The following is a 72089-nucleotide window of genomic DNA, read 5'->3' as shown; positions in this document are numbered from 1 at the left end:
ATTTTTTTGAAATCAGGGTTATTTTGGGGTTTTTTTTTTAAAATTAGGGGTGTTTGGGTAAAAAAATCAATTTGTGGTTTCTTTGAGTTTTAATTTTTAGTTTTTAAAAATTAATTTTTAAAAAAGTTTTGAAGAAAAAAAATTAAAAAATATATATGTTTGGTTATTTAATTTTTGAAAATTATTTTAAAGTTGAATAATATTATAAATTTATTATTAATAAAAAGTGTACCATTTTTCTTATTTTTTACTCTTCTTAATTTTCAACTAAAAATTAAACCAAAACCTCTAAATTTCAAAACTACCAAACAAATTTTATAATTTTATAATTTTAAAAATTAAAAATAAAACAACTTTACAAAATCAAATCAAACATATGTTTGTATATTAATTCAATCTATCGTTCAATCAAACCCCAATAAAACCTTGTTTGAGTGAATATGCATTAATTTTTTTATAAATAAAAATGTTAAGTTTCCGTTTTAATTTCTCTATTTATCTCTATTCACGAAATCAGTCTCTCTACTTTAATTTTACACAGTTGTGATCTCTCAAATTTTTTTCTACTCAAAAAAGATTGATGTGTAATTTTTTTAATAGCTGCCACTATAAATTTTTCATGTACATTTTCAATTTTTCTATTTCATGTCATTTAAATTTGTTTAATTAATCTAAAATCACTTATAAAAAAATTGATTAATAAATGATATATCTTATTTAATTATTTTACTCATAATTATATTAAAAGTTTACTAATATAAAGATTAAAATTATTTGTTAAAAATAACGCTTCCAACTTTTCATTGTCTTCCTCATAAATTAATTCCACATTTTTCATGCACACCATTTTTTCTCAGATTTGACGTGCTCTTGCACTTTTTAAGCTCTTCTTCATCCTTTCCACCATTCTTATCTAATAGATCCATCTCATCATGTTTACAAAATCACAAATTATGAAGAAAAAAAAATCCTAAATGCATAGGCAGGGAGAGAGGAAATAATGAGTCAATGATAAGATATGTATTATATATTTCTTCTTTGTTTTTTGTTAGACTATTTTACATAGATTTTTCTTCTTCTTCTTCTTCTTCTTCTTGTTTTTTTAAAGAAAGAGATTTTTTCCCAAACAAAAAATTGAAGAAAAAGACAAACACTCTTCAATTCTTTTTGGATATAGAAAAAAAATGTTCTCATTATCATTCTCTTCAATACTCTTTGAGGAAGAAGACATGGGTTCTATAATATTTTGCAGGTCTAGAAGAAAAAATGTCTTCTCTTCAGCCTTCTTCGAGGAAGAAGGCAAGGGTTATCTAATTCTCTACCGGTCAAGAAAAAAACATTTTCTCTTCAACATTCTTCACTCATTCTTCTTTTAATTTCTTCTTCATATTTTAAAGAACACGAAATGGTTAAAGAACAACAACACGAAATGATTTTTGCTGCAATTTTGACAAATTTAATCAATTTGTGTTATGGTGTATGCGAGTCATAGCATTGTCATAATTTATGACTACTATGTTGTAAAAAAATTGACGAAGTGGATACGAGGTCTGAGATTGTGTTGGTGAAGAAGGTGATGTTATTATCTTGAAAGGACTTAAAGAATAAATTGGATTTTTGGATTTTCATTTAAAATTGATACTCAAGAAATGAAGAGATTGAATTTTGTGAGGAGTAAAGAGATGGATGTGATTTTTGTTTTGGTGTTGAGAGTAAATGACAACAAGATATTATGTTCTTCAATTTTCTTGTGAACATTAGGATCTCTTGATTTTTTTTATTTGTTTCTATAACAGGGGACCAAAATTGTAATTTATCCCATAAAAGATTAGTGGCTAAAGTTATATATTTATAAAGTGTTGAAATCCAAATTGATTTAAATAATTATAAATTAATTTTGAAAAATAAATATTTTCGAATATGTTTGAATTGCCTTTTATGAAAATTGTTTAAATTAAATTAGATTTTAAATTGATTTTTCAAAACCGATGCAAATCTAACCGAACTGTATGCACATATTTTAATATTTTTTTTATTATGATATATCGTGTTAATTTATTATTTATTGATTTAATTATTTTTTAATAATATTTATTAATTTAGTTTATATATTTATTTTTAAGTTTTAATTTTTTTCAAATGTAATTGATGGTTCATATTTGTAACTTTAATTTTTAATATATAATATGTTACATATTACTTCAAACCTATTATTTCATACTTATTTTTATAATATCAACTATCTATCCATTACAATTGGATGAATATTAACTTCCTAAATTGTCATTCATCATTCAATTATTTGCACTAAGATAAGGGTTAACCAGGAATCAACAAACGTACGAATTATTTATGTCCACTTTTCTCCTTGTTTCCAATACCACAACGCCACATGCCTATTTTTAAATTTTACCTTCAACTCAAACCAAAATTCACTGACCTCTATTGCTCGTTTCAGAAAACTCTCAAACATTTTTCCTTCCATCCTTCCTTTCTTTCTTTCTCACACTCGGTGCCCAAAACACCTCTACCTTTCATCCTCCATTTCTTCCTCTACAACAATCAAAGTATTCAATGACATCATTCATATGTTATTATTGCATTCATTCTACATTTTATTCATTTGAAGCTTTCTTCTACATTTTATGGATTATTCTCCATTTCATACCCATCTTATGTTTTTTTTATTTGAAATTTCTTGTCTTTTTATTGTTCATTTTTGTTCATCAATGCATCTTTATCCTGATTTTTTATGTTTATCATTGTGCTATAATGTGAGAAAACTGATTTTGGATGATCATTAATGCCCTTTCTCGTTATTTGAAGTTTTTTCTATGTTACTTTATAATTCTTTTTCCTGGTATTTTTTACACTTCATTTAAACTTCCTAATTTTGGATGTTTATCAATGAATTATGTTCAACCTATTTGGTTTTTTGTTTCTTTAAATTCAAAATTCATGTATTTTGTTTTTGTTATGAATCATGTTTCTATGTCTCGTGTATTTTGTTTCGATGACAGATCCTATTTTTTAGTTTTTTTTAAGCTTGCAAAAATCACAAGCTTCTTCATTTTGTATGTTTATCAAGTTTCTTGACTTCATGTGTTTTTTTCCTATGAACCATGTTTCTATGTTTTGTGTACTTTTTTCGATGACAGTTCATATTTTTTGGTTTTTTAAAGCCATCACAAGCTTCTTCATTTTAGATGTTTACCAAATTTCTTGACTTTAGGTATTTTGTTTTTGCTATGAACCATGTTTCTATGTCTCATTTTTTGTTTCAACCATTTTATGTTTCGATGATAGTTCATGTTTTTCGGTTTTCCAAGCCTGCAAAATCACAAGCTTCTTCATTTTGGATGTTTACTAAGTTTCTTGACTTCATATATTTTGTTTTTACTATGAGCCAGCCATGTTTAAATATCTCATTTTTTGTTTCAACCATTTTTTGTTTCGATGATAGTTCCTGTTTTTCGGTTTTCTAAAATCCTGCAAAATCACAAGCTTCTTCATTTTGGATGTTTATCAAGTTTCTTGACTTCATATATTTTGTTTTTGCTATGAATCATGTTTCTATGTCTCATTTTTTGTTTCAACCATTTTCTGTTTCGATGATAGTTTCTGTTTTTCAGTTTTTCAAAGCCTGCAAAATCACAAGCTTCTTCATTTTGGATGTTTATCAAGTTTCTTGACTTCATGTATTTTATTTTTACTATGAGCCATGTTTCAATGTCTCAGTTTTTGTTTTAACCATTTTCTGTTTCGATGATAATTCATGTTTTTCAATTTTTCAAAACCTGAAAAATCACAAGCTTCTTCATTTTGGATGTTTACCAAGTTTCTTAACTTCATGTATTTTCTTTTTGCTATGAATCATGTTTCCATGTCTCAGTTATTGTTTCAATCATTTTCTATTTCAATGACAATCCCTTTTTTTCGGTTTTTCAAAGTCTGCAAAATCACAAGCTTCTTCATTTTGAATGTTTACCAAATTTCTTGACTTCATATATTTTGTGTTTTTTCTATGTCTCATGTTTCTATGTCTCTTGTTTTTGTTTCAACCATTTTGGATGTTGTTGTCACTCAACACATTGTTTTCTTCTACAACTTATGCATTATTTTTTACATGTCATATCCTATTTCATCAACAATGTCAAAGGTCACCTATTTTCATCAAGGATTTGGTCAAAGTAAATCAAATATGAAAAATGCATATTAGAGTTGTTGACATTTAGTTTATTAAGGAGAGAAGTGACCAACAAGATCTTGTGTTTTCAATACAAGATAAAAAGGTAATACTTAGATCCAAGGACGGAGCCAACAAATTTAAGTTGTAGGGACATTCTACTAATTTATGAATTTGTAGTATAATATGTCTACCATTTATTTTTTTAAAGAAAAGGTATACATCGTACTTATTTTTTATGAGATATATTTTTAAAAAATATTAATAACTTTATTAATTTTTAAAAAATATTTAATAACTTTTTAATTTTTTATTTGTCTAATTTTCTCAGCTTTATCATCAATAAAAATATTTATCTATCTGTTTATTTATTTATATATAAGTAACTAGCAAGATACTCGTACATTCGTACAAGTAAATTTATTTAATATAGTATAAAATATATTTAGACAGGCGTGTAAATTTGAAATAAAAAATAGAATTTGGAGAAAAAAAGAAAATTTTGACATTTGAAAATAAAGAATTCATCTCTCAATTAAAGACAATTGTTGATTAAAATAAAATAGATATTGTCCTGACAGTGATCCGTGAAATGAAAAGTTAGTGGTGTGCACCTTTATTAACTCATTTTCAATTTTATACAATATAAAATATTTTTTAAATACACATATCAATTTATAATGTGTTACTTAATTGTAAAATGAACAATCATCATATAAACTCAATTGTATTAAATAAACATATAAAAAAAAGACTCGTGAGATGGAGAAAGAAAAAAATTCACATTTGAAAAAAAAAATGTATCTAAAATAAAGTTAGATATTATTATGATAGTGACCAGTGAAATAAAAAGTTAGTTGATACATTGTTATTGAATGCTATCCAATTTGATACGATATAAAATGTATTTAGATACACATGTCAATTTCAAATGAGTTACTTAATTATAAAACGAACAATAATGATATAAGTTATTAATATTTTTATATATAATAATTATAAAATAATTATATTTTTATTTTAGATTAATTTCGTGTTTTAAAATTTCAATATTTTTTATGTCTTCTTCTTTATTAAATTAAAAAGATGTTCAAATTATGTTATTTAATACAATTGAGTTTATATGGATAGAAAAAACATTAAAATGAAAGTGAGAAATGTTGGAGAAATTTGAAATTTGAATTAAGAGAAAAAAATGAAGAATGAAAAAGTTAAAAGTTAAAAGTGACAAATAAATAAAGTGGTAAAATGAGGTAGTTCCATTTTTGTAGTATTTGTTAATGACAAAAATATCCTTTTTGCTATTATAGTTTTTGAAAAAGAAAAGAATATATTAAAAAGTTCGATAGTAACTTATTTTAATGGGTTGATAGTTGACAAATAATGGTATGAGTAGTTATTTGCAAATTTTTATAACTACATTTTAATATTAAAATTTGAACATATAAAACAGTTTATAATTAAAAAAATAGTGAACTTTTATTTTAAATTAAACACAAAATAAATTTGACGAATATATTTTAGTTTCAAAATAGACTTTAAAAATTAAAACTCACGAACATCTTAAAGAGACCCAAGAATATTCCTATAACAAAAATATCTTTTTAATTAATATTTTTTTATTAATGATTATATAAATATATAATGATAGTATTTAAATATTTTTTAAAAACACAATGGGGCACATGCCCCATATCCAACCACTTAACTCTGGCTCTCTGTCTCTCCTTAGACACACTCAATCTTTTTAAATTATTCTTAATAAATTAATTAATCATTGTTTTTTTAAGGTGATCATATTAATATTTTGACTCGAGATTTTAAAAAATAGATTGAAAAACTCAGTGAATCTAATACTTATACTATCTACGATGGAGAATTACTAAAAAAGATTTTTTGTTAAAAGTTTGTCCCAACAAGCTTAAATTTGTCTTCAACCGGGGGACTGTTATTTTTAAGGTTGACATATTGTAACACTTAAAATTCGATTAATTTATTTAATTGAATTTAATTGTATTTTATTTAAATTAATAAGTGATTTATATGTTTTTATTTGGATAATTGGTGAATATATATGCCTTGATAGGTATTGGAAAAAGTTAAGGGCATGGTAGAAATTAATTAGATTATTTTAATTAATTTAAGTTAAGTGGAATAATTAAAAATAAGGTAGTTGTAGAATTTGGTGGAAATTGATTATTATAACTAAAAATTAAAATTAAATAAATTAGAGTTAGTAGGAGGAGTAAGCGCAAAATAGAAAATATGAGAGTAAGTTGAGGGTAATAAGAGAATAGCCTAATTAGGGGAATTAGATTTTGGTTTAAATAGAAAAAGGTGAGGGTTGAACTTTTATAATACGTGTTATTTTGGAACAAGAGAAAAGAGACAACCTAGGATTTGTGATGAAAACACCATTGATGATGAGCTTAGAACTTATTTTGCCGGAAATCCAAGGTAAGAAGGAGATTACTCTTCTACGGGTGTATATTATATAAAGGGTAGAGAGGGATCCTCACTCTTTTTTAGGTTTTTCTTTTAATTCTACCATTGTTGATGTATTCATGTATTCTTGATGAAAATAGTGTAAATTATGTGTCCAATTGTTGTGATTCATGAATTGATCTATGTGTTATGATATGTTTAATTATTATGAAATTGATACATGCTTTAAAATTCATGATATGTTGTGTTTGAGTGTGACAATATGAATTGGTTTGACGTATGGAGGTTAGGGGATGGAGAAGATGAAGTAAATGTGCTTAAATATGGATTTTTTTGGAATATTTGTTGATGTTAATCGATTGACCCACGATGTCAATTGATTGATCACACGAAAAATTGGAAAATTTTGAAAGAAAGAACGATGTCAGTCGATTAATTTCATTAATCAGTCGATTGCTCTTAGCCAAAAAGTGAAAAATAGGAAAACATAATGTAATGAGGAATCAAATCAATCGATTGATGCTAGTTAAATTTTGAAAAATTGCTGAGCTGAAACCTATTATTTTCCCTGACTGTTTTTGCCATAACATTAGTTTCGTAAATCCAAATGAGGTGCCGTTTGAAGATTTGGAAAGCTAACGTTTATGTATATCCCATAGTTATGTATGAATAGGATAAATATATGTTTAAATTTGTGAAAGTTAATTGTTTTACTTGTTATGTAATATTCGATGGTAATAAACGAATGATTAATTATTGTGAATGAACGAATTAATGATGAAGCTGATAAGATGAATTAATATGATTGAGTACTATATAAGTGTTTATTCTATGTGTGAATAAATGTTGTGAAATGTAACTATAATTATTTGAGGTGTTGTAAATACTTGTTGATGATTGTTAAGATGCGTAGTTCGGAGTGAGAACTGTTGTTGATGCATTGAGATGCATGATTGCTTACAGTCAGATGTGGGGTTATATCATTATTGTGTTATTATCATTGCGTTATTTTATGTCATTCATCATATGTTGTTGTTGTTGCGAAAGAGGCGAGTCACGAGTACAAATGTTGGGACTAATGAATTTTCCCAAGCTCAGATGATGGGGCTTATAGCTCAAATGTTAGGGCTCGGGGTTCGGATGTTGGGACCCGGTTTATATAAAGAACCATTGTTGATTTGGTACCACATGCACATAGAGTCGAGGTGTTTTGACATTGCATAGAAGTTGCATTTTTGAATTGATGATTGTGGTGTGAATATATTACCTGTTGATGATTGTCGTTGTTGTTGTTTAGGCTACCCTTCCTGATCTTTTGCACCACTAACATATTTGAGTGTATTCTCACCTCTTTGTTATTTTCTTTATATGTTGATGTACGATGTGTGCATATACTCAGGAACATGAGTAGTAGTTGTTGTGAGTTGGAAGATGGTCTTGGATCTCATCTTGGTTTATTTTATCGTTTATCACTTTTAGTTGGTTAAATGCTATGATCTGTAACATCGGGAACATAATATTTTTACTATGTTTTTAATTAATGTTGAATTATGTGGTTTAAAGTCTAATACCTTATTTGTATGATTTTGAAGTTGTTGTTATGTTAATTTCCGCTGGATGTTGTTAAATTTTTTTGAAAGTTTTTGGATGGTTGTCATAGTGACACCTTAAATTATATATTAAATCTTTTTATATAAGTTTTGGGGTTTATGGTGTTACATAGTGGTATCAGAGCAGGTCGGTCAATCCGGTCAGATTTTTGTAATGTTATTTATGCCCTAGTATGCGAGATGTGTATGAACATTGTCGATACATGTTTCTTTTAATAGTGTTTGCTGGTGTGCAAAGATATGATTGGAGGAAGAAACGACTTAGCTATTGTTGATGCTTTGGAAGCGATGGCTCAAGCGCTGCAGAATCAATAAGGTGCATATGATGAGTTCCGTGGATTGGGGAAGTTTCAACAAAACAACCTGCGGACTTTCAAAGACATATATTATCCAGAAGGTGCTCAGATGTGGCTAAGAGATATTGGGAAGATTTTTCGAGTGATGGATTGCAACGAGGAATATAAGGTGTTGTTTGGTACTCATATGTTGTCGGAAGAGGCCAGAGACTGATGGAATAACGCATGTCAGGTACTGGATGTCGTTAGTGCTGAGATTACTTGGGTTGTGTTCAAAACTAATTTTCTAGAGAAGTAATTTCCAAAGGACATGTGCAGTAAGAAAGAGATCGAGTTTATTGAGCTGAAACAAGGAAATTTGACCGTTGTTGACTATGCTACTAAGCTCGAAAGGCTGGTGAAATTCTGTCCACACTATAATAGTGCAGCAGTTGAATGGTCAAAGTGTATCAAGTTCGAAAGCGACTTGCATACCGAGATCAAGAAAGGTATTAGGTATCAGAATATTCGTTGTTTTTTGTGTTGGTAAATAAGTGCAAAATATATGATGAGGATAACAAAGCCTGGTCTGCTCATTATAAGAGTCTTAGTGAGAAAAAATGGAAGGATAAGAATCATGGGAAACCTTATGGGAATCCAACTGATAAGGGTAAGTAGAAGGTTGACCAGAAAGCTACAGGTGGGAAAGAGCGAACTGATGGGAATACTTTTGCTTCTGCTAGATGTTTCAAATGCAGAGAGTTTGGACATCACATTTATGACTGTAAGAGCACAACTGTGAATTACTTCAATTATGGAAAGCCAGGTCACCGAGCTATTGAATGTAGGAGAAATAGTCTAACTTTCTATAATTATGGAGAGCAGGGTCACATTAGTACTCAATGTCGAAAACCAAAGAAGGCTCGGTCTAGAGGGAATTTTTTTGCTTTGTCTAGAGCATAGACTGCTGCATCTAATATATTGATTCGAGGTACATGTTTTATTAATGGTATTATGTTGATTATATTATTGGCACGAATGCAACACACTCGTTTATATCTGTTGAGAGTGTGAAAATATTGAATCTAGAAGTGTTTGCTAGGAATGGTAGCATGGTCATTAATACCCTAACTAATAGTTTGGTGTCTACTTCGTTGGTGTGTTTGAATTTTCCTTTGACAATTTATTGTAGAGACATTTGGATTGACTTAATTTGTTTGCCTCAAAGTAAACTCGATGTTGTTTTGGGAATGAATTGGTTGGAATTCAACCATGTGCATATCATTTTTTTTATAAATTGGTGAAGTTTCTTGAATCTAAGGAGAGTATGGAGTCGAGTTTCATGACAGCGAGACAAGTAGGCATGTCCTTGAGAGAGAGTGCTCAAGTTTTCATGGTGTTTGCATCCTTGATAGGGGGAGCGAGAGAATGATTACGGACCTACCTATTGTGTATGAGTTTTCTGAAGTGTTCCCATATGACATTAATGATTTGCCACTAGAGCGTGAAATGGAGTTTGCTATAGACTTAGTATCTGATACTAGTCACGTGCCGATGGCTCCTTATAGAATGTCTGCTTTAGAGCTGAGTGAGCTATAGAAATAGGAAGATGTGTTTCATCGTGAGGAGCATCGGTGTTGTTAGTTAAGAAGAAAGATGGCAGCATAAGGTTGTGTGTTGGCTATCGACGGATGCATAAGGTTACTATCAAGAATAAGTATCCTCTTCCTAGAATTGATGATTTGGTGGATCAGTTGGTTTGTGCTTGCGTATTCAGTAAGATTGATTTATGGTCGAGTTATCATCAGATTCGTGTGAAGTCAGACGATATTCTGAAGATTGCATTCAAAAAGAGATGGTCACTATGAGTATTCTATGATGAAGATTCGTGTGTATAATGCGCCAGGTGTGTTTATAGAATATATGAATAGGATTTTCCATTCTTATTTAGATTAGTTTATGGTTGTGTTCATCGAAGATATTTTGATATATTATAAGTCTGATGTAGAGCATGTGAAGCATCTAAAAGTTGTGTTGCAGATCTTGAAAGAAAATAAGTTGTATGTGAAGTTACATAAGTGCGAGTTCTGGTTGAAATAAGTGAGTTTCTTTGGTCATGTGATATATATTAGTCGTATCATAGTGGATCCATCAAAGATAAATGTAGTGTTGCATGGGAGACTCTGAGGTCTGTTACAAAGATACGAATTTTTATGGGTTTGGCTAGTTACTACAGAAGGTTTATTGAAGGATTTTCAAAGTTAGATTTGTCTTTAACTCAGTTGACTCAAAAGGGTCAAACTTATGTATGGAGTGTTAAATGTGAAGAGAGTTTTCAAGAACTCAAGAAGAAGATGACATCAACTCTAGTTTTGATTTTGTTAAGTCGAAGTGAATCTTTTATTGTGTATTGTGATGATTCGAAGATGGGTCTAGGTGGTGCGTTGATGCATAATGGTCAGGTTGTGGCTTATTCTTCTAGATAGTTGAAAGTTCATGAGAGGAATTATCCTACACATGATCTAGAGTTGGAATCCATGGTGTTTGTGTTAAAAATTTGGAGGCATTACCTGTTTAGTTCCATATTTGAAATGTTCATTGACCACAAGAGTTTGAAGTACTTGTTCGATCAGAAAGAGTTGCATATGAGGCAGAGGAGCTCTCTCGAATTTATGAAGGATTATGATTTTGGTTTGAGCTATCATCCTGGTAAAGCCAATGTCATAGTTGATGCTTTGAGCAGAAATTTATTGCAGTCGATGCTTATGGTTCGATAATTGGAGTTAATTGAGCAATTCAGAGATCTGAGTATGTTGTGTGAAAGGACTCCTAATAGTGTGAAGTTGGGTATATTGAAGTTGACCAGTAATATTCTCGAAGAAATCAGAGAAATTCAGAAGTCGAATTTGAGACTGATTGATCAACTAGTGTTATTCAATTGTCATACCCCAAAATTTGCCCGTTGATATTACAAAGCATTCCTCAAGACCCTCCGACTTGTTCTGCAAGGCACTGACATCAAAGGAACAAAAGCCCAGCTCACAACAGACCCAATCCAAAAGTGGCCCAAACAAGCTTGCTCGCTAGGCGAGCAATTCCTTCGCCTAGCGAACACTTCATCTTGACACTCGCCCAGCGAAGCGTCAGATCCAGAAAAAGCCCAAACTAGCTTGCTCGCTAGGCGAGCAATTCCTTCGCCTAGCGAAGCTTGCGAAAATCAGAAGTTTTGGACCTCAGTCTGAGCCCATTAGGTCACCACTACTACTATAAATACCAGCTCTTCAGCTACGAAAAGGGAGAGGCAAACGGAGAGACCAAGACGGACAGAGAAGGACAGAAACCCTGCTAACCCGAAGAATTCAGAGTAAGGAAACCCTGAAGGCGGTTCATCCGCACCGAAGCTACCTCCGCCCAACTCAAGCCGACATCCGGAGTGATCAGTCCCTTTCAACAGTGCAATCCAACATCGCAATTGCACACAGGTTTGCGTATCACCACTGTTTTGCGTTTCCAATCGATATTCTTTACATACATGATGCATTACGATTAAAGTTTTGATATGTAATTTGATTTCACATGTGAATATCCTGCATAATTGTCTATGTTATGCCTGTAATCCAATGCCATGAAAGTTCAGGTTTCCGGCGATCATGCTGCCATCAAATCCAAAACCCGTGGCCACTCGCTAGCACATCGCTAAGCGAGTCTGCAGCGAGCATTCGCTGAGCCTTCGCTAGGCGAGGCAGGAGCGAACGAAGCAGTGGCTGTTTTGTTCCTTTGCTGCGGTGCCTTATGTTTGTCCGATCAATATTCATGATAATTCTGCATTATTTGGTCTGATTTAGGGACTGTTATGTTGTGGTGCAATTTCCAATTGTATTTTACCTCGATACTCTAACCCGTGTGTTGAATTGTGTAAAGGCTACATATTCTCGAAGAAACGGTTGGCCAGGTGTTCCACCTTATGTGTGGGATACCCTTGTGGAAATTCACTCTGGATTACTCAATTAATTTTAATATAGTACTTTTAATGTATTATTGTTAATGTATTGATTTTAATGTGGAGATTCATCGTAATTACCTAATTAACTTTAAAATATGGACTTTAAATAAATGATATCGGACTTCTCTTTGTTACCCCACGACTACGTAATACGGTCATGTCCCGCGAATATGGGGATACCCTTAGCAAAGACCCTTCGGTTAAATCATCATAAAATAAATCATGGTCCCTCGGATGTTGCCTTCAAAAATACGATTTTGTCCCTCGATAACCCTTCGATGCAGCCTATGGCTAAATGATGATAGTCCCTTCGAATGCTAAGGTATCCTCACTACTGTTGCCTTCAATGACCAGCCGATGACCCTACGATGACCCTTCTACATCCCAAGGATAAAACTACTTACTTCTCAATAGTAAGGACAGTTTTACCCTCACAAGGATAGGAAATACTCGGGAAGACCTCGGACAAGTATACTCTTAATTGCTCGTTCATAACCTAAAATATTTTTCCCACCTTACACATTTCAAACATCCTTTTTTGGAAAATCACCACTTAGCATACATCCGTACTAGGATCATTGCTGAGTTATATTTTTCTAAATAACTTTCAAATCTAAATGAGATAACCACTTCGTATACATTCATGTTAAATTCTCCTTTTCAAAACATTTCCTACACCTTTCTCAACCACCTTTTTCAAACTAGAAAAACATAAATGATTGAGCAATTAAGAGCCCATGGATAACCATGGATACAAAGGGTGCTAACACCTTCCCTTTGTATAACGTACCTCCCGAACCTAAGAATCTAAATTAAGGTCTTTCCTGTTCTTTTCCACCTTTCCTTATGGGATAAAAGAAAAGTCGGTGGCGACTCTTGCTAACCGCGACATTGCGATTAAAAACACAAAAAAGTCCAGTTCACTGTATGACAGAACTGGCGACTCTGCTGGGGACAACAAAGAGAGGTCACCTTAAAAATCATTTATGTTTTAAATTGTTCCTTCTTTTAAGGGTATTGTTGAGTGAAAGATCCTACACCCGGATCTAGTGTACCTTAGGTAAGTAGCAATAGATCATCGCGACTATCCGGCGTATACTGGAATGGTTAAAATGATGGCTACGGTTAATGTGACACTTTGGATGTCCTGATGTTCCTCATGTTCACTTGAGGAGAAATTTGGCATTCGCGTGGTGTCATCAAAGCATTAACCAAACCTTTAGAACCCTAATTGACTCATCCTAGCCATTAGAAAGTAGTGAGATAACCGACTTCGGTTCCGACTGAGGTTGGTTGATACTCGATACTACACTCTTTGAGATTGGACTTTAGGGAAGCTTTGGTCAACCACTTGGTGTTGCACTGAAGTGGACTTAAAGGAAGGTCAATGATTGGAGATCTTTCTAGAACCCGGTTACTATCCTAGGACAGGTTGAACCAACCAAACTTCAGTGGGGAGGGTATTTACCTATGGAACTCATGCAAGCCTTAAAACCTAGGAATGATTGTTGTGTGACTTGCTTGTGTTTGTTACTTACATAACATCATAACATCATAACATCATAACATCATGACATCATTGTACTAACCATTTCAAGGACTTAGGAATTTAGCTTTGCTCTATTGAACAGGTTATGGCTTCCAGGAAGACTATCCGGATCAATCTTGTAGCGATCTCTCCTCAACTCAAGGATTTGGTGTCAGAACTTCCCGATCATACTCAGTTCAACAAGAGACATGGCTCTCTTCTCAACTTAGTTACCACTGGTTTCAAAGAAGATATGATGAGAGTTTTATTTCAATTCTTCGATCCTAAACATCATTGCTTCACTTTCCCAGATTATCAGTTGGTACCCACATTAGAAGAGTTCTCCAAGCTGCTTGGGATACCTGTTCTTAATCAAATACCTTTCAGTGGTTTAGAAAGGATGCCAAAGTCTGAAGAAGTTGCCGCAGCTTTACACATGACAAAGTCCGACATTGAAACTAATTGGGTAACAAGGAGTGGAGTGAAGGGTTTACTTGCCAAATTTCTAATAAATAAGGCCCGAGAGTTCCTAAAAGTTATGAATGGCCATGCTTTTGAAGATGTTCTAGCATTGCTAATCTATGGTTTGGTGTTATTCCCTAATCCAGACCAGTTCATAGACGTGAATGCTATTAAGATATTTCTCACTCATAACCCTGTGCCTACCTTGCTCGGAGATGTCTTGCATTCCCTTCACACTCGTACCATGAAGAGGCAAGGGACTCTCATGTGTTGCGTACCTTTATTGTCAAGGTGGTTTATTTCGCACCTTCCTCAGTCAGTCTTGAAGAATGATCAAAATCTGAAATGGTCTCAAAGGATAATGGCACTCTCCCATTCAGACATCCGTTGGTGTTCTAATCTCAGAGAAAATGTTTTCCTCATCGACCGTTGTGGAGAATTCTCTAACGTACCACTCCTGGGGATAAGAGGGGGCATTACTTATAACCCAGCTTTATCTCTACGTCAGTTTGGGTATGCGCGGAGAGATGGTCCACATGAGGTAATTATTCAAGGCACTGTGTTTGATTATGATGACGACTCTCAAGGTCTCCGCAAAAGGTTTGTACGAGCTTGGGGCATGGTGAAAAGAAGCACTTTAGGACAGAAAAATTCTATTCCTATGGAGCCTTATCTCAGATGGGTACGCGCCAGAGCTCGTGAACTTGTCATGCCATATCTTGCAGTCGGACCATTGATTGTTGAATCAGGGGTCGAAGGAGGTACTTCCCAGATCATTTCTTATCCAGATATGCCTACCGATGTTGAGGAACTAAAGAGATCCTGGATCCAATTGAGAGAGGAGAGGGATACTTTTGAAGCCCAGTTCAATGCAGAAAGGAAGAAAGTACTAGAGCTCACCAACCAGCTTAATGAGGAACGAAGACTCAACGCATATCTTCGCCCAAAAAGAAGCCGTCCCTGGGAGACCTGAGCTTTTATTGTTTTTATTTTTCCTTGTTGTAATGAACATTGATTAAGAAATTAGTAATAGGAGTTCCTTTCTTTTTGGTAGTTTATGCAAAGTTAAATTCCACAAGTCCTTGAAAACATTTCATACATGGCATTGCATAACATAACATTGCATAACAGGTATTCTAAAGGACCATATTCTCACGGTCTGCCTCTTAAACAGAAAAATGGATCTCGAACAAACTGTCAAAGATCTCCAGACTCAGAATGCTCAATTCAAGGAGATGATGCTAAGCTTATCCAAGGGGCAGGAGGAACTGAAGGCTCTTTTGGTCGAAAAGAAGAAAGACAAGAAAGTTGTGAGTTTCATTAACCCGGGAAGAAGGCGTAAAGGACAGGCCGCAGGAGTCAAGTTTGGAATCCCGAATGGTCCAGAAGAGGGGCGGAGAATGATTCAGAGGAAGAGAATGCTGATTTCTCCAACCCTGAGGATGACGATGAAGATTATGAAAATGAACAGTACTCTCCAAGAGATGATAAGTACAAGTTGCTGGAAGAACGTATGCTAGCTATGGAGGGTCAGAAGGCGCCTGGTCTGGATTTCGAAAGTTTGGGTTTGGTCTCCGATGTGACCATTCCTCGCAAATTCAAAATCCCCACTTTCACTAAGTACGATGGTGCGTCCTGTCCTCAGATGCATCTAAGGGCTTATGTGAGAAAGATTCAGCCGCATACCACTGATAGGAAGCTGTGGATCCATTTCTTCCAAGAGAGCCTGTCTGGCACACAGTTGGAATGGTATTATCAGCTCGAGAGCTCTGACATCCGCACCTGGACTGATTTAGCAACAGCTTTTTATAAACAGTACCAGTATAATTCTGAGCTAGCGCCTACCCGGCTACAGTTGCAGAATATGGCTATGGGATCTAAAGAAAGCTTCAAAGAGTATGCTCAGAAATGGAGAGATTTGGCCGGCAGGGTCAAACCCCCTATGACTGACCGAGAATTAGTAGACCTATTCATGGGTACCCTGACTGGCCCATTCTACAGCCATCTGCTGGGAAGTTCTTCATCTGGTTTCACTGAACTTATACTGACAGGTGAACGGGTGGAGAGCGGCATCCGAAGTGGAAAGATACAGGCAGCTACCTCTACAAGCAGCAAAAAGTCCTACCATGGGAAGAATGAATCAAATGCTGTGTACGGTCAAAAGAATCATAATAAGAAAAATGGTGACCATGCCGTTGGAGCAGTGACAATCGCAGCCCCGCCAGCTCAAAACTTCCAGCACAGACAAGACCGACCAAGAAGGCAGTTCACCAAGATCAATATGACCTTGGTTCAGGCACTGCAAAGTATGCTAAAGGCAAACTTAATCACTCTCAGAGGTCCTCCTGCAAATGTCAACACTACTTCGCCTCGTTATAACCCCAATGCCAGGTGTGCATATCACTCCGATAGCCCCGGGCATGATACAAACGATTGTTGGTTGTTGAAGAACAAAATTCAGGATATGATCGACGCTGGGGAAATTGAATTCGAGCCTCCGGAGACTCCTAATGTCATCACTGCACCTATGCCTAATCATGACAAGGCTGTTAATGCTCTCGATGACGATTCTCTCATCACTGCTGTAGCGGACTTAACATCTCCTCTCCTGGCCATCAAGAAGAAGTTATTGCAAGCTGGTTTATTTCCAGGTTGTGCTGAAAATTGCGTTCTCTGTATATCCCGACCCAATGATTGCCTGAAGTTGAGAGGTGGTATTCAACGGCTGATGGACGATCATACCATTCTCTTCGAAAAGATTCCTCAGGTGGAAGACCCTGTGGAAGAAATATCTGTGATTGCAAGGTCCAAAGTTCCAGTGAAGATTACTGCTCCCAGAGTACCCGTAAAGATTACTGCTGAGCCCAAGGTAGCCCCCCTGATCATTACTGCACCTGGCCCAGTACCGTATTCTTCAAGCAAAGCCATTCCGTGGAATTATGGAGGTGGTGTTTACATCCATGGCGTAAAGCAAGTTGGTGACTCTGCTAATCCTAATGACATTGTTGGGACTAGTAAAGTTACTCGAAGCGGAAGGATCTTCTCTCCAGAAATCTCACCTCCAGTTCCCAAAAATCGAGGAAAGGAACCAGTCAACCCTTCTCAGTCAGAGATACCGATCGAAGCTACTACTGAAGACGTCGCCAAACGAGAAATGGAAGAAGTGTTGAAAATCATCCGCAAGAGTGATTTCGATGTGGTAGAACAGTTAGGGCATACTCCTTCCAAAATCTCGATGTTATCCTTGTTGTTATCTTCTGAATCTCATGCCCATGCCTTGATAAAATTCTTGAAGACTGCTCATGTACCTCAGGAAACATCCGTCGATCAATTCGAAAACTATGTTGCTAACCTGACTGTTGACGATGGCCTAGGTTTTTCCAATGCTGACCTGACACCAGCAAGGAAGAATCACAATAAGGCCCTGCATATTTCTATTGAGTATAAGGGGATCACCCTGTCTCATGTGTTGATCGATAATGGCTCTTCTTTGAATGTGCTACCGAAAGCCGTGCTCGATAAACTTGACTGTAAAGGCATTGAATTGAAGCCTAGTGACATTGTGGTGTGTGCTTACGATGGTGCAAAGAGTGTTGTCCACGGTGAAGTTGTTCTCCCTATCAAGATAGGACCTCAAGTCTTCAACACTACCTTTCATGTAATGAACATTCGCCCCGCCTATTCCTGCTTGCTGGGACGCCCTTGGATTCATGGGGCAGGTGTTGTAGCTTCGTCTCTCCATCAAAAGCTGAGATATCCAATAGAGGGTAAGATCGTCACTGTGTGTGGGGAAGAAGAATACATTGTCAGTAGTGTGCATACCTTCAGATACATCGAGATGGATGGTGAATTCTTCGAGACTCCGTCTCAGTCATTTGAAGTGGTTCCTCCGCCCCGTCCTGTCCTTAAGCCAACTCCCCTTGTGCCCGAGGTTATTCGAGCTCCCCCTGCCATGGTTTCCCTGAAGGACGCTCAAGCTGTGGTTGAAGATGGTGGCTGTACTGGCTGGGGACAACTGATCAACATACCCTACAAGTCTGATAAATCTGGTCTGGGATTTAGCTCCGAAAAGATGGTCAAAGATCAAATCAATGCTGTAGAAGATGCTGACAGTGATTGCGACCTGGATAGCTGGATTTTCCCAACAATTGGTGACGGACTCAATAATTGGAAGACTGAAGGCACTATCCCGATCTCCTTTTAGTCAGGAGTAATTGTTATTGTCCATTTAGTATTGCAAATTTTTAATTTTTCAATTGAACTTCTTAAAGCATTGTGTCTACGCCCGGAGCACAATAGCTAATTTGTTAAGGGTTTTGTCATTTCATAAGCATATTCATATTCAATAAATCAATGGACTTTGTTGCATTCAAATATTGCGCTCTTTATCTTTCCTGTCGTCTTTCAAACAAGCTATGCTTTCTTACACACACTCACGTAACGAATTGCAGATCCGTATCCACTCTGGATCCTATGGATAATAATTCCGCTACTGTTCATTATGACTTTGAAAATCCGATCTACCAAGCCGAAGATGGAGGTGAGGAAGATTGTGAAGTACCGGGAGAGCTTGCCAGACTATTACTGCAAGAGGAAAGGACTATACAGCCGCATGAAGAGTCACTCGAAATCGTAAATCTAGGTACTGAAGTGGACAAAAAAGAAGTCAAAATAGGAGCAGGCTTGGAAAACAATGTCAAAGAAAGATTGATGCGGATGTTACATGACTATGTAGAGGTTTTCGCTTGGTCTTATGAAGACATGCCAGGATTGGATACTGACATAGTAGTACATCGTCTGCCAGTGAAGGAGGACTGTCGTCCTGTCAAGCAAAAGGTTCGCCGCATGCGTCCTGAAATGTCTGAGAAAATCAAAGCCGAGGTTATGAAACAATTCAATGCCGGTTTTCTAGCCGTTACTTCTTATCCTCAATGGGTTGCTAATGTGGTACCGGTACCGAAGAAGGATGGTAAGGTGCGAATGTGCGTAGATTACAGAGATTTGAATAAAGCAAGTCCCAAAGACGACTTTCCACTCCCGCACATCGATGTTCTGGTAGATAACACCGCTCAACACAAAGTATTCTCCTTCATGGATGGATTCTCGGGTTATAATCAGATTAAGATGGCACCTGAGGACATGGAGAAAACTACGTTTGTGACGCAATGGGGCACTTTTTGTTACAAAGTAATGCCATTCGGTTTAAAGAACGCCGGGGCAACGTACCAGCGTGCTATGGTGGTTTTGTTCCATGATATGATTCATCATGAAATAGAAGTATACGTGGATGACATGATAGCCAGATCTCATACTGAAAAAGAACATCTCGATCATTTATACAAACTGTTCGAGAGGTTGAAGAAGTACAAGTTGAGATTGAATCCGAACAAATGCACCTTTGGAGTAAGATCCGGTAAACTCTTGGGCTTTATTGTCAGTGGTAAAGGAATTGAGGTTGACCCGGCTAAAGTGAGAGCTATTCAAGAAATGCCAGTTCCCCGTACGGAGAAAGAAGTCAGAGGTTTCTTGGGACGCTTGAACTACATTGCCCGATTTATCTCCCATTTGACCGCTACCTGCAAACCCATCTTCAAATTACTGAGGAAGAATCAAGAGATGATGTGGAATGACGAATGTCAAGAGGCTTTTGACAAAATCAAGAAATATCTCCAGGAACCTCCAATTCTGATACCACCAGTTGAAGGAAGACCTCTTATCATGTATTTGACCGTGTTAGAAAGTTCAATGGGGTGCGTGTTGGGGCAACATGACGAGTCTGGTCGAAAAGAGCATGCCATATACTACCTGAGCAAAAAGTTTACCGACTGTGAAACAAGATACTCACTGCTCGAGAGAACTTGTTGTGCTTTGGCCTGGGCTGCTCGCCGACTAAGACAGTATATGTTGAATCATACCACTTTGTTGATTTCTAGGATGGATCCCATCAAATACATGTTCGAGAGACCTGCCCTCTCCGGAAGAATAGCGAGATGGCAGATGATCTTAACAGAGTACGACATCCAGTATACTACCCAGAAAGCCATCAAAGGAAGCGTGCTAGCTGATCATTTGGCTCATCAAGCGGTGGACGATTATCAATCTATGAATTTTGAGTTCCCAGATGAGGATGTCATGCTTGTTACTGATTACGAAAAACCTAGACCAGATGAAAGACCCGAATTGGGATCCCGATGGACTATGGTCTTTGATGGATCTTCTAATGCATTGGGCCATGGTGTTGGGGTTGTAATCATTTCTCCAGGAGGTTACCATACACCTTTCACTGCTAGACTGTGCTTTCATTGTACCAATAATATGGCTGAGTATGAAGCCTGTATTTTGGGACTCAAGGCTGCTATAGATCGGCGAATCAAGTTTTTGAGTGTGTACGGAGATTCGGCCTTGGTAATCAGTCAGATCAAAGGAGAATGGGATACTAAACATCCAAATCTCATCCCTTATCGAGAGCGGGTAATGACATTACTTCCATACTTTGAAGAGATTACATTTGAACATATTCCACGAGAGGAGAATCAGTTGGCAGACGCATTAGCTACCATGTCATCTATGTTCAGAGTCAGATGGGACAGCGAAGCTCCCAGGATCACTATTGAACGATTGGATGAACCAGCACACTGTTATGAACTTCACACTGAGAGGGTACAGGGGAAACCTTGGTTCCACGACGTAAAAAGATATTTAGAAGCTCAGGAATACCCTAAAGGGGCATCCATCAATGACAAAAAATTCCTGAGGAAGTTCTCCGCTAAATTCTTTCTGAGTAATGGAGTATTATACAAACGTAATCATGATTCGACTCTGCTTCGCTGTGTGGATAAAAAGGAAGCAGAAAAGATTATGGGAGATATGCACGATGGTATTTTTGGGACTCATTCTAGTGGACATACAATGGCCAAGAAGATTCTGAGATCAGGGTATTATTGGTCTACCATGGAAGCTGATTGCCACCATCACTCCAGAACCTGTCATAAGTGTCAGATCTATGCGGACAAAGTACATGTGCCTCCTGCTCCATTGAACGTGTTGACAGCACCTTGGCCCTTTGCAATGTGGGGCATCGATATGATTGGAGAGATTAAACCCACGGTTTCTAATGGACATCGCTTCATTCTCGTCGCTATTGATTACTTTACGAAGTGGGTAGAGGCAGCCTCATTCGCTTCTGTCACCAAGAACGTGGTGGCACGGTTCATCAAGAATAGCCTTATTTGTCGATACGGCATCCCTGAAAGAATTATCACTGACAATGGTACTAATTTGAACAACAAGATGATTACTGAACTCTGCACGCAGTTCAAAATTAAACACCATAACTCTTCTCCGTACCGGCCAAAGATGAATGGCGCCGTAGAGGCTGCTAATAAGAACATCAAGAAGATCATACAAAAGATGACAGTAACGTACAAAGACTGGCATGAGATGTTACTGTTTGCTCTCCATGGTTATCGCACTTCAGTACGCACTTCGACAGGGGCAACTCCTTTCTCTTTAGTCTACGGAACGGAAGCCGTTTTACCAGTGGAAGTTCAGATTCCCTCTCTAAGGATCATGAAGGAGGCGGGTTTAGGCGAGGATGAATGGATTCAGACTCGGCTCGATCAGATAAATTTGATTGATGAGAAGAGACTTGCGGCTGTTTGTCACGGGCAGATATATCAGAAGCGCATGACCCAAGCATTTAACAAAAGAGTCAAGAGACAGGTGTATCAAATTGGCGACTTGGTGATCAAACGTATCATTCTACCACAAGGGGATCCCAGAGGCAAGTGGACTCCCACATACGAAGGGCCATTTGTGGTTAAGAAGGTATTCTCCGGTGGAGCCATGATACTTGCTACAATGGATGGCGAAGACTTCCCGCATCCTGTGAACGCGGACATAGTTAAAAAATACTACGCATAAAAGAGACCCGCTAGGTCGACGTACCTAGGCAAAAGTAAGGGCATCCCGGCGAACCAAAAAGGTTCGGGCAAAAATTAGGGATAAACATATACAAATGTACACCCGGCAAGTCGAAAACCTGAAAAGGCGGCTTGGGCAAAAAAAGGGTATCCCGGTGGACTGAAAACCTGAAAAGGCGGTCCAGGCAAAAATTAGGGATTAAAGCGTATGACTACATCCCGTTCTCTGTCAGCTTCAACCAAGTTCAAGGGACTGAACAAGCCAATCACCTCTATCCGACAGCAGGAGATGAGATGCTTGAAGACATAATGATAGTAGTGAAATTAGAATCGATAGGACTTTCTCTGCATAGCTTTCTCTCTGTTTTCCTAGCAATGTCCTCTTACTAGGATGTCTGTCTCCTTGTACATAAATTGCCTATTTGTAGGCCCTCTTCCAAAATCAATCCAATTTTATCTCCAAAAAGATGCTTTTTGTTTTACTTCCTCTGTTTTGATTGCATAAACGTCCATTGATTTAATTTAAATTGATTTATGCATTTGAATATGACTAATGTTTACAAAAATACATGCCTAAAATAGAAATAGCAATTACTACGAGACTTCAGGACCAAGGAGAAGGTCTAACCACGCTTTCCAATGAGTCCGTCGCTAATTCTATTCCTCAACAAGAACCAGCTGTTTCCCAGAAGAAATTGGCAAAACCAGACGAATTGGCCACCTCTTCTATCCCCAGCCAGGCTCTGTCAAATGTTTCTACCATCAGACAGAAGTCAAATGCCCCAGCTGAGACAGGGTCATCAATACCAATATCTCCGACCAGAAGAGGAGATTTATTTCCCCAGTAGAGTTCCCTGGAAGAATGTTCAGACGCATAGTGCATTCATTACATCATTTCATATTACATACCTGCATACAATGCTCACATTTACTTCATTCCGCATCATATACTTTACATCATTTCATAGCATGTATATGCATACCATGTTCGCAAGCATAAAGCATCTCATGCATCATGACATTGCATGAAACTAACTTTATTTTTCAGGCTAATTATCCTCCTGATCACATTTAAGATTCGAATACAGCCCTCAGATATAATCCATCTGACGAACGTTCTGACATCCTCCCAATGGTGGCATCTCTAAGCCCACCCCAGATATTCACTGCAAATACAACAAATATTATCAGATATAGCCTAACGTACGGTTCATTCTGATTCAGCCCAACATATGACACCTTCAGCTCAGATACGATCTAACGTACGATCCATTCTAACTTTCAGCAACTCCAATACGGTCTAACGTACGACCCATTTGGATACTCAAATCCTCAGATACTGCCTAGCGTACGGTACATTCCGGGGTGTAGTCTAGCGTACGACTACTTTCTTCTTCAGATACAGCCTAACGTACGGCTCATTCTGCAACTCCAATACGGTCTAACGTACGACCCACTTGGACCTTCAGCTCAGATACGATCTAACGTACGATCCATTCTGACTTTCAGCAACTCCAATACGGTCTAACGTACGACCTATTTGGATACTCAAATCCTCAGATACTGCCTAGCGTACGGTACATTCCGGGGTGTAGTCTAGCGTACGACTACTTTCTTCTTCAGATACAGCCTAACGTACGGCTCATTCTGCAACTCCAATACGGTCTAACGTACGACCCATTTGGACCTTCAGCTCAGATACGATCTAACGGACGATCCATTCTGACTTTCAGCAACTCCAATACGGTCTAACGTACGACCCATTTGGACCTTCAGCTCAGATACGATCTAACGGACGATCCATTCTGACTTTCAGCAACTCCAATACGGTCTAACGTACGACCCATTTGGACCTTCAGCTCAGATACGATCTAACGTACGATCCATTCTGACTTTCAGCAACTCCAATACGGTCTAACGTACGACCCATTTGGATACTCAAATCCTCAGATGCTGCCTAGCGTACGGTACATTCCGGGGTGTAGTCTAGCGTACGACTACTTTCTTCGTCAGATACAGCCTAGTGTACGGCTCATTCTGCAACTCAGATACGATCTAGCGTACGATCCCTTCCGATCTTTCATCCCCAGCAAAGCCATCCGTCTAATGAACAACTCACTCTGGTATTCAGACACGGTCTAATGTACGATCCATTCTGAGCCCTTATCCCCAGCAGTATATAGCACACTCTGACTCCCCAGCAAAGTCAACAGCATAATGGACGACTCACTATACGGTCTAGCGTATGACCCGGTATGACACCCATGTCTCCAGGTATCGTCTAACGTACGACGCAATCTGGAGCCCTCATCATCAAACTACCTGGATGGCATCTTTAAGCCCATCTCCATCAAGACTAATGGACAGGCGCAAATTTTTGGGGCATTCTAGTGTTCAATAATCTTTCACCTCCAGGCCACGAACGGCACATACCATTCTACTCTCTCGGTTCAAGAATATTGAACAGGGGCAGCTGTCATACCCCAAAATTTGCCCGTTGATATTACAAAGCATTCCTCAAGACCCTCCGACTTGTTCTGCAAGGCACTGACATCAAAGGAACAAAAGCCCAGCTCACAACAGGCCCAATCCAAAAGTGGCCCAAACTAGCTTGCTCGCTAGGCGAGCAATTCCTTCGCCTAGCGAACACTTCATCATGACACTCGCCCAGCGAAGCGTCAGATCCAGAAAAAGCCCAAACTAGCTTGCTCGCTAGGCGAGCAATTCCTTCGCCTAGCGAAGCTTGCGAAAATCAGAAGTTTTGGACCTCAGTCTGAGCCCATTAGGTCACCACTACTACTATAAATACCAGCTCTTCAGCTACGAAAAGGGAGAGGCAAACGGAGAGACCAAGACGGACAGAGAAGGACAGAAACCCTGCTAACCCGAAGAATTCAGAGTAAGGAAACCCTGAAGGCGGTTCATCCGCACCGAAGCTACCGCCGCCCAACTCAAGCCGACATCCGGAGTGATCAGTCCCTTTCAACAGTGCAATCCAACATCGCAATTGCACACAGGTTTGCGTATCACCACTGTTTTGCGTTTCCAATCGATATTCTTTACATACATGATGCATTACGATTAAAGTTTTGATATGTAATTTGATTTCACATGTGAATATCCTGCATAATTGTCTATGCTATGCCTGTAATCCAATGCCATGAAAGTTCAGGTTTCCGGCGATCATGCTGCCATCAAATCCAAAACCCGTGGTCACTCGCTAGCACATCGCTAAGCGAGTCTGCAGCGAGCATTCGCTGAGCCTTCGCTAGGCGAGGCAGGAGCGAACGAAGCAGTGGCTGTTTTGTTCCTTTGCTGCGGTGCCTTATGTTTGTCCGATCAATATTCATGATAATTCTGCATTATTTGGTCTGATTTAGGGACTGTTATGTTGTGGTGCAATTTCCAATTGTATTTTACCTCGATACTCTAACCCGTGTGTTGAAATGTGTAAAGGCTACATATTCTCGAAGAAACGGCTGGCCAGGTGTTCCACCTTATGTGTGGGATACCCTTGTGGAAATTCACTCTGGATTACTCAATTAATTTTAATATAGTACTTTTAATGTATTATTGTTAATGTATTAATTTTAATGTGGAGATTCATCGTAATTACCTAATTAACTTTAAAATATGGACTTTAAATAAATGATATCGGACTTCTCTTTGTTACCCCACGACTACGTAATACGGTCATGTCCCGCGAATATGGGGATACCCTTAGCAAAGACCCTTCGGTTAAATCATCATAAAATAAATCATGGTCCCTCGGATGTTGCCTTCAAAAATACGATTTTGTCCCTCGATGACCCTTCGATGCAGCCTATGGCTAAATGATGATAGTCCCTTCGAATGCTAAGGTATCCTCACTACTGTTGCCTTCAATGACCAGCCGATGATCCTACGATGACCCTTCTACATCCCAAGGATAAAACTACTTACTTCTCAATAGTAAGGACAGTTTTACCCTCACAAGGATAGGAAATACTCGGGAAGACCTCGGACAAGTATACTCTTAATTGCTCGTTCATAACCTAAAATATTTTTCCCACCTTACACATTTCAAACATCCTTTTTTGGAAAATCACCACTTAGCATACATCCGTACTAGGATCATTGCTGAGTTATATTTTTCTAAATAACTTTCAAATCTAAATGAGATAACCACTTCGTATACATTCATGTTAAATTCTCCTTTTCAAAACATTTCCTACACCTTTCTCAACCACCTTTTTCAAACTAGAAAAACATAAATGATTGAGCAATTAAGAGCCCATGGATAACCATGGATACAAAGGGTGCTAACACCTTCCCTTTGTATAACGTACCTCCCGAACCTAAGAATCTAAATTAAGGTCTTTCCTGTTCTTTTCCACCTTTCCTTATGGGATAAAAGAAAAGTCGGTGGCGACTCTTGCTAACCGCGACATTGCGATTAAAAACACAAAAAAGTCCAGTTCACCGTATGACATCAATCAAGATAAATTAGATGATTTTAGAATAGATGAGAACGATTTTATGCGTTTCCGAGGCGAGTTTGTGTACCTGATATGCCAGGAATAAAGAAGAGTATTATAGAGGAAGGTCATAGAAGTTGTATAAGTATTCATCCCGGTGCCACTGTAACATCCCAATATTTTTATACGCTACACATTTATTCTTTTAGAAAATTTTATTATTTCCTAAATAATTGACTTAATGTATAAATTATATTTTAATTATTTATTATTATCGATCCACTTTAGTTATTTGTTTCTAATTTTTTTTAATTTAATTATTTATTTTATAAATAATTATTTTAATAAATTAATAATATTAAAATAGTTGTCTTCATCTTTATATTTACTGATTTTGTTGATTTTATAAATATATTTACTATATTTAATAATTAAACTTGAGCATTATTATTATATTTGTCCTTTTAAAAGTTCTATAAATATGAAAGCATGTTAGTATTTTAAATAAATATATAAATATTTATATTGATTAGATTATGTATTAGAAAATAAAAGAGATAAAAAAATAATTAATGGAGTAGGCACATTTTGCTTCTCATATGAATAAATAAAAGAAAAGAAAAAGACAATAAACCTAATTCATCAAAAGTGACATCATGCTACAATAATTTCAGTGGCGGAATTGAGGGGCGACGTGGGAAGACCACGGCCACCCCTCAATTTTTTTTAAAATTTATATATATTAAATTACTAAAACATCTTTATTTTAAATTAAAATTAATTTTTATTTTTTCTTTTTCATTGAAAGTTAGGTTAAAATACATATAAGGTAAAAAGCTCCTACATTTCCTTTCTTTCTCATATGGGTTTGCTACCGGCACCGGAATCGGAACAGATTAAAATGATCGGCATCTAACAGATAAAAAAATTTATTCATTCTTCTTTTATAAAAAGTAACAAATTAAAGTGATTGCTTGATTTGTGTTTTTGAGATTTTTAGGGTTCTTCTTTCTTGATGTGTTAAAATAATCTATATGAGGTTTATTAAGCCAATTCATAACAATGTAATTTACAAATATAGTTATACACTGTAATAAGGTTTATTTAATCATTGTTGCTGCTAATTTCTAATAGTGAAGTTACCGGTATTTGAAAACGGATTAAAGTTGATTAATTAAGTTTATTAATTTTTTTCTCTTTTAATTTTTATGTTCTCTAAATTGATTTTTGGATCTGATATGATATTATAGGAAGAGTAAAGATGAATAATAGGAAAATTGATTTTTTTTTTCAAAAGGAAAGCATGTGAAATTGAAAGAGAAAAGAGAGATGAAGAAATTATAATCCCGACATCCGAATCTGAAACAGTTCTTGAGAATCCAATAATTGAAGAGCATCATGGTTTTGAAAATTCTTTGGAACGCGATCCTGGAAAGCGTCATCCGATTTGGCAATATCCACCAAATCAAGTGGATGCAATACGAAGAGCTTATATAAAATGGGGTCCATATCAAATTCATTTAGAAAACTATCCTTTGTCCGGTAACGAGGATCATCCGAGAAGGTTTCAACATACTTGGTTTAACATATTTCAATCATGGTTAGAATATTCACCATCTGAAGATGCCGCATATTGCTTACCATGTTACCTTTTTAGCAAAAAACTAAGTGGACGTCCCGGATCACTTGTCTTTATTTTTATGGGTTTTAGAAATTGGAAGAAAGTTAGGAATGGAAAACATTGTTCCTTTCTTAAACACATAGGGAAGGATCCTTGCTCACCACACAATAATGCAATGAAAGCTTGTCAAGACTTGTTGAATCAAGATGGTCATATTAGAAATGTTATTCAAGTGCAAAGTTCAAGTCAAAGAATGAATAATCGGTTACGACTCAAGACTTCAATTGACATTGTTCGTTGGTTAACACTACAAGCTTATGCTTATAGGGGTCACGACGAAAGTAACAAATCAAGAAATCAAGGTAACTTTCTTGAGTTATTGAAACTTTTAGCATCCTACAATGATGAAGTTGCAAAAGTTGTGTTGGAAAATGCTCCATAAAATTGCAAGTATACTTCACATCAAATTGAAAAAGAGCTCTTGCAAATTCTTTCTAGTAGGGTGAAAAAGAGTATTCGTGAGGAAATTGGTGATTCCAAATTTTGTATCGTTGTTGATGAAGCTCGTGATGAGTCAAAAAAGGGACAAATGGCTCTTGTATTAAGGTTTGTTGATAAAGTTTGTTTAATACAAGAGAGATTTTTTGATGTGGCACATGTTAAAGACACCACATCTTTAACTCTTAAGGAAGCAATATGTGATAAACTTTCTTGACATAACCTTGATGTTTCTAACATTCATGGCCAAGGGTATGATGGTGCTAGCAATATGAGAGGAGAATGGAATGGTTTACAAGCCCTCTTTATGAAGGATTGTCCTTATGCATACTATGTTCACTGTTTTGCTCATCGATTGCAACTTGCATTAGTTACATCATCAAGAGAAGTCAAACTTGTTCATAAATTTTTTGAGAAGCTGATCTTTGTTGTGAATGTTGTTTGTTCTTCTACAAAGTGTCATGATGAGTTACAAGCTGCCCAATTAGAAGAAATTGCTTATTTGTTAGAGATTGATGAGATTCTAACTGGTAAAGGTGCAAATCAAGTTGGTACATTGAAACGAGCTGGAGATACTCGTTGGGATCACATTACGATTCAACTTCTAGCTTGATAAACATGTATGAAGCAACTTGTTTAGTTTTTTTTTTTTTTGCAAAAGATAGAGGGAGTTATGCTACACGTGGGGATGCAGATAGTTGTTACAATTACTTGAAGGCATTTGATTTTATATTTATTTTACACTTGATGAAAGAAATCATGGGAATAACAGATATGCTTTGTCAAGCCTTACAAAAAAAATTAAGATGTAGTTAATGCTATGAACTTGGTTCATTCAACAAAACATCTTATTCAAGGTTTGAGAGAAAATGGTTGGGATATATTGTTTACTAAAGTGGTATCTTTTTGTGAAAAGCATGGTATTGAGATTCCTGATCTTAATGATGTTCATTCAACAAGATTTGGACGCTCCCGTCTTGAAGAGAATCAAGTCACAATTCAACATTACTTTAAAGTTGAAATCTTTTTCACTACCATTGACAAACAATTACAAGAGTTGAATAGCAGATTCAGTGAGCAGGCAATGGATTTGTTAACTCTTTCTTGTTCTTTATCTCCTAAGGATGGATATAAAGCTTTTAGCATTGATACTATTTGTTCTTTAGTTGAAAAATATTATCCTATGGATTTTAGTGATCAAGAGAAGAATAATTTGCAATTTCAACTCCAACATTTTCTATTTGTTGCTCGTCAAGCATCAAACTTGAATAATTTATCAACTATTCAAGAACTATGTTCATGTTTGGTTGCATCTGGATAGGCTGAAACTTACTTCTTGATTGATAGACTACTTCGTCTTATCATGACTCTTCCCGTTTCTACGGCCAAAACTGAGAGGTCTTTTTCAACAATGAAAATTATTAAGACTAAGTTGAGAAACAAGATGGATGATGGGTTTCTTGGAGATAACATGAGAGTATATGTTGAAAGGGAGATTAGTGCAAGCATTAGTTCGGAGTCAATTATTGACGATTTCAAGTCACTCGAAACGCGTAAAACATTACTTTAAGGTAGTTTTAAGTCATGTAATTTAAATTTTTAGTAATTAACTTTGTATTTATTTTAACTTTAATGTTTTATTTAAAATACTATTTACATTTTATTTATAATCTTTATTTTACGTTAGCGGCCATCCCAATTTTTTTTATCTGGCTCCGCCACTGCTGCATGATGACCTATAAATGATGATGGAAAAAAACATCTAAGGTAAGGCCCCCATTCCCCATACAATGAGATTCAATAAAAATATATTTTTTATATGTTTTAATAGATGAATATATAAAATAATATTTTTGATATATAATCTATTTTAGTAATACTAAAAATATATCATGCGGTAGATTTTATATTTGGTTGAGTATGTGTATATAAAGATATATGTGTAAGATTCTAGAAGTGATGAAGTTTGATATCACATATGTGAGTAATTTTTGGAGTGGATTTATTTCTGAAATGTTATGGTTTGAAGTAATAGACTATGGATATTATTGAAATTGTATGTATTCGTGATGTATTTGATGTAATATTAATTGGACTATGTGGTTGCCTGTGTCTAAGTGTTGTTTGTCTAAGTTATGGAATTGTATACTAAAATTATTATTCAATCACGTGCATGATGATGTGATTTACTTCTGAGATATGGTTGCCTAAGTGGCGGGGTTCGCCTAAATGGCGTAGTTACATTTTATTTTTATCATCATGATATGTCATTTTAGTGGTGGATTATTTTCCTCATTGATATGAGATGAATTATGTGTGGTATCTTAATGGCAGACTGATTATATTCAGATCAAATAGTGCTAAGAGCATGCATTGTCACATTTTTGGTCTTAGAACTTTGTATGGATTTTTTTTTATGTTTTGGGAATATAACTGTAGTGTCAAATGATTATAATTTTCTATTTAGAATTGTGCAGATGTATGTCTCTAGATAATATTTTAATGTGTTTTTTTATTGTCTAATTTTGAATTGTGCATATATTTATTTTTAGATAATATTTTAATATGTTTCTTTATTATTTAATCTTGAAAGATTTGAGTAGGATGCTATTTAATCTAGTTTTTGAAAAATAAATTGTATTTTATATTTTAATGATTTTTAATTCCTTGTCTAATTTTGTTTTGTATGGTTGCGGATTATGGAAGTTGACCCCTTATAACCAATATTTTAGGTGCAAATATGGAAGCTCAAGGTTGATTGATAGTTTGCTTGTTGCACGATCGGGAAAAGGAAGGGATTTTCATGTGAAATTAAAAGAGAAGGGAAATACTTTCATAGTAATAAATCGATTGCATTTTCTTTTAAGATTATTTATTTAATATCATTCGATTAATTTAGAAATGCGAGTGTTTTCCACTTAGAAATTTGTATTGTCTTTGAGATTCGTTAAATTAAAATCTTTTATTTTTATTTAAATAAATTTATTTTAAAATTTTCTAAGTAATGATTTGGATTAAAATCCGGAGCATTATAATATGGTATTAGAGCAAGAATCTTGGGACATATATTTTTGGAGTGAGACGATTTCGTATGACAATTGCCTTTGATTCACATGTGAATATTTTGATTTCTTTGTTGCTAGAATTGCTATTTTTTCCATCCTTATTATATTAGGGATTAAAAGTTATGTGTATTTATAAAATTCATTGGTTTTGTAATTTCGTAATTCTGTGATTAGTGTGTTTGTTATTTTTATGGTTGGGAAATTTGATTACTCTACTTTAAGGATAGAGAAGCCTCCTAAAAAGAAAGATAAAAAGAAAAGACTAATTTCTTATTTAATTATTTTAAATCTCTTATTGAGAGTACATATACATAGCTAGTAATAGATAATATGGTAAAATTTCTAAAGGCTAAAAAGCCCAACTAAACAATAAAAGTCCAACTAAAATAAATTCATCTTCTAACTTAAATATTTAAATTGACTAAAATTAACTCCATGATTCTATCATTATCCATAGATGCTATAGAGGTACTCAAATATCCACCAGGATCCCATTGTTTCCCTTTTTCAATTCTCACTAATGTAATGTAGTTGTAGCGGGGTATTCGTTACCTTTAGATTTATTGACTAAATCAAAAGTAAATCATACAATTCGAGTCGCCACCGCACCTCTATTTATCCAAAGGAAAGGTTAGAAAGCGAACAAAAATCGAGAAGTTTTATCAAATAAAAAACTAATAAAAATGTCAGAGATCTGGGTAAGGGGGTTGGTTATGCAATGAGAAGGTTTTAAGCATCCAAAATATCCTTAGTACTCTAAGGGAGCCCTTTTTACAAATGTTGTATGGTAGGTTGGTGTTTGTGAAAAATATTTGTGCAAACATGATTGGGGAGATGAGAAAAGAATATACAAGTTATTTACAATTTTGTGTTTGAATGGATAAACCCATTGTCTACGTACCATCTTAAAAAAAAGTAAGATCAAAACCTCGTAATTCGGGGTAAAAATCTCAAAAGAAGTTGGTGAATTGATTGGCCAAAAGCTTTAAGATCTTTTGTTATCAAAGGGAGAAAACTCAACCTAGAACCACAAATCCACCATGTGAGGAGAGCTTCAACATGCTAGTGAGGGGCTAACCCTATAATAAGCATGGAAGACTTATAGTCCAACACTAAGGATACAGGTGAGTATTATATCAATCTCTAGGATAACTCAAACCTAATAGCTAATGTTTATGAAAAGCTTTAACATAAATGGTCATTGGAACCACAAAAATAATTGAGTGAGTTGTATTTACAAATGAAAAGTATTCACAAAATAAAGTCAAAGTTGACTTAAGATTCAATTCAAAATAAGTGTTATGAAAAGAGTTTGAAAAAATCAAAGGCTATGCCTAGGTTTCTAATTTTGAAAGCAATGTTAATGTTTGCACAAAAAGTTTGACTTGGGTTAGAGTGGAGAAAAGAAGAGAAGGGCTAGGTCCTAAACATGCAAAGATGAGGGAGGAGAAATAAAACCACTTGGAGTTCCCTTCTTGAGATCATAAAGATGATCCAAGTTGCTCCTTTCCTTTGGACTTAACAAGCAATAAGTAAATAACTTAAGCAATCAAGCAAATAATCAATCAAACTCCTAGGATTCTTCCAATTGGCTTTTGTATCTCTCATCTTGGATGTCCATGACAATGGCTCTTCTAATTGGCTCAAATTTGGGATCCATACCACAAGAACACACAAATCAAAAGGTTCCACAATGCAATAAAAGAATGGACAAGAGTGAGTTTAGAGTAAGGTCCTTTCAATTCATCTTTCAAGATTAAGCATTCTAAAGGCATGAGGCCTAGTTGCTCTTCAACATATTTAGCATTCTAAAGGCATGAGGCCTAGTTGCTCTTAAAACTCCATTTAGCATAGGTAAGGTTCTAAATCTAAGTCCTTTCTCCATTTGCATTGGGTTCACACAAACAAAAACAAAACAAGCACAAGGCAATAGTATATACACAATAATGTGCTCAAGTGAGCAAAAGGCAAATTGCATTAACATAAACATGAGCTCAAGTGAGCAAAGGGCAAAGACAAATAAATTAATGAGCAAGAAATTAAATTGCAAGAATTAAATGCTTGAATTAAAAGTTAGTAATTAGTAGTTAGTGTTAGTGTGCCATAAGGCAATTTAGCGGTATGTTAAGCAACCGTAAGTGGACTAGTGTAGTAGTCACACCTATCTGAGGCCGGTCAATAAAATTATAGGCAACAAACACAAGTTAGAGACCATGACTAGTAAGTCAAGCTCCTACAACTTGCCATGCCAAAAGAAAAGAAGAATGACCTTGTATGGATTTAGGTTTTTTGCTTGACCAAGAAGCAACCTATCTCTAATGCAAAGCAATTCACTTGATCTTTGATCAAGATGAATTTGATTTGAATCAAATAATGTTAAGCCCATCATATATCAAGGCTAACCACCAATCATTAACTCATTGGTCAAAAAGAAAAAAGAAGAAGAAGAAGATGGAAATGGAATGTACATAATTGAAATTCAAATGACATAAACAAAACACATTGACCAAATATGAATGGAATCAACATCAATCAATGGTAAGCATAAATGAGATGAAGCTTAGAAGTCAAGAAACAATAAAAAATATTTTGGTATTTTTTTGGAATTAAAATAATACTTGAATTAAAATAAACAAATAAAGGTCAAACTTCAAATCCAATTCAAATCAACTTGGAAAAGTCCAATTGGATCATCATAAGTTTAACATGGTTAAACAAGGTTTGACAAAAAATTTCATCATTTTTTGAAAACAAAAACTAATTTTAAACAATTAAAAATGAAGAAAATAACATAATTAAACTAAAATCTCAAATAAATCTCAAATCAATTATGAAATTGATGAGAATATTTTTCATAGATTCATCATCATCCAAAGATGTTAAGAAAATATTTTTGGCATTTTTGAATATTGAAAAGTATTTTAAATGAATTAAAAATAACCAGAAAAGAAATAATTCACAAAAAATATTAAATGGAATCACAAAAATAATTAAAAATCATTTTTAGAAACTAGAATTTAAGAGAATTTTTTTGCAATTGGTCCCATATTTTTGTGATTCCAAATAAAGAAGTTATGAATTTTTAAAAATAATTGGAATAAAAGAAAATAAAAATTCAGAAATTGCAAAAAATCCACAGCGCTTGGATCTTGGTTCATTAATTGACGTGGCGCATCTAAAGGCTGGGAAACGCGCGTGCATGAAACACTTGAGTCAACAGCGAAGCACATGGATTAAAAGAAAGTCATAACAATGCATGACTAAGATTAGATCTGAAGCAATGGATCCAAGGGCCAGGAACTCATCCACGTGGGGACGGTGGTGGAAACCACCGTCTTCTCCGGTGAACCTCACTGTTCCGGCCAGAGTTGCAGGTTTTCAAACCTTCACCATAATACACGATCCATACATCATTCGAAAGCTGGGGTGATATACATCACCCATGTACCCTTAGTTTCTACTCAAGACTCTCATAGAAGGAGAAATCTGAGATAGAAAAATGAGGTGTTCAATCTGAGATTGCTCAATTCACAAAATTAAAAGCATAAACCAATTGCCTCTCACATGAGGACTTCAGAGGTATCAACCAATACAAGAAATGCTCAATATTAAGAGAGATTCGAATCAAAACAGTTTGAATATAAACCTTTGAAGTGCAACTTTCAATGGCACGATCTGATTCAATTCTTCAGTGTAGCTTGTTCTTGAAGTGACAAGGAATCAAGGCTAAGGAATTATAAGTCAGAGATCAACCAATGAAGTTGAAATCTAAACTTGAAAAATTGAGAGAAAAATCAAAATTCCTTTAATGGAGGGTTGGGATTTCACTTGTGCAGAGCTTCAGGCGCCTTTAGGTTGAAGTTTGAAGTGAATGAAGCATTCTATTTATAGCCAAGGGTGATGCAATGCCATGAAGAATTCGTGTGCATGTGAAGTCGGGTCCTCCATGCATGAGCCTGTACAGGCGCATGGGAGGCCCAAAAGCAACTGGTTTTGCATGCTGAAGTCACATGAATCAAGTTCGGACGTGCAGATAGCCATGCAATGGAGTGTGTAAGGAGATTTCACATGTTATGCATAATTGAACCTAAAACTCCACCTCTTCGAAAATGCCATTTGCAAAATTGAAACATAGGCATGTGGGTAATGGTTGGAAAGGTCTTGACATAAGGAACAAATGTTATGTTGAACAAAAAATCCATTTGGAGTTGGGAAAATATTGAAAACTGGTCATGAAGTTCAATGTACAAAACATGTATATGGAAATTTTGCCAAAATGGACCAACTTCAAGCTCTTCTGTTTCAATAATGCAAGCCTCAAATGACAAAATCTTCAACATCAAAGTTGTATATATTTTCAAGACCATCATAAATTTTGAATCATTTGGATTTTTGATGAGAAAGTTATGAGCACTTGAAGTTAGACTTTTTCACATTTCAATGACTTTGGTCCAAAGTGACCTATAATATTTTGTATTATCACATGTGTTTCTTTTAGGATTATGGAATTTTGTCCAACATAACAATTTAATTATACATATTAAAATTTCCAATACATTTGATCCCACCTCAAAATCATTAAAAATGAAGGAGTTAGGTCCTTGGGAAGTTGACCTTAAATTAGGGTTTCAGTCAAAATGACCTATAATGTTTTGAAATGAATGATGACCTTCCAAGTTTCAAATGGATTTTTGATGAACATGAAAGTTGTTCATACGGTTCTTACGAACATGTTGTCTCTTGGGGTCATCTTCATTTTACAAACACATAAAAAGTTAGGTCTCAGTGGATTTCAAAATAGTCAGATGAATTGACTGATTAACTTCTCATGTCCAAACTTCCAATCTTAATGAATGGATGATTTAGGACACTCAAATAAGCTCAAATATGCATAAAATTATGAATGAAAGAACTTCCCTTGATTGTATTTGATTATAGGTTGAGGTTGCTACATGAGCAAGGCACAGTTAATGCACAATTGAATTAGGGTTTCCTTGGGAAACAATCCTCAAGCCCTTTGGTTTATCTTGATCCAAATGGAAAATTGAGATAATTGGGAGGCATATATGATAATTGAGAGCTTTGGGAACCATTGTCATGCTTACTTTCACTTTCATTTGGCCACTTCAATGGGCATAGGGGCCTCCTAGGAGCCTTGGATCACATGATTGCTCAAGCTTCAAAACAAACAAAGTTAGTGACATATTTTTGTTCTTTTGGTTAGTAAACAAAATAAGAAAAGCAATAATATACAATTCAAGCATGCTTGGTGGTCTCAAACCAACTCACACAAATCCCAACCCTAGGGTAAGGAGCCAAGATGCTATGATCCTTGAGGCAAAATGCAAATGAGCAATGATATGATGCCACGAGGGATCTTAGGGTCAAAATTAGGGTCTTACAATAGTCAAAATGTCCTACAGGAAAAAACTTGAATTTTTCTCTTTCGGTTATTGAGGTCATAATTTTGGCAACTCAAAAAGCGGCCACATTTGATACAAGCTCTTCTACCATATGCAACAAGACCATAATCTTCCCATATTTTTGTGCCTAATTATATTTACTCTTTAGAATTTAACAACCTTGATATAAGTTATTCCCTATTTGTAAAGCATTGCTAGCAAACATTGAACTCAAATATGACATGTATCGTTAGCCACCCTATGAAGACCAACCTTGTCCTCAAGGTTGTGGATGCTATTCCAACCTTTCCAAATTTTAATACACCCTCTAAAAGTGTTGCATAACATAACTTTGGAGTAATTAGAGTTAGCTTCGATAAAAGAGGCCAACCTAGCAGTCCTAGTAGGAAGAGGAATCATATGTTCCTTATACACACCCTTAATAAAAACTTCAATCACGTCCATATTAATGAGAAATTTGTTAAGTATAAAAGTCTCTGTCTTTCCGCTGTCAAGAATGGATATACCAACCATTTTCTTAATGGCGATCATTCTTTTTTTAATAGCACATTATTGAGAAAACTCATGAGAACGAATAGCCATTGACACAAAAAATTGTTGTCATAACAAAAGGAATTCTACCAATCAAAATGACTAATATGTTGTGAATTTCATCACAATATTTGTGATGTTGAATAGGACACATGATTAGAATCTTAGCCAACATACCAACTACAATGGAACAAATACAAAAGTTTTCAATTGATTTGAGAACCATTTGGAATTGTCCAACAATGTTTGTATTGTCAACAGAATGTGTTGCTTTTCTGAAGAATGTGTTGACACTGGTTGCAATAATAACAACTTAAATTTCTCCTTGTTTGCATGTTGAGACTGAAAAAACTTCTTGTTCTGGATGTCGAGTGATCAAGAGTGATTTTCCTGTTAAAGTTGCTTGGTTAACCCTTAAAGAACATTTTCTAGAAGACGAGCATCAATTGGTATGATGTCACCAAGTTTGATGCTAATGATATCAGTTGGAACTAGGACTGGAGCTTATTTATCACTCTATTTACCATCACTAGGAACCTTTATCTTAGGAGCAAGGTCTTCCATAAGAGCAACAATAACATTTCCAACATTGTTTCCTTTGGTGGAGAGATGTATCACTTGATGTCTTGTTTGAGTATCTTGTAAGTCAATGACAATTTGAAGAGAACCCTTGGCATGTGAAAACGTAATAGTGCTCATGAGCTCCACATTAGAACAAGCTTGGTGATTTTGAAAAGTGAATGCTAGGCAAGCAAAATGCAATGAGTATGTGAAAAAGTAAGAAAGCAAAGTAATTGAGCAAAAGCAAGCACAATTCTTAAATACACTTGACCATATCACAACATCTCTATATGGAAATTTCTGAAATAATTTGCATGCATGAATAACACTTCCATGTGTTGCTGCAAGAATAAAGAATTTGCTTCCAACACCACAGTTACAGTCATAGCCAATAGTGAGAACCAATCCTAAATAAAAACCTCCAGTTATCTCATGTTTTACCAGTAGTGACTTAATGAAATCCATTAAACATGAGCCATCTAACAATGCATTATGTCAGATATTATATTTTGCAATGACACCCAAAATTTCTAACATATCGGTGGTACAAACAGAAATTTCCACAAATGTAATAGTATAGTTGTTGAATGTAAATACCTCTATAATTCCAAATTTCTGAACATGCTTCATATGTAAATACTCCCTTGTTAGAATCATGGTTGTGGCTGAGAATGAAAAATTCAGTGGCGGTGGAGAAATGGTGAATCAGCATACTCTTGTAAACGCTTCAGATGTAGATGTTATTTCTATCTTTGAAATAACATTGGGAGGTTTGGTAGAATTTTGTAATCATCGTCGCCGTGAAAATATCCATTGTTGGAACCATCCGCTAGTCACCTTATCAAGTCGAGATTCATGAAAACTCTAGAAACAATGTCTTACAATTACTCTTTGGCTGTTTACCTTGAAAATTGGTAAGCAACCGATGATCTTCCAAATTTCTAAATTTGGTTACTCGTAGGATCGATCAGATTGATCCTAGGACATGTGCTAAGTGTCTCGTAAAAGTGGTAGTAATAAATGATCAAAACTAGACGTCAGATCAGAGTTTTAAAGAAAATTAAGGATGAATGGTAACTTAAACGAAAAGAAAGGTCTTGAATTGGCGTTTATGATTAGTAAAGAAAAATGAAATAAACGACAGGAATTATAAAGGATTTAAAATGGTAAAGTAAAGTTTGCAAGTACTGGAATCTTAAGACTGTAAAGTAAACGTTGAATGTAGGGAAAGGAACAAAATGATCTTAAAATTGAAAATGGCAAAGTAAAAATAAAGTGTTTGAAAGGAAGAAACAAGGAAGAATATTTCTAGAAAGAAAGTAAAGACAAATTTGGATTACTTTGAAATAAATAACAATGGTGTAGACAACGTACATTCTGCGTTTTACAATTCTTCTTCACACGAATACTTAGTAAATTTGCAGATTTTGTATACAATTTGACACACACTTTTCTAACACTAAGACCCTATATTTATACTGGATCGAAATAACCGCTTTAATGGTCCTTCACTTCCGTCGATACACGTGGCACCCTGCATGCGCGCATTCGCTCACCCTGCTCCACGTATGCTCTTGCGGTTTATGACGAAGGTGAACTTCCCTCCTTTACTTAAATTTTCAATCTTTGATCGAAAACTGTTTTTTAACCGCTTCTGAAAGAACTGCTCCGAAATTTCAGCTATGAGCTTGATCTTTATCTAACCAGCTAAGTCGATTCACCTCCAGCTGGTCGAAACCAACTGTGCATATTTTCCAATTTTGGTAATTTGGGGTGGGCGTCGAAAATATGAGTTACACTGACATAAGATGATAAATTTGAAATAATGTTAACTTTGAACGATGGTTTCACAACAACAACGTTATTGACTGGGAGCTCTAAGTTGATGTTGAATGGGGTTAAGATTGGAACAAAGATTTGAGTAGCAGTCAGAGAATTCGAACCAACATAATAATTTTCCTCGACAAGATGTTCATTATTGAGGACGAAGGAAGAAACCTCTATCTGATTCGTGGGGATGATAACGTCATCCAGATCCGGCAAAGAAGATTGGAATGACGATTCCTCCTTATCATCATCTGGTACTACAAAACTCAGATTCGCTATAATAGGTGAAGAAGAATGTTAGTTTAAATCGAAAATTCCTTCTTCCATTGCTGATGATTGTTCATTAACATAGTCACCTTGTTGCAACTGTGTGGTTTGAACTCTCGATCTTCTTCATCATATGGAAAGGGTAAAATGACCCTTCATTCAGGTTTAAATTCCTAAAGTAAAATTGCAGTAAATGCATCCCATGTCACCCATGGATGGCGTGGATACCATCGGAGCCACCATGTGAGAGCCAAACCTTTCATGGCAACTACCATCTTCTGTGTCTCTGATGTGAGCCACTTCTTGAAGCATTTATGAGTGCAAAGCACCCATAAATATGCATTTATTTTGCAATCAAACACCAGATCAACATCTCCGATAAATTAGTGGGGGAGAGATCATAAATGAAAGCACCAACGTTATGGTTGGGAAATTTCATTACTCTATTTCGAGGGTAGAGAGGCCAAGAAAGATAAGAAAAGACTAATTTTTCATTTCATGATTCTAAATCTCTTATATATATATATATATATATATATATATATATATATATATATATATATATATATATATATATATATATATATATATATATATATATATATATATATATATATATATATATATATATATATATATATATATATAGCTTAAGGACATCTTGTTTTTTGAAGGACGTGTGGAAGTTTGTGAAGAACAAAATACATGAAGACGAGAATGTGTCATTCTCTGGAGAGAGGGCCGTTTATTACCATTATCTTGATTTAGTATAAATAAGGGTCCTCGTATCAGAGTTCAGGATGTTCAATTGTATACAAAACCCATATTACTCAAAGTATCTAAGTATGATGAGAAAAGAGTTGCTGAGTGAAATATACGTATGAATCACCACATTTTCATTCAATGTCAAATCATTTACGTTAATGTTATTTTCATACCTTTTAAGTTTTAGTCGAAGTTGTTCTTCATTTTGTTATATTTTGTTCTTTATTTCTTTATAAATTATTCTTGCATTACTTTAAAGTCACAAACTAATGTAGAAATACACATTATCAAGAAAAACTTAAGAAAACCATGCACGTATGTTCTAAGATCAATCTAGTCGATCCTGCAAGTAATAAAAGTATAAATATGACAACGATTATAAAATCTTGCTAGTGATTTGTAATATCTCCATCGACGCGCCACTTGACGATTCTATATTATATCGAAGTCTTGCTAGTGCTTTTTAATATCTCACATTTACCCGTCATGACAACTCTTACGCTGTCCAACAAGTGTGTCTTCACATGCATCACTATTATGGAAAACACATATGACAATATTTGAAATACATATAATGACGGTTGTACGTCCATTTTTAGGTAGTGTATGATTGTATGTACATTGCTTTCCACTACGGGCGTGTGTGGTGATAAACTAGGTACTGTGCAACATACCACAACAACTATCTTAAACAACCGTTGTTATACATGTCTAGGTCACTGGTTCGAAACCCATCAACTGCAATTTAAATTGAATAAAATTAACATTTTACCACGGTTATGAAAGATAACCGTTGTGGTAAGTATACACAAGTTTATTATAAAATATATGAATTGCTTGTTTTTTCATACACCTCGCTAAACAAATACAACCATTCAAATTGATGTAGAAGATAATAATCTGATAAATTAAATTATTCTTGAAAAACATCTTAAATGAACAACTATTTTTCAAATTTCATGCATCTCCTAACTCATCTCTCGTTCTTTAACATATAGAATTTGGTTCAATGACCTAAGTTCTTCATAATAACAGTTCTTTTTCTTCTTGTTTATTTTGAAAAACATCAATTTATTTACTAATTCGGATTCATCATCATCACTGTCATCATAATAATCATCAACATCATTTAAAATAATGATGATGATGATAGTGACAATGATAAGTCAAAATTAGTCAACAAACTAATACTTTTCAAAATAGACTATAAGAGAAGGAATCAATGCTATGAAAAACTTAGGTAATTGAACCATATTCTATATGTTAAAGAGCGGAGAATAAATTATGAGATGCATGCAATTTGAAAAATATTGATTGGTCTATGTTGGTTTTCAAATATAAGTTAATTTTCAAATTATTATTTTCTAAATCAATTTAAAGAATGCATTTTCAGTGAAAAGTTAGTGAAACAAAGAATCTACATACGATATAATAAATTCAACTGGATCTTCTGTCAATCTGCATAAGAAATTAATGTTGCAAGATTCACAAAAACAAAACATTGCTAAGTTGCAAGAAGATTTTTTCTTGTGACTTATCATGTTTTATTCTTGCTCTGAGAAACATTTATCAACAATAACAACATACATCAACATTTATCAACAAAACAATAACAACATATCAACTCATAAAATGTTTCACGAACATACATTTTATTGAAAAGATTTGTGGAAAATGAATACAAAAAAATGATCTACTTGTCTCATAATGAACTGAAGTTGACTTACTTTGTGTTGGTATGAAAAAAAAATACAAGGCGTGTGAAGCTTCGACAATAACTTCATTCTTCTTGTATTATTTCTCCATAGCAGCACAAATCATTTGTGAACCACACCCATTCTTTATGACTTAGCAATGTTTAATCTTGTTTTGAGAGACATTTATCAACAACAACAACATACAACAATATTTATCAACAAAACCATAACAACATACAACAACATATCAACTCATAAAATGTTTCACGAATGTACCTTTTATTGAAAACATCCATGGAAAATGAAGACGTTCTTCTTGTATTGTTTCTCCATAGTAACACATGGAACATAGATGGTAACTCAGATAACCCAAAAAAACACGAAAATCATGCCAGGTGAAAGCAAATGATAAAGAAGAAAACGTATGAAAAGAAAGAAGATATATGGAAGAACCTATATACAAAAAATAGAAGAAAGCGTATGAATAACATGGAAGAAAGCATATGAAGAATAAGAAGAATGGTAAAGCGAATCAACTTGACTACCTTTTAGTATGAAGAAGCTTATTAGGATGAGTTTGCTGCATTAGAAAGAGAGAGATGTTAGGGTTTTGTTTTAAGAGTGACAATTATTCTGTGCGAAAGCTTAATAACCTTACTTATATATATGTAAAACTTATCACCATGATTGTTAACAAAAACCGTAATAAAATATAAGTATTATTCACAATGGTTTCCGATAATAACTATGATAATAAGTGTTTTAATATTAATATAGTTATAAGACTATAAGGACAAACTCTTTTTGTAACGAAAAACATAACAAATTATTGGTTTTGGGAATCAAAACAAGTAACATTTCATCTATCACAACGGCTGTTATTAAGAACCGTGATGAAATATCTTCCAATAAAATAATAAAAAAATTAGGCGCGCGAAAATGAGTTATTAATATGGTTGTTTAAACGGTCGTAGTATTATGGTGTTACCAAATGTATATTTTGTAGCAGTGCATGCTCCCTGCATCTGAGCACATGCTTGCATTAAAACGCATCTTGCATCATGTTAAGAGCACCTTATAATATAGTTTGCATCTATATCTTTCTCCCATTGATAAAATTGTTTCCCACACAAATGATGATTGGGGTGGATGTCCCGACACCCATCGATCAGCTCCTGATTATTGTGTTTTTTTTTGTGACAACCTTATTTCACGGTCTTCCAAAAGACAACCCATACGTTCTCGTTCTGGTGTAGATGGTGAGTACTTGGGCGTTGCTAATGTGGTTTTCAGAATTATGTTGGCTCATCAACCTTCTCTCGGAGCTTCATTTTTCCCTTTCTCAGGCTACTCTGGTGTACTGTGACAATGTTAGTGATGTATACCTATCCAACAATTTTGTCCAGCATCAGCGTACTAAACACATTGAGATGGACATTCACTTTGTTCGGGAGAAGGTCACTAGTGGCCAAACCACGTTCTTCATGTTCCTTCCATGCATCAGATTTATGATATCTTCAGCAAAGACATCCATAGAATTCTCTTTGACGATTTCCGGACCAGTCTAAGCGTCTGTCGACCTCCTGCTTCAACTGCGGGTGTGTGATAAAATTTATATTTATTTTATATTAATATTGATATAAATTTATTTTATATTTATTTGTAATTATGCCAAATCATATCAACTCTTATTACTCGATATACTCTTGATCAATAATAAAAAATCATGTAATTACATTATGGTCTTGGTTGAAAGTTTGAAAAACTAGATGATCACATATCATTAAATTTTTTTAGGTTAGGTTTTCATTAAAAAGTTATTATATTTATATTATTCAGAGAGATGGTTAATTCTATAAAATTGATTAAATGTTTTTTTAATTGTATAAATTTTTATCAAATTTTATAAGAGAAAATGAGATATACTATCCATGTAAAATAATTTTATACAGTCAATCAATTACTATTATGTATTCCATGACATTATCTAATTTTTAAATCAATAATATGATATAGATGAATGATAAATTTTTTATTAAATAATAATATAAACTATTTTAAACTATCAACATATATTAGAAGATTTATGTCATGGTTTTTAAATTTTTATATACAGATTAATCAATGGTAATGTGGTCATTAACACACCAATTTGATGACTAAGGTACCGATTAATATTTAAAAAAATATTGGTTTCTAGTACTTAAATACGGCTTTTTATGTTTAATTATTTAAAAAATATTTATTTATATTTTATAGGAGACAAACTGATTTGAGGATTAAATGTACTTATTATTTTTTAAAAATTAAAATAGAGACAATTTTACAAATTGCACTAACTTTTTAAGATTTAAAATTCCATTTAAAATTGGTTTGGAATTAAAAATATATCAAATCATTATTTAATTGATATTTTATATTTATTTATAAATAATATAAAGAGAATTTTTGAGTTGCGAGAGTTGAATTAGGGTTTGGTTGTGCGGAGTAGAAGATGGCGAAGTTCAACGTGGTTCAGAAAAGAAGAAGAGCTCTTGTTGCAGAGAGAAAGCGACAAATTCACGGCGACCCAACCACCGGAAAGCTTAAGATCAGGAAGCAGAACGTTCCTATATCCGGCAAACGCAAGCGCAAGCTCTTCAAACAATGGCGTCGGGTACTCTTTCTCTCTCGTTGTATCTTTTTTCTCCGCACGATCAATCCTTAGAATTTTACTTACTAATACTAATGCTGTTGCGTTTTCAACTTTTGATTTAACGAAGGAACAAAAGGATGCCTTAGAAAGTGGCATAGTAAGCATGGAAGATGTGCAAATGGCTGTTGCAAAAGGTACTCGCTATTCGTTCTATGCTTAATAGCATGTTTGGTTGATTCGTTTTGGCCTCATATATTGTTTGGTTTTGTGAACAGGGGAAACCAAAGATAGCACGGCTTCATCTTCAGGAAAATTTCACTTGAAAAAGGGTTTGAAACTTAAACAGCTTAAGCGCAAAGGTAAACTTTCATGAATTTATTTTCTTCTGTTTTGAATTAGCTTTATAGTTGTTTGCTGACCAATACTCAAGGTAGTCAAAATTGAGATTCTATCTAGGGTCAAGTGAGGCTAACTGGGCCAATGGCTTTCTACATAGGCCAACTTATTAGTTGATTTATTTTTTCAACTGGGATGCTTGGAATTGGATGGAACATTATTGGGGAATTTGATCCATGTAACTGAACTTACTTAGTGAGATTAGTGGTATAAGGCTTGATTGTTGTTGGTTGTTCTTGGTATGCTTGAAATGTACAATATATTAGTTGATTTATTTTTTCAAGTATGCTTGGAATTGGATAGAACATTATGCCTGGATTTGATCCATGTAACTGACCTTACTTAGTGGGGTAGGGCTTGATTGTTGTTGGTTGTTCTTGGCATGCTTGGAATGTACAATATATTTTTTAGCTTTGAATCCAACAATTAATCTAGGAATTTTTGGATAGAGAGCAAGGTCATTGTCAATGGTTATTTGGATGATAGCTAACTAGTAACAATGGTTATTTGGATGATAGCTAACTAGTAACAGTTTAATACAACAACACGCAGATTGAAAAGAAATCGTTGTTTTGATAGTTAACAGTAGATGTATCATTAGTTTCAAGATTGGGCACTGGTTTCTTATTCGAGGCAATTATAAGCAACCTTCGTCGACCTGTTATAAATTCTTATGTTTGTGGGTAAGGATGCACAGTAGGAGGAATTCGTATTAACGAAGGTAAAGTATATTACTGTTAAGAAAGAAAAAGAAAATACAGAAACTAAGAGCGAATGCTAACTGCTAATGCAAAACTTGTATGGCCCCAAACCTGTAAGCTGAAACCAAAATTGGAAATCACATCTGACCCCAACCACCTCCCTCTCCCCCACCTCCCCTCAATTAGCCTCTGTAAAAGATTTGTTTTCCTTTTATCTCTGCATTATATGTCAATGCATTGATAACATATAGAATGCTACCAACTGATTGGCAAACTGGAGCATTCTCGACGCTTTGTTTACCCTACACAGCATTGTTGCAAATTAGCAGTTAGTGGATTTCAGCATCTCACTGGATAGGGAGATTGGAACACTCCTAGATCTTTGAATCATTTTAAACTAAGCTTTTCAATACTAAACAAATATTCACTTCTGACTTAAATCCTAAATCCAATCCTTTTTTGTCTTTGACTCTTGGAGTCTTAACAGATTTGATCTTATCCTGCAAAATGTTGACACTAAATAAGTTGGACTGTATTGTTTTAGTAGCCAAGGCTTATATATCCTTTAAGAAATTTAGTGCTGATTGTAGTGGCTTTTACCTACAGAACCACATGGTTCTTCCCGTTTTTTGAATGTTTTGTCGTAGAATGTCATTTTATGAAGAACCATTGAATTGTTTACAAAATATTGTGTAGTAAACTTTTAATTGGTGTTTTTTGTGGCATTCAGGGAAAAACAAAAGAAAATCTGATGTACCAGCTGCCGAAATATCAGCTGATGCAAATGCAATGATGGAATAATTTTTGTGCGTCTGCTGGGTAGGTATAGGTGGATAGAAAAGACAAATTTGATGGCATTATGTTGTAAACTTGAACTGAGTGATTAGTAGGTTTTCTTAATATTTTCCTATTTTACTTTTGTATGGTAAAAGAATGGAAGCTTTGATTGAATAGTTTGAGTTGTTCAATTGCTGTCCTTAGAAGGAATGTCATTTATTCGAGCAACTAACCTCTGCAAGTTATCTATGTTTTTTTAACTTATTGCTTAATGCAACACTTATACCAATTTATCAATATAAATGTTTTCTGCTTAATGCATCAATTACAACTATGTGTGTTTTTTGTTCATGTTCCAAACAAAAGCCGCTGATGTACAAGTGTGAATGATTTGTCCTATATAAGAATTGTAAAAAAGGCAACAATGAATGCAAAGAATATAAAATTTCGGTTTTGGCGTCTAGCTCAGCTTCTTGTGTTCCACCACTATATTTTGCAGAAGACTCGATACCAATTTATTCTCCAAATAAAATGCAAGGATTGATGTAGCGCTAATAAAACTTGATTTTTTAGCTATTCTAGATGAACATGATACAATAGTGTATGGTGATGAATCAAATACCATAATTCCAGTCTTTCATAAAAAATGTGAAAGAACATTTTTGGTAATTGAGTAATTTTCGATTCAAAGAGAAGATTTAGACCCATCTCGTATACAACAAATAGTTGGTATACATAAGCTTACGCCGATTTAAATCAATTTTTATAAAAAAATTTGATGATTAATCTATGCCTTGAAAAGCTTTGTTTGGAGCTTAGAGAGAATACAAAGAATTGGGTAGAGAGGATATAGTGAGCTTTATTTTTATTTATAATATATTTTCTTTTTTAATTTTAAAAAACTCAAAGTGTATTGAAAAAGAGCTAGGAAAGGTTTTGAAAAACTTACATAAATTATATTATGTTATTATAATTATTAAAAAAATTAAAATATATTAATAATAAATAAATATTTATTATTCTATATATCAGATAATAATGGTAAGTAACATAAATTAAAATATACAAAATTTATCTATTATTAAAATTAAATAGAGTACAAACATCTTAGATATAATAATAAAAATAACTCAATAAGGGACTATCCGACTCATTTATAATAAAGGCTCCATTCACCATTTCCTCGTTAGAAAGAATTAGCTCTCGCGATATATGATCTTTATAATAAATATATTTTACTTGTTGCAATGCATGATATATGCATGAAGGAGAAATCGTTTTCCACTCACTTCGCATTCTCCTTACCTAAGACAAGATTTTTAAGATGCATCTCACAAAAGGCATCTCCAGTCTTCTTCCAACCTCCTTAGTTCTCTTTCAAGGATGCCTCAAACTCCTTTACCTTCCACGGAAAGAACTCGATGCCTTGTTTTCCTTAGTAAGAGGGGCCTCAACCTAAGTTAGTATTGTTTGTGCATGAGCTAAAACTTCATCCTTATTCTTTATCGTCTATAAAAGTGATTATAAAAGTGATTGCACATTCTCATCCAGTGTGTCGACATATCAGAAATCTTCTACAATGGTCCATATCCTCGAAAGCAAGGTAGATGTCCCTTAGAGCTCTTCCCGGTACCAGTCTCGCTCAATTGTGAGATCATTGTCAAATTCTTGGAACAATTCCTTTTTTTGAAGACAGTCTAACAAGAAGACTTCTCCCCTCCCGGTGACACCAAGCGCCAAGACGGACGACGCATGTCACGTATAATATGTCAGCTCTACTAACTTCTCCCGGTGAACGATTTCAATCTTGCTCGAGAAATATAGGTAGCCCTATTCAGAAATAGAAACTCAAAACTCCCCAACCATTTGTTGACCGGGAAAACAATAAAGGAAGGGGGAGTAAGGACACTAGAGTTGAAGTAGAGCCTTATGTAAAACTAGGTTCCCCTAAGTTTTGCCGAAGCCTCAGAAGTCGGCTAACAGGCAATCTTTTATCATGAAGCACCTCAAGCTCATGACTAACTTCTTGACTCCCATAGTAACACGTAGGAGAAAACACAAAGCATTTTCCACTACAACCCAACAAGGAGAAAGCACCGCAAGGGTCATCTTAATACCGCGATAGTGTCTTCCAGTAGAAAAACGTACCTATGAGTCTTCTTCATTTGTTGCATTGTTTGGTAATATTTCATCTTATATGCATGCAAAGAGTAGAAAAGGTATAAAGTAAAACACCAAAGAAAAAATAAAAAGAGATTCCCCATGTCACTCACTAAAAATGATTTGCGTAGCCTATTTCAAGTCGACCTCCATTAGCAAGCGCGTCACCATGTACTGCTTCTTCGATTTCTTTGATGCCACATCAGAAAGTTTAACATTGTCGATGAAACCCAAACCCTTTAAGAAGGATATCAATTTCCTATTCAAATAAATACCATTTTGTGACAAATCATCCATCCTATAAATGTAAGTCCCATTGTCCGTTATTAAATAGATATGATACCAGAACTTGGAAAATTTGTTTGAACATTGATAAGGTGGAAGAAGTTCTAGGGTACACATGTTATCACGAGTTATCCTAGTGAAAAGAGAAATCAAGAAGTACCGGTCCTTGAAATAGTTCACACTTTATGAGTAAACGCCAAACATCCTAGTACACTGATAGAGAGATATCATGCCTTAATCCACACTGAGCCGGTGGAGCAACGTTAGGCCTTAAAGAGATGTAAGAAAAGCATCACGAACGACACTCCCTTCTTGTAATTACACCAATATTGAAAGACTTTGACATTGACTCAGCTCACCGGATGCAATTGCGAGGATCAATTAATAAATGATTAAGAACACTAACCTCAAAGTTATTGAAAGGAAGACGTCAAAGAAAATAGGCATCCATGAAGAAGAATGACAAATCTATGATATTTACTGCATATCTTCTTATAATCCAAAGAAGATACAACCTCGAAAAAGGCATGGTCTAAGTCTCCCTCACCCATAAAGGCAAAGGTGTCATCTAACATCTCTTTATCCATCCGCACCGCTGAATTATCCGTAATCACTTAAAAAGGTTTTGTCAACACATAAAAATAAATAAATACAAATATCATCCAAAAGCAGATTTAAAGATAAATTTGACATCCATGTAAAAGTACATCTAGGCAAAAAGGTTCATCAAAATGAAAAGCAGAAATACCAAAAATATCTTAACCATTTTCTCCACACAAAAACCCTAATGAAGAAAGCGAGAATGGAAGAGAAAAAGACATAGGTGTTACCATGAAGAAACAAAGTTAATGGCCCACACATTGAATTTTTTACCTAAATGAGTGACACATATATGTCAAATATGAAGAACAATGTAAAAAACATGTCCACAAGAGAAGAAGTTGTAAGCGACAGAGGAGAAGAGTTCAAAAATTCACAAATAACGAAGAAAGAGAAACTAGTAGTGAATTGTGTGATCAATTACAAGGTCTTTTATATACTATTTAACCTATTCTATTATAAATATGCATATATAGACAGATCTATAAGACGTCATATGCTTTTTTAATAGCTTAATCATAACCTATTTAACTAAATATGTTTTTAAAAAAGTTTAAGTCTAACTTTTTATTAAATAGATGAGGTTTGGTGAGACTTAAATAAGCCATACTATAAACCCTTGTAAGTCGACATATATATATATATATATATATATATATATATATATATATATATATATATATATATATATATATATATATATATATATATATAAAATTAATTAATTATAATATGAGTAGTTATCTGTAATATTTTTTGATGATATCTTATAGTTAAAATAAAAACAAATGAAACAATTTTTTATATATAAATTTTAATGATTTTTAAAATTAAACATAAAATTGATTTGACTATATTTTAGTTGAATATATTTTGGTTTTAAAATTGATTTTAAAATTAAAAATTTCACAATAATCTTGAACGGGTCCTAACAATTATTCAAATAATATATCCATAGCAAGAATATTCTTTATATATATATATATATATATATATATATATATATATATATATATATATATATATATATATATATCTATATATATATCTATATATCTATATATATATCTATATATATATATATATATATATATATATATATATATATATATATATATATATATATTTATTTATTTATTTATTTTAATTTTTGAATATTTTCATACATCGAAATCCTAAACAATTATTTATATAACATGTGTTTACATGTAATTTCTAATAGCAAAAATATTCTTTAATTAATTGAAGGATTATATATTATTTTAAATGAATACAGTATAATAGTATGTAAATATTTTTCTTAAAATTTTTAGTTGGGGCACATGCCCCCATATTTCCATACATAACTCTGTCCTTGCACAGAGCAACTTCAACGTCATCCGTAGGTTCCAAAAATGAATTCCAAATAGAAAGACACACAAACCAGTTAGACCTGAATCAGAGGATTCTGTCCTCCAACACATCAATCATCGTCCCGTTCAATCAGATTATTGTCCGCATAGAAATTTGCATCTTGCGCAAACAATTTCAACCGCTCACGCGCCATTCCAGTCATTCAAATCAATTCTTACTCACATATTACTTCTCATTTTTCGTCAACTTGAATATTAGAGTGCTAACCTTCCGGATCTACCACATTCAATTACATCAAAAGTATTCCTCAATCGCACTGAGATATAACTCTACCTCTTTATCTTCTATTTCTAGTTCCTAATTGAACTTATTATATATTTAAATAGGAAACTATATTATTATTATTAATATTATTATTATTATTTTGTAAAAAATTATCCTTATCTTTATGGCACTTCGATGGAATTTTAACATATATTATTATGGCACTTAAACTATATATTATTATTATTATTATTATTATTATTATTATTATTATTATTATTATTATTATTATTATTATTATTATTATTATTATTATTATTTACAATATCAATGGAATGAACATAGCATTTTCTTTATAAACCATTTACTCCCACATTTCTCACCATATCCTAATATATTCTAAGCATGTTCAACTTCTTTCATTATAAGCCCGCATTAAAATAACTTCATTAATTATTGTGAATTTCTTCAAATAGTTACATGATCACCTCTATAATACATAAGTATTCCCTCGTTTCACAATGAATAATCCGTTTGAAATAAAAGAGTATCCTAAAATGAATGATCCATTTCAATTTCTAATACATTTTTTTTTAAATTTTATTTTCTAATTAATATTAATTTCATCATTTCTAATATATAATAAAGATAATTTAATAAAAATATCATTCTCTCTTTTATTTATTCCCTTTTCTTAATCTTTATGAAATGATCAACTAGATCATTCATTATTGTTGAATTGTAATTCCTTGTGTCGAAGAAGGTTGCTTGACAGGACAAGGATGTGTCAAACCATCTAGTGTGTTAAGTTGTGTTAGTGTATCGAAGTGTCGAAGCATGTTGCTTCACACATGATTTCGACTTATGCCTATTTTAGTAGTGTTAGCTATTTTGATCTTTTATAGTTTTGCACTTTGCCTTGAGGTCCAAGTTAACCTAAATCTATAAATAGAGGGAATAACCCTTATTTTTGTAATGAAGTGAATAAAGTATTCATAACACTTGCAATTCACAGTATTTTGCAGTTGCAAAGTGAATAAGAAGTTTTCCACAGTTTGTGGACAGAGAGAAACTCTGCAGAATTCTAATTATTCTTCTCCTTCATCGTTCTTTATACTCTTTCTTTCTCCATCGTTCTTTTCTTTTCATTACTATTGTGTGGGTAATAACAATCTTGTTCATCAAGATTGATTGAAAATCTCCATAGATTTTGGGGGATTTCCAACATCTGGTATCAAGAGCTTCAATTAATTGATTCGTGGGAAAAAAATCACCATGAAAACGAATCATCCAAACAGGCATTTTCCATCAAATCTTTCGATTCTCAAGAACAACAATTATGAGAATTGGTGCAAGCAGATAAAGGTTGTGTTATGTTATCAAGATCTTTGGGATCTTGTGAAGGAAGGAGTAACAACGCTTGCAGAAGCCGCGACAGATCAAGAAAAGGCTGCACATAAATAATTAAAGAAGAAAGATTATAAAGCTCTCTTTATAATCCATCAATGTGTTGATACATATGACTTTGAAAAGGTTAGTGATGGAGAGTCATCGAAAGAAGCATGGGAAATTATGGAGAAATCGTTTGGAGGCGCGAAGTGTGAGGGAAAATATGCCAGTCCTTATTTTAATGATGTCAAACCTTTCTAATCGTCCACAACGTGTCTTTGGACAGTATCATCATAGTATATAATGCATTCATCCTCTAACATGTTCAAAATATAGGTTCAATGTGTCCAAGCATATGAGCATATCATAGATGTGAATCATGCAATTAATCATAGTAAATATCCTAGGTTCATAGGAGATCGATTTAAATTGGTCAAAATACATTTCAAAACTCATTTTTGGGAGTTTAAGAGCTGTGAGTCAATTCATGACTCGGAGCAAAGCTCTCGGGTCTGAACAGGTCGAGTCATAAGTCGACTCAATCCCGGGAAACCTGAATGAGTCGACTCATCCACTTCTTATGTCGACTCATTTACCTATGTTCATCTGAACCATGTAGCCACGGGTCCGAACAGGTCGAGTCATATGTCGACTCAACCCTGAAATAAACTCTGTTTGAGTCGACTCATCCCCTATTTGAGTCGACTCATCGCCTATTTTACTTAATTTTCTGTTATGTAACTTTGCAAAATATTTCTCTTTTGTTTGTTATTTGGTCCAAGCATCATATAAATATTCATGTGTCTCTTCCTCAGCAAAAACAACAAGAAAAGTGAAAGATATACACCAAAGTGCTCATCATAGTCATTCTTAATTGCATTTCTCAATAATCACACATAATAATCTTTGTTGAGCATTGTGCATTGCTGTTGTCATAATGTTCAAATAAGATTGAATTATCTTAGTTTGGGTTGAGACTTTGTGTGAGTTTTTCTTGAATAAAACCATTGAGGTTTTGTCCTCCAAGAATTTGGGGTTTTTTGCACTAACCTTTGCTTCGCAGATTCAACCGAGTGAAAAGTTTGAAGAACGGAAGGTTCAGTCAAACAAGTAGTGGTAACCGGAGGATTATGAAGAAAGCTTAGGGTTCAAGCGACTTGCGTTCGAAATCAGCCGAGCTGAAGTTTTGGAGAACATGACATTATTGCAATAAGATAACGGTAACCGGAGGTTTGTTCGAAGCGCTTGAAGGACTTGGTTCAACTCGAATCAAGGGGAGAGAACAGAATAGGATCTACAACAACTCTAGGGGTTGATTGATGGTGATCATTTGTTATCTTGTATTGACATTGCAACGTATTAATAAAAACATCTCAATTCTAGATTTAGAATTGAGGGCAGACGTACCCTAAGCGAGGACGATAGGGGAACTGCCTCAATAAATCTGATCTTGTTCTCTCTATCTCTTAACTCTTTAAATTCTGCATTAATTACGGTTTGTGTGAAATTAATAGTAAAATCAACATCGCTTGATTGTTGTGCATAGTAACTGTTCGATAAATCGTTGCAATCACTTTGATTGCAACTCAGTAAAATTTTGCACATTCAATTTTAGTGAAATTGAAACTTGGTGTGGAGTGCACACCAAGTGTTCGAGAAAATTAATCTCACATAAACTTAGTAATGTTGTACTTGATCTCTTATTGTGTTTAAGCATTATTAGAGGTAACGATATCAAGGATTATAGTGGTTAATCGATTGATTTATATAGTGGTTGATAATCTCTATCTTAAGTAATTCCATTCGGTTTCACGCATATCCGATCTTTCCATTAACAGATCGTTTAGACGATTATAATCACGGGTGCTTCCCCAACCGTTGAAAACAATTTTTAAAAAATGCTAAGTTTCAAAATTGATCTATTCAACCCCTCTTCTAGATCGGTACTATTGTCTAACAAGTGGTACACGAGCGCCAGTTAATCTAGTGCTTCGCATATAACTTAGAAAATAAGTAACGATCCTAAAGGGGCGTAGAATAGGGCGCCTATTTTTACCGGTGAAAACTATAGTTATTGGAAAGATTGTATGCGTATCCATATCAACTCTATTGATAGGAAAGTATGGAAAGTCATCCAAGATGGTTCCATGGGAATAACCATGATCAATGCGGATGGTTTTGTTATACCTAAACCTGAAGCACAATGGAATAAAGAAGATTAGAAAAAGTACAACTATGATTGAAAAGTCAGAAACATACTCCTCACCACCTTAGGTGTTGATGAGTATTATAGGGTTTACCATTGTACTAGTGCTAAAGCTATATGGGACTCATTGCAAATTACCCATGAGGGAACCAATGATGTCAAACTAACTAGAATCAACACCTTAACTCAAGAATTTGACCTTTTTCATATGGAGGATGGTGAAACCATTGCCGATATACAAAAGTGATTTTCTCATCTAATCAACCGGTTAAGTGCTCTTGGTAGAACCACCCCTAATGATGTTGCTACTAATAAAATCTTAAGATGTTTTAACAGGAATTGGCTACCAAAGGTCACCGCGATTAAGGAAGCCAATGATCTAAGAACATTGGACATGGCAACATTGTTTGGCAAACTTCAAGAGCATGAGCAAAAGCTCATGAACCTTGAGAAACCTGAGAAGAGTGAAAAGAAGGAAAAGAAGGAGAAAGCTAAGGACACCTAAAGGAAGTCTATTGCTTTAAAGACTTCAAGGTATAAGTTATCCACCAATGATGCGTGTGAGAGTGAATCAAGTGATGACGATAAAGATTCGAATGAAGACATGAGGTTGTTCGTAAGGAGGTATAACCGATACCTTAGAAAGAATGAATTCCAACATTCAGATAAAAATCTTATCAACTACAAAAGATAATCAAAATTCCCGAATCAAGAGGAAGGTAAGACAACTAAGTCAAAAGGATCATGCTTTAATTGTGGAAAGGCCGGTCATTATAAGCCAGACTGTCCCTTACTGAAGAAAGATAAAGAAAAAGACAAACGTCACAACAAATCTAGCAAAGTTAGAAGAGCATACATTGCATGCAAGAGCGATAGTGAGTCCTCAAGCGATGATAGCTCATGTGATGAAGAAGAAAACGCTAATCTTTATCTTATAGCTCATTGAAAGAAGAAAAAGAATGTAAGTCATTCTAAATATGATCATGTTGATAAAATGTCTTATTGTGATTTTCAAAATTCTTTTAGTACTCTACACGATGAGGCAAAGGAAGCTTTCAAATGCCTAGCCTCAAATAAGAAAATTTTCTGCTATTTAGAAAATAAGTTTTCTGATTCTGAAAAGGAATTAGAAACTCTCAAGAAATATATGATAGAAGTTACTAATCGTAAAACTGAATATGATAAGGGATTTTGGTTTGGATGGTCCGGATGTGAAACCTGTCAGATTTGGCAAAGAGAGGTTAAAACTCTTCAAGCCAAACTAGACAAGGCTTTAGAACCTAAAGTTACCTTTGCTATTGATCAATCACATTTTAGAAGTAACATGAATAGTCCTTATCAAAAACACACTTATGTGGTAAAGGATCAAGTTAGCAAAAGTAACTCTCATCCTAACTTAAATTGTCTATATTATTGCAAAAGGGGACATACTATTGCTAAATGTCGATTTGGGAGATTTCTAGTCCCTAAAGGAATTTTTCAATGGTTGCCCAAATGCAACAAAAGTTTCACTAACACACCAGGACCCAATGAAAATTGGGTACCTCCTTCCCTTGTTTAAATTTGTAGGTGGAATGTCTTGAGAATACAGAGAGAACATGGGTTATCGATAGTGAATGCTCAAGACACACGACGAGTGACATCTCCTTGTTCTTTGACTTTGTGGCTAAGAAGAAAGGGTTTGTAACTTACAATGATAATAACAAGGGAGCTATACTTGGAAAAGGTAGTGTAGATAATCCCTCCTCTACTACTATCTCAGACGTCATTTTAGTTAAAGGCCTTAAGCACAATCTGATTAGTATTAGCCAATTATGTGACAAAGGGTATAAAGTTTCGTTTTCAAAAGATTGTTGCATGATTGAACATAACGATAATAAGAATGATGTGCTTAAGGGCTGGAGGGAAAATAATGTATACATGCTTAACTTAAATGAAGTATTTTTGACTAGCGCTAAATGTCTCGTCTCCATGAGTGAAGACTCGTGGCTTTGGCATAGGCGATTAGCTCATGCCAACTTTAACTTGCTAAATAAAATTGTCGCAAAAGATCTAGTAGTTGGTCTTCCCAAAATCAAATTTTCAAAAGATCACCTATGTGATGCTTTCCAAATGGGAAAGCAAACAAGGATCTCGTTTAAATCTAAAAATATTGTGTCCACAACGAGACCCCTTGAACTTCTCCATATGGATCCTTTTAGGTTATCTAGAATTAAAAGTCTAGGTGGAAACTACTATGGTTTTGTTATAGTAGATGACTACTCCAGATTTTGTTGGACTATCTTCCTAGCAAGTAAAAGTGACACTTTTTTCTGCTTTTGAAAACTTTGCCAAGATGTCTCAAAACAAATTGAACACTAGCATAGTTACTATTCAAAGTGATCACAAAGGTGAATTTGAAAACCACCTCTTTGAGGAATTTTGTGAAACAAACGACATTGATCATAATTTTTCTGCTCTAAGAACTCCATAATAAAATGGAGTAGTGGAACGTAAAAATAGAATTTTAGAAGAGCTTGGAAGTGTAAGACCCCAATTTTGACTCTAAGATCCCTCATGCTATTCTCATCATATGCATTAGCATTGAGATCACACCTTGGCATCCTTCTTACCCCTCATTCATTGGGTTTAGATTGGGAGAGATCACTAAGCACCATGTTATTGTATCATACTTTGTTTTTCTTTATTTACTAACCAAAATACCAAAAATATGTCATTATATAGTTTAACTGCTTTTGTAGGTAGTGTGCATGCTCACCTATGCTCTATCAAGCTCATATCTAGGGTTTGAGGCCCTCAATGAAAGGAGCACAATCAAGAATTGGTCTACATTGGCTCTAATTATCATATATGGATCCCCATGATCTTCACATGTTATTTTGATCAAGAAATCATCAAGAGTTTGGAGTTTGTTTGCCTTGGAAACCCTAATTCATCTAGGTATCTTGTGTGACTTCTTCAACAAGTTTATTCAACAAGTTTCTTCAACAATTGATCAAATATTTCAAGGGATACTTCACATTTCATCAACTTATGCATATATGATCCTTCATGAGTCCCAAAAGTCAAGAGAATATCAAACTAGCAAGTTGGTTCATGGTGGTTGACTAGAGGAATTCAACTAGTCAAAACTGGGGTTCCCTAGACCCTATCTCTTACAATTTTTATCATATGAAAATGATTATAAGAGAAAAGTTACTATAAATGACATTCCAAACAACTTTCATGTTTAGTTAAAGATCTAGTTTTTCTTGTAAAGTCACTTTTTATGGTGAACGATTATAGGTCATTTTGTCTAAACCCTAGCTTGGAGGTCAACTTCCCAAGACCATAACTTGCTCAATTTTTATGAGAATAAATCCATTCAAATTGCATGATAAAATTCAAGATGTATACTTAAACTTTGATGTTTGAAGGAAGTGCAAATTCAACTTTCAAATACATATGATAAGAGGAAACATTATAGGTCATTTTGGGCCAATACCATTGAACAAGTGATTTTCCTCAACTTCTAAAATGCATAAATACTTCATAATAAATCCAAATGAAGTCAACTTTGTGACCAAATTGAAGGTATTTGAAATAGATACAACTTTTATGAAGGAACGTTTCTCATTTGAAGTCCATAGAAAAAGTTACTCAAGGTGGAAGAAGTGAACATATGGCTTGATATTAGATTTTTTTTTTGATATGTTTGATTTTCCAAAATTCCACCTCAAAATTCATCATGATCCAAGATTCAAATGAAAAAGTGTTCAACACGAAAGTTGTTCCTCTTAATCTGACCTTTCTAAAAAGTCCAAATTCATCTTATTTGGACAAAGTATGAATGACTTGCACATGGCACAAAGTTGAAGGATCATTTGGATAATTTGAAGTTCCCCTTTTCATAGACGATTGCATGGCTTTTCCACATGACTTCAACATTTCTTACACATAATTTTGGACCTAAGTGCATCACTGGATGGGCCTATCACATGCCCATGCAAGCATGCAAGTGAGATTTCCAACTTTGGCCAAAAATGGAAGTGTGCAATTATCAATCTCCTTGGCTATAAATAGAAGCTCCATTGCTCAGAATTGAGGACCCTGACGCGCAAGCTTTAAATCAGCAACCCTAAACCCTCACATTCAAAGGATAAGCTTGAAGATTTTCTTTGAAAATCGAGTTTGAATCTCCCACTGTTTTTGAGATTGAAACTCCAAGAGTCCTTCCCTTTCCTTGATCCATTCCTACTCCATTAAGCATCTGAAGCAAGGCCAAGCATAATTAAGAGCAAGATCGTGCAAATCTGAATCTACATTGAAGGTGATTTTCAGAATTTTTCATCTCTTCGATTCTCACTCAATTCTCCACTATTCTTGTTGATTTTTGGTTGTCTGAAGTCCTACAAATGTAGGCAACAAGATTGAGTTGCTTAGAGGTCAAATCGAAGCAACTCAGATCATGATCCTCAAAATTCAACTCCCTGTATCTTTCTATATACTTGGAGTTAGACAAAATTGAGGCCAAATTCGAGTTCCTGAGCATTTTTTCTTTAAATTCGTGTCCTCCTTTTTCATTTTGGTAATGGTTGAAGGTGGACCAGTCTGGTGAGGTCCACCGGAGAAGAAGACCGGAGCTCTGGCTCCGGCGATGTGTTGGCACGCTTCTGCACCACATGATCCTTTCAAATTATTTTAATCTCACGCGTTGGTTGTGATTACCATCCCTGCTGTGCTGTTGACTAATGACCTTGTGGAACGCGCGCTTGGAGCCACTTGATCTGCCACCTCAATTAATGAGGGAGATCAAGTGGTCCACGTTTTTTTTTACTTTTCTGATTTTTTCTTTTAATTGTTTTATTTTCATTAATTCATATTAATTTTAGTATTGATCCAAAAAATATGGGACTTTCACCAAAAAATTTCAAATATTTTTCTCTTTCATTTACTGAATTAAAATGATTTTTTGGATCAATATTAATATTTTTCATGATTTAATTGTTTTTGTGCAAATTTTTAATTGTTTAAAAATACTTTTAAGTTTCCAAAAATTATGATTTTTTTTCTCCAAGGTCCTTTTATCTTGTTTGACCTATGATAAATCTCTTGGCCATTTATTTGGTGTTTTGAAGTGGTTTTAGGATTTTGATCCAACATAATTTAATTTAATGCATTTTTAATTGATTTTTAATTGTTTAATTGCGAATAAATTGTGTTGAGCTATTTTTATTGACTTGTGAAGTTTGACTATTGTGTTTGGGCCTTGGTCAAGGTTGACTTGACTTTGTTGGATTAAAATTATTGGATTTAGGGCATTGATGGAATGTATATTCCATCTCCCAAAATGAATGAATGATTTTAATTTGATAAAATCCTTCCCTTGTCCAATTTGTGTTTATCTCATTTCCCCTTGCTCTTCATCTTCAATCCCCTTCTATCCCATTCATTCTATTGACTTATGATATCTCTATATTCTAAGGCTAATTGGTTGATAAAACAATACAAGTATGGATGAGATTAGGTCCACCCTTTTGCCATTTTCTTTTAAGTGTGGTATGTTTTAGGAGTATGGTTCATTATACCATATCTCTAACATGCATTAACACTAAAATTTCTATTGCCCGACCACAGGTAGTTGTGACTTCTACATAAGTCCAATTACGATTGCTTAACATAACGCTAAATTTTGACACAAAAATCACAACATTCTAGTAAGTGAGATTGTAAGTCTCCCCCTTTCATGGTATTGTATGGAAACTTGGCATTTTTTACTTCCTTTGGAAGAAATCTTGGTTCAAGGATCCATGCTTGTGAATAGAGGGTTGAGTATTCTCCAAAGAATGACTTAAAACAATAAAAAATAAAACTCCACTAACTTCTAATCAACTAAAATTTGAATAACTTTTAATTTCAAGCCCTTTAAATTTATGCACTTTAAATTTAAGCCATTTATCATTTGTCATTATAGATATCATTTAACTTGTTTATTTTATGCCATTTTCACTTTGCTCACTTGAGCCATATATTGTGATTATATTGTGATTGTATATACTTGTTTTGTATTTTATTTGTGAAATTCTGGTATAGTCAGAGTTCAGATGTTCTACACGAAGTCATGACATCTGATCCAACATTGTTACTAATACAGCAAGACAGTTATAACAATTAAAAACCAGTACTGATATGCACTCAGTCACAGATGTCTAGACATCTGATAATAAACCATCATGGAAATAAGAACCTCCAGTTTTGTCCATCTAGTGCACACACACATAAGAAACCAAACATAGCCCTCATGTTTATTGATCCTGCCCAGTTATCAGCATGATGTCTCAAGATTGTTTTGAACATCACCTGTCACAATATTACAGATGGGTGAACTGTAACAGACCAATCAGTCTATCAGTAACAGCAGTCAATAATGAATGTCATAACATTCAGTTTTGTAATCAGACTGCAGGCTATGTGTCAAGTCTGTTATTTCCCTCATAAACAGACTAGGAACAGACTGAATTATAACTGACAGAATATAGTGTGCAAAAGGTAAAAACACCAGTAATTGTTAACCCAATTCGGTACAACTTTACCTACTCTGGGGGCATACCAAGCCAGGAAGAAGATCCACTATTAGCAGTATTAATTCAGAGTTAAACTCCCTCGTTTGCAACTCCTCACTTAATCCCTACCCAATGCAATCTATACCTAGGAACTCCTAGATAGAAACCTCCAGTTTCCATTCCTATCACTACAATTACCATGTAATGTTTAAACATCTTGAACATGCTTCACAACTTCGTTCAAGAACATAATCACTCTTGCCTACGGGCTTTGAGTTACAAATAATCTCATGCTTTCAAGCACTGAGAAACACTTGGTAACCTTCCCACAGGTTGGGATGTTTACCTCATACACACACCTCTAATTTTTACATTGTTTGAGGATTACAAAACCTAGGTTACAATCTGCTATTTATAACCTAACCACCCAACTGGATTTGGGCCTTCAGAAATCGCAGCAAGCTTCTCCTTTGCTGTTACAAAGCTGGCAGAATTCTTCTGCTACAATCAAGGTCTTCAATCTTTTATTTCCTAAAAGATCTCCATATTTGGAAACTGTATATTCACCAAATATTCTGATTGAGTCTTCAAGATCTCCTTGGAAAATAAGTAAATCTGGTTGTAATCCATGATTGAATGCGCCAGCTAGCCATATCTTCAATCATCCAAAGATTGCCATTACTTGTGCAATCACAAAACACCAGACATTCATACTGAATGTTCTGTGTACAGGATGTCATGACATCGGGTCTGACATCCTGGAAAAATCCTGCATAATCCAATTTCCTTTTATAGCAGGTACAACCATATAAGATACCATGACATTGTGTATGTCATCTGAGACAATCCTGCATGAACATGTCTCCCATTTAAGCTCCAACAGGTACAACCAATATCAGAAGCCTTGTTATTTTATGTGGCATTCTGAAACAATCCTGCTTGCATATGTTCCTTAACTCTAGCAAGTACATAGGATATCTTATGTTAAGACATCACACATGACATCTTGTGAACACTCTTTGTTTTACCAAAATTGCTGCCAACACTTAGAATCAACAAACTCCCCCTTTGGCAAATTTTGGCTAAAACATATATCTGTCCTTTTTGTTCACAAGGCAAACTATCAGCAGTTAAACAACTTAGCAGTAGTTTAATCAGCAGCAGAAGCAAAAAACAATTACTAGCTATGGCTACTAGTAATACACCCATGCACAAGGGTACTTCTCCTCCCCATAAAATAGTGCAACAATCAACAAAATTACTAGTTATGGATGCAACTAGTAAGACACACAAATGCACAATGCACAAGGGTATTTCTTCTCCCCCTAAATCTGTGCATTCATAACAGCTACTGATCTCCAGTACCTGTACCAGCCAGAATGTCATACTGACATCTGCTTTAACATCAACACCTGTGCACCATATCAGACATCCTATTTGACATCTGTAAACAGACAACCATACCGTTGTAGCACCTGTGCACTTCTTTCAATAATAGCTGTCCTCCAGTCAGTCCAGCCACATACAACTTCCGTAACAACACTTCACTTCTCCCCCTTTTTAATCAAAATTGACCAAAGGTGACCAATGAGACAAAATACATGTCTTATTAGCCTAGCAGAGAATGTTAGATCAAATGTTATAACATTAAGCATGTTAAAACATAATATTCAGGAAGTACGCACCATCATCCATATTTCCTTATGACTGTAAGTTTCAGAAGGAAATAACAATATTGTCCAAGGCAATGTCATGACATCCAGTCAGACATTCTTCTGCTCACTCAGCCTTGACACACACCACATCATCCCACTAACTAACAAAGTGCCATACCTTGTTATCTGAGAACACATAGACCACAAGCTTGATGATTACTTGCAGTGCAAAGACATAACTCCCCCTGTCATGAACAACCAACTCTCCTCTTGAAACTTGGAGATCACACATGAACATATCCAACACCCCAAAGTTGGACCTTCACATTCTTCCTGATTCAAAGAGAACCCAAACCACTTGATGAATGGAAAACATAAGACGCATCTTCATGTCTTCAAGAGCACACCCTCTGTTCAACCCCCTTGGCTGAACACATCCACACTCTGTGTCAATCTCTCTTCCAACCAGAACAGAAAACCACCTCACAAAATGTTCTAACATGAGTTAGAACATCCTTCACAACATAACACCATCTGATAATCTTCAGCTATCACTGAGTCATTAGCTTGATCCACAAGAAACGAGATACAAATTGGGACATATACATTCTCATCCCATTACAAGAGATAGTCTTCCATAGATAGCTCAGAACTCCTTCCACAAGCTCCAAGAGATGACTAGAAAACACCTCCTTTTGTCTTCAACTTACTACTTTTCTGCCCAAAAATAACTTGTCTCGGACTATCCTCAAGAATAATCAGTTGCCATATGTAGATTATCTTGATTCTTCGAACTCACTTCTGAGATAGACCAAATGCCACTGGTTGATTACCTCCTTCATGAATCCTCATATGAAAAAGTCAAATGTCATTCTTTTGACCTCTCCACGTTTATCAGACTTCTCCCTAAGATATTCTGACCTTCCAAGTGAGACTTGAACTTCAAGCTACATGTTGAACAAAACTTAGATTTTCTAAGACATGAACATGTAACATCCTCTCTATCCAGCAACTCCACAAAACTGCAAGGAGAACGACCTTTTTGAAGTATCCAATCTACAACCCAGTAGACCCTTCTATCTCAAGTTAATGTGCCACTTCACCAACTAAGATTCTGATGTTGAACGAAATGTCATAACCTTGTGTTTTGACATCTAGCTGTTGAATTCAGCTCCTTCTTCTTCCACTTGAAAGAACTTCCTCCCTTCACAGAACAAGAGTTCAATGTTCTCATAGACTTGATTGTGGAACCAAGTTTGAGTAAACATCCTCCATCCTGCAGGTTTGCAGTTAAGTCATCCAAGCTCACACCTTGATGAATCCCTGCTTCTTCTCCAGAGACCTCAGACGCTCTGATGCATGAGTCTTCATAAGGACCAGTTAGAAACTGTCCCTTCAGCTATACCAAGGATTCCACTTCCTCAAGCAAAGCTGTTTCCATGATGTCAAGAATGCTACCACTTATTCTTAACTCCACAGTGTGCATTAGCCAATGCACTTCCTTACCTAGATCAGAAGTAAACTGATCCAAGTAACCACCATCAGGACTATGATGTTTTCTTCTTCTTGTACACGTCAAGGCTGAACATGTTTCTTGCCAGGAAACCTTTTCAGAGATCATATGCTTTTGCTGCCACCAAAGTGATAGATCATAAACCAATGTACTATCCTTCCTGTGAATCTGCACAAGATCTTGAAGATGAGATGTTCCAACATCTTTTAAAAACATCATTTATCTTGAGCTCCAAGGATAATCAATTAAATACTTGTAGTTGGCACAAGTAGACATTGATCTTAAATCCTTTCCCAATATTCCTTTCAGATACCTCCACCATAAGGATACTTTGAAAGTACTCCTCTAGTGTCAACATCTTCTGCTTGCAAGCACCTCAACAGATTTGAAAGTCTTCCCTGATTAAATTCACCCTTAGGAATGAGAGAGATGAATTCTTCCTTGCAAATGTGTCACACAACTACCAGAACCCATGTGACACAGGTCAACAGCCAACCAGACCCTAGGCTGACCAATACGTGAGGAGGTTAACCAAAACTCCCCCTCAAATTAACAATCATGGAAACTTCACACCAATATCCATGCATTGTACCCAACTGTCTCACCATGACATACATAATCCTTTTTGGTGGCAACTAACTCTCTGAGTTAAACCTCTACATACTCCATTCACACCAATCAGACTCCAGCTGACCATAAGTACTGGTGAAAGACAACAACACTCGTCAATAGTAGGTATGCATTGCCAGAGCATACTATCTCAACCAATCTCTGAATCTTCATATTCTCACTCCTTGACAGAACTGCCACTTCTGAGCGTGGTGTTTGAATTACAAGATTCATGGTCATAATCCTAGCAATCAGGTTGCCCCATTATTGACTTCTAACATCCAGGGGACATGTCTTCCAACACAACATAGTACTTCCAGGAGCAACTATCCAAGACAGACAGCATGAGGTTGCACAATGTCACATATCAACCAACTCCACTTCTAGATATCAAACTTCTAAAAGTGACCTTCTTGAGCATACTTATAGTTGACCCTTGTCAACTTAGCTCCCACAGATGTCTCCTCTTCCAGGTCAGGAGTAGGTTCCAAACACAAGTATCCCTTTGTTTGACACCCAAAAACATCTGCTCTTCAACCAGTAGCTGCATACTTGTTGAACAACATGTTCTAACATCGCCTAGAACATTAGTTCCACCTCCTTGGAACAAATCCTCCTTGAAAGCCTTCAAGGTCTTCATATACACTACCCAAGAGAGTAAAAGAATCAGTGATCAGGTGATTCTTACCATCCTGAAGTGAGAACATTATCATGAGTGGACTTGAGGAGACTCAAGTATCTTTGACATCTTCAGTAGATTATGATGAAATCTTGAACACAGCCTCCTTTCATCCACATGAGGGGAAACTTCATCAGAGTTTGAGTTTTTCCAGGTATTATGCAGCGGAAATCATAATACAACTCAACCTATGACCACACACTTCACCAGATCAGCCTCCAAGAACATACCAAGTTTGAATATGTTTCAATACTAGCACAACTGTTCCACACAAAGGCCAATTGCCAACCTCCAGAGACAGGTACACATAGTTCCTGTCATGAATAGTCCAACCACCTACTTCAAGGGACCATTCAGGGGAATCTCATAACCTTCCACAGGTTCCAACAACAGTACTGACATAACTCCTTGCAAGATACCAAAAAGTATCACCCATGGATCTCATCCAGAAACATAACAGGATGCCTGCTCTGATACCAATTGAAATTCTGGTATAGTCAGAGTTCAGATGTTCTACACGAAGTCATGACATCTGATCCAACATTGTTACTAATACAGCAAGACAGTTATAACAATTAAAAACCAGTACTGATATACACTCAGTCACAGATGTCTAGACATCTGATAATAAACCATCATGGAAATAAGAACATCCAGTTTTGTCCATCTAGTGCACACACACAGAAGAAACCAAACATAGCCCTTATGTTTATTGATCCTGCCCAGTTATCAGCATGATGTCTCAAGATTGTTTTGAACATCACCTGTCACAATATTACAGATGGGTGAACTGTAACAGACCAATCAGTCTATCAGTAACAACAGTCAATAATGAATGTCATAACATTCAGTTTTGTAATCAGACTGCAGGCTATGTGTCAAGTCTGTTATTTCCCTCATAAATAGACTAGGAATAGACTGAATTATAACTTACAGAATATAGTGTGCAAAAGGTAAAAATGCCAGTAATTGTTAACCCAGTTCGGTACAACTTTACCTACTCTGGGGGCATACAAAGCCAGGAAGAAGATCCACTATTAGCAGTATTAATTCAGAGTTAAACTCCCCCGTTTACAACTCCTCACTTAATCCCTACCCAATGCAATCTATACCTAGGAACTCCTAGATAGAAACCTCCAGTTTCCATTCCTATCACTACAATTACCATGTAATGTTTAAACATCTTGAACATGCTTCACAACTTCGTTCAAGAACATAATCACTCTTGCCTACGGGCTTTGAGTTACAAATAATCTCATGCTTTCAAGCACTGAGAAACACTTGGTAACCTTCCCACAGGTTGAGAGGTTTACCTCATACACACACCTCTAATTTTTACATTGTTTGAGGCTTACAAAACCTAGGTTACAATCTGCTATTTATAACCTAACCACCCAACTGGATTTGGGCCTTCAGAAATCGCAGCAAGCTTCTCCTTTGCTGTTACAAAGCTGGCAGAATTCTTCTGCTACAATCAAGGTCTTCAATCTTTTATTTCCTAAAAGATCTCCATATTTGGAAACTGTATATTCACCAAATATTCTGATTGAGTCTTCAAGATCTCCTTGGAAAATAAGTAAATCTGGTTGTAATCCATGATTGAATGCGCCAGCTAGCCATATCTTCAATCATCCAAAGATTGCCATTACTTGTGCAATCACAAAACACCAGACATTCATACTGAATGTTCTGTGTACAGGATGTCATGACATCGGGTCTGACATCCTGGAAAAATCCCGCATAATCCAATTTCCTTTTATAGCAGGTACAACCATATAAGATACCATGACATTGTGTATGTCATCTGAAACAATCCTGCATGAACATGTCTTCCATTTAAGCTCCAACAGGTACAACCAATATCAGAAGCCTTGTTATTTTATGTGGCATTCTGAAACAATCCTGCTTGCATATGTTCCTTAACTCTAGCAGGTACATAGGATATCTTATGTTAAGACATCACACATGACATCTTGTGAACACTCTTTGTTTTACCAAAATTGCTGCCAACACTTAAAATCAACAATTTGTGTTTTTGATCTTAGGACCTTAAAGTACATAATAAACAATAAAAACCCTAAAAATATTTGTGTGGACTGTTGGATTTGATCTGAGACTTGGACTTAGAATTAGGCAACATTCCCTATGCAAAAGGACTTCGCAATGCCAACATTTCTGAAACCAAGTTCTTGTGATTTGAACTTTCATCTGATGCAAGTATTGGGATCCACTTGAGTTCATATGCTACATGGTCTTGATGCAAATGTTACTTTGAACCCGTGTCTAATGCCTTATTCTGAGCCATTCAAGGAGTATGTCATTTGATATATGAGGAAGATTATGAAGAAGAATATGAAGTTGCTATCTTGGATGTGGCTATCTTTATTTGATGCCTTTGCTCTTCATATTGCTATTTGTGTATTGATATTGCTTGGATTCTAAAGTCCAAAGGGAAAGTGGGTTTCTATATGACACTCTTGTCTATTTGATTGCATCCCATCGGTCAGATCTTTTCAACTCTTAAATTTTAATTTTTGCTTAGGATTAGTCTCTTCATCTCCTCCCATTTCTTAAATTTCAAATCTTTCCCCTCTTTTAAAACCTTCTTTGCTTGTGATTTCTAAACTTAGACTCTTTTGCAAATTAGAAACTTTGGCCTTATACCATTGCATTTTTTAAAACTCCCTTTCTTGAATCAAACTTGTAAATGAATTTAACCATACTTGACTTAAAATTTCAAAAGAAAAAAAGAACTAACACTCATACAAACTCTTTTAGGCTCCTTTGTGCCTCTTTTAAAATTAAACTTTTGTTAAAAGTAACTCACTCACTTTGAAATTGATACCATGAATTACGAGGTTTTGATCCCTCATTTTTATGTTGGTACGTAGGCACAAGACCGAAGGTCTTGTCAAACACAAAAATATAATTAATGAATTCTTTTCTCATTCCTACACTCTATTTATTGCAAACATCATTTTATACCAAAACGCATGTACACACAAAAAAAGGCTCCCTAAGAGTACCTAGGACATTTTGGGTGCTAACACCTTCCCTCTGTGTAACCAACCCCCTTACCCGTAATCTATGACATTTTATTACTTTTGATTTGAAAACTTCTTATCTTTGGATTTTGTTCGTACTTTTCCCTTTTCCTTTGGAGACAATAAAAGCGCGGTGGCGACTCTGGTTTTATTGACGTTAAGTTTATCCATAGCTTAATGATCATGAATTTACCGCTACAGGAAGAACTATGATCAATGAAAACGACCTTCCTAAATACTTTTGGGCCGATTCCATAAATACGGCTTGTTATGTATTGAATAGGATACTCATTCGTCCTATTTTAAACAAAACACCTTATGAATTGCTAAAGGGAAGGAAGCCTGATGTTTCACATCTTTATATCTTCGAATGTAAATGCTTTGTATTAAACAATGGTAAAGAAAACCTTGGTAAATTTGACTCAAAAGCCGATGAAGATATCTTTCTCGGATACTCTCATTCTAGTAAAGCATATAGAGTATACAATAAAAGGTTACTTATTATTGAAGAATCCGTGCATGTTTCCTTTGATGAATCCTATCTGAAAACTGTCGGAGAAGGTATTATTGTTGATGGTGCAGGTGTTCCTTCGGAAGACATAATAAAAGATCAAGAAGAAAAGCGTGTTGAACCCCATCCGGAAAAAGCTAAGGAGGAGCCAGGTCAAATTTCCGAAAAGAAAAAGGAGGATCATTCGATTAATAACAATGATCTTCCTTTGGAATGGAAATCTTCTAAGGATCATCCCATCGACAATATTCTTGGAGATATCTTAAAGTGAGTTACACACGGTCAAAGATAAGTAACTTTTGTTATCATTTTGCTTTCGTCTCTCAAAATGAGCCTAAAAACTCCAAAGACGCATTACTCGATGAACATTGGTTTTTAGCGATGCAAGAGGAACTTAATCAATTCAAAAGAAATGAAGTGTGAGATTTTGTTCCCCATCCGCGAGACCATCGAGTAATCGGAACTAAATGGGTGTTTAGGAACAAGTTAGACGAAAACAGAGTTATAACTGACAACAAGGCACGCCTTGTTGCTCAAGAGTATAACCAAGAGGAAGACATCGACAATGAGGAAACTTATGCTCCGGTTGCCCGACTCGAGGCTATACGCCTTTTGCTTGCCTATGCTTGTTCTCAAAATTTCAAATTATTTCAAATGGATATTAAGTGCGCTTTCCTAAACAGTCACATTAATGAAGAGGTCTATGTATCTCAACCTTCCGGTTTTGAAAACCATGAGCATCCTAACTATGTTTATAAGCTTAAACGTGCTTTGTACGGTGTCATACCGTGAACTGACTTTGTGTTTTTGCTTTGGAAAGCAAATTACGCGGATAGCAAGAGTCGCCACCGACTTTTCTTTTATCCAATAAGGAAAGGTGGAAAAGAACAGGAAAGACCTTAATTAGATTTTGGGTTCGGGAGGTACATTATACAAAGGGAAGGTGTTAGCACCCTTTGTATCCATGGTTATCCATGGGCTCTTAATTTCTGGATCACTTATGTTTTTCTTGTCTGAAAAAGTGTTTGTGAACTGCTTATAAAATGTTTTGAAAAGAGAGTTTAGCTTTGTAATGATTCTTGTATGAATGTATACAAAGTATTTATCTCGTTTAATTTTGAAAGCTGTTTAGAAAAATATAACTTGGCAATGATTCTAGTATGAATGTATACCAAGTGGTGATTTTCTAGTAGATGTTTTGCAAAGTGTGATGTATGAAAAATGTTTTAGGTTGTGAGTCAGCATTTAAGAGTTATACCTACCCAAGGTCTTTATGGGCATTTCCTATCCTTATGAGGGTAAAACTGTCCTTACTATTGAGAAGTAGGTAGTTTTATCCTTTGGATGTAAAAGGGACATCGTAGGGTCATCAATTGGTCATTGAAGGCAACATTTGTAAGGATACCTTAGCATTCGAAGGGACGATCATCATTTAATCGTAGGCTACAACGACGGATCATCGAGGGACAAAAATCATATATTCGCAGGCAACATCCGAGGGACTATGATTTATCTTATAGGGACATGATGATTTAACCGAAGGGTCTTTGCTAAGTGCATCCCCACATTCGCGGGACATGACCGTAATACCGTAATACCGTAAGGCAACAAAGAGAGGTCCAAGATC

The 72089-nt window shown here is 35.0% G+C and overlaps 1 protein-coding gene and 1 pseudogene across 1 annotated transcript; one reads left to right on the top strand and one right to left on the bottom strand.

The window, feature by feature from the left end:
• Positions 1-37705: 37705 nt before the first annotated feature.
• On the bottom strand, positions 37706-39052 carry LOC127093337 (plasma membrane ATPase 4-like; annotated as a pseudogene).
• A 6528-nt stretch (positions 39053-45580) lies between these two features.
• On the top strand, positions 45581-47880 carry LOC127118707 (uncharacterized). The gene is made up of 4 exons (XM_051048966.1): positions 45581-45799; positions 45906-45972; positions 46054-46137; positions 47606-47880. The coding sequence occupies exons 1-4, from the start codon at positions 45638-45640 to the stop codon at positions 47674-47676; spliced, it is 384 nt and encodes a 127-aa protein (XP_050904923.1). The 5' UTR covers positions 45581-45637; the 3' UTR covers positions 47677-47880.
• The last annotated feature ends 24209 nt before the right edge of the window (positions 47881-72089 follow it).

The sequence above is a fragment of the Lathyrus oleraceus genome, chromosome 1, assembly GCF_024323335.1.
Source record: "Lathyrus oleraceus cultivar Zhongwan6 chromosome 1, CAAS_Psat_ZW6_1.0, whole genome shotgun sequence".
Classification (NCBI taxonomy): domain Eukaryota; kingdom Viridiplantae; phylum Streptophyta; class Magnoliopsida; order Fabales; family Fabaceae; genus Lathyrus; species Lathyrus oleraceus.
The sequence above is the reverse complement of the archived record's forward strand: the minus strand, read 5'-3'. Positions and strand labels throughout refer to the sequence as shown.

Coding starts and splice junctions, on each gene's coding strand:
- LOC127118707 (XM_051048966.1), top strand. CDS start 45,638: ATGGCGAAGTTCAACGTGGTTCAGAAAAGAAGAAGAGCTCTTGTTGCA. Junction 45,800..45,905: donor TCTTCAAACAATGGCGTCGG/GTACTCTTTCTC, acceptor GATTTAACGAAG/GAACAAAAGGATGCCTTAGA. Junction 45,973..46,053: donor GCAAATGGCTGTTGCAAAAG/GTACTCGCTATT, acceptor TTTTGTGAACAG/GGGAAACCAAAGATAGCACG.